Below are 72089 nucleotides of genomic sequence, written 5' to 3' on the forward strand. Positions count from 1 at the left end.
GGTCAATTTTCGAACGTTAGTTCGAAAAGACCAGGGGCTCGCGCTTCATTTCCTTACCTTACCCCAACCCCTTTTCTCCCTCTGCGACCAACCACCACCGGCGGCGACCATATTGCCGCCATCGCCGCCACATACTTTCTCTCTCTCTTTCTCTCTTTCTTTCCTTCTTCCTCTCTCTCTCTTCTACATTTCCCCTTTCTCTCTCTTTCCTGTCTCTGCCACCATGTCGTGACTCAGCCCTGGGCCGTGCCTCTTCAGTTCCGACGAGTAGCGCCCAGCAGTGGCGGACCCTTGTGCCGCTGCGCCTCCTCTATCTCGCCCAACCTTCCTTCACCCTTCCTTCTCTATCTGCTTCCAGGTTTCATTTCGGTTCTATTCCATTTCTTTGATGCTTTATTTTACTGCTTCCTTTTACTTCTGTCTTTAATTTTGCTTTAGTGGATTAGGAGGTTTTAGGTTAGATAATTTATAGTTTTCTGGATTGAATATGAATATGTAATGCTGGCTAATTACTTGAATCATTTTCTGAACTCTGAATGTTGCTATGTCTAGATTGTGATGATATTGAACTGTGCTTGCTGCAATGTAGATTAAAACTGTGATTGCTGCTCAGAATTTTTGTACATGTTATGCTTGTAAATTGCTTAAACGGAATTTTTGATCCAACTTCTATGTCTGATCAGCATAAGTTTTGAATTTCCTTCCATTTGGCATTGTTAATTTCTAATTGTGCACACTTTCTGTTGAAAAATGTAACTGCTGCATGAGATGATTTGGCTTATGCACCATGCTTTTGTTGAAACATCAACCAGAACTCACATTACCTTGAGAATTTTGTTACTTGATGTCAATCTGTTGCTGAGCATATCATCCGATGCTGATCCACTGCATTATATGCTGACTACCGAACCATTTTGTTTTAAATCCAAACTAGCTTGAATAGTATCAATCTTCAATTCTGTTTGGCGCTTTTGCAGCAGTGAATATAATGTTTATTTGGTGAATTGAATAACTGCTTATTCATGTGTGTTTAACATCAAAGCCATGTACACAACAACTTGTTCCTTCAAGTTTTTGAGCAATGCAACCTTGTTTTTCAATCGAACATTGCTTTGGACAACAAATTGTGTATATGTGGTGATTTCATATCTTCTAAACATGAATATGCATAGGCTTTCACTCTGAATCTGATTTGTACCCATTGTGCCAATTTTTTACAAATTTTTCAACTTTTAAGGCACAATGGCGACAATCAGTTTCTTTCCATTCAATTCACAGACACAATGCACCTAAGTCATATACATGCTTTCATTGTTTGTTCATTCATTCATTTATTACTTAGGTTGCTTGATTTTGGGAAAATGCATTCTCTTTGGAACATTCTACTATTTACACATGTTTTTCCCTAATTGGCATTTGTTTATCTGACTGGCTCTTAATTGAATTGTTCGATTATATCCTTCTTCTTTTTGTGATTTTATCTGTTCCCTGAGTTGTATTCTATTTTTGTCTTTTTCAGGATGGGCCGTAAGGGAAAGGAGAAAGCCAACCCCTTGGCTCGTCCTCCTCCTCCCGTGCCGCCAAGTGACCATCCGGATACTTTCATTAACTCTGAGGCCCAAGAACAATATAAGAAACTAGAAAAGCGCGCCTTTCATTATGAGAGGAAGCTAAACCTGCCTGAGAAGTATGCGGATGCCATTCTAAACAGAATCAATTTTTACCAGTGGGAATTCGTAAAATTCGACCCGGTGGAAGTAAATGAACACCAGGTCAAAGAATTTTACGCAAATTTCCTAAAGAGGGATGCCCAAACTGTTTTTCTCAGAGGTGTCACCTTGGATACCTCTGATACTGCTTTAGAGGCCCTCTTAGGCATCCCGCATATTCCTCCGGCTAGGGACGCTTACACTCAAATAATGAAGGACGTCTCATTGGGCAAGATTTCCTTAGATGTGGTCCTGGAAAAGATTGGCCAGCCTGACGCTAGATGGGAATATAGCAAGGGAGAGCAGGCAGTCCCATTGAGCATTGCATGCACAGATCTCAACCCGGAGGCAAGGATCTGGTAGCAGATCATTGCCGATTACATCCTTCCTAGCACGCATGCCACGCATATCAGAGTTCGTGTGGCAGTGATACTATGGGCTATTCTGGAGGGAAAGGGGATCTCTGTTCTTCCCCTTATCAGAGAGTCAACGATGAAGGTGAACCAACAGTTAAAATTCAACGTTCCCTTTCCATTACTGATTACCAGATTAGCAGCCTTATCTGGTGTAGAGAGACGCCCAACAAATCGGACGTCTGTCTACCTCAGTAAGCAGCCTTTCTTGCCATACAGAAATTACGACGGGCCACCCCAAAAGAAGAGGAAGACCTCTGCGCCTTCAACAGCCACAGCAGAGCCATCAGCACCTCCCACAGCTCCTGTACCCACACCACGACCTCAGGCACCGTATGAGTTGTGTCGAGATATCCTCCAGGCCATGCACCGTTATGAGCGCCGTAATGCTCGCTGCTTCCAGTGGATAGTGGCAAAGTCTGAGGGTAGAGACCCTGGGCCACCTCCTCCAGATACACCAGAGCCAGAGGCCCAGGAGCTTGCATCGCAGGAGCCAGCAGCTGAAGCTAGCCAGGTAGTCGAGCACCCAGGCCAGAGACCAGCGGAGCCTAGGGTTGAGGAGGTAGTAGCTGAGGAGCGTGGAGTTAAGGAGCAGATAGTTGAGGAGCTTACATAGTATAAGATTGAGGAGCCCACAGCTGAGGAGCCGAGAGTAGAGGAGCCCACAGCTGTAGCCGAGCCTAGAGCACAGACCACCACACAGCCATCCAGCGCCCTCATTGTCTACCAGCGTCACCACCACCCACCACCGCCCGGCGGTGGAGCTTCACATGGTTGACCTCTCCAGATTGGTTCCTTTAGCACTGAGGACAGTGCATGACTTAAGTGTGGGGGAGGATCTTCTATTTTTGGGTGTAAATATTCTCTCCTGAACACTTCTATTTAGTTTATTTTAAGTTTTTATTATGCTTTTTTTTTGGATACTTTTAGCACTTTGACTTATGCACTTTTTATTTTGGTATATATATATTAGTCACTTTTAGTTATCCTTAGTATTGCATTTCTAGTTTTGGTATATATATATTGCATCTTTATATTGCTTGGTACATAGTATAGATATGGATTGTGATTGGATGATGTGAATAGCTTATGCCTAGATATCTTGATCCTAATTGTTCATGTTACTTTTTGCTTGTTGAAAATTAGGAAAAGAACTAGGAAAGTTTGAAAAATTTTGCATCCATCACATCATACATACATATAGGAAATAATTTTGGTGAAAAACAACAAATTTACCAAGAAATTTTGTTTCAAGGGCATGCTATTAAATTGATTGAGAAAACTATTTTCAAACTTGCTTGAATGATTTCTTTTGGAACATAGAAGAGTAAAGAACAAATACCTTGTGAGTTTTTGAGCTACATTGAGTGGTTACACATTTTAACCACTAACTCTGTTCATTGTATGATATATCTCTTCTATCATTGTAATCTTGGTTTTACTTAATTCTTTATTTCCATTAGTTGATGTATTGAATTGCATTGAGCATGATTGAGGCCATCTTTGATAAAAGCTTACTTTACCCATATAGCCTTACCCTTGTATCTACCATTGTTAACCCCTTTTGAGCCTTATCTACCCCATTGTTCTTGATATTAGCACAGCACAACCTTAAGCAAAAAACCATGATTTATCTTGGATTGTATCCTTGATTAGCTTAGGTTAATGAAGTGTGTTTCGTGTAAGTGTAGGGGAATCTTTTGGGAAACACTGGTAGGGAATGAAAATGTTTAATTTTGGTATCTCATTGAAAACTTTGGAAAATAGGAACATTCATGTATGAACTACTTAACCATATGCAATTATCACTAAAAAAAAAAAAAAAAAAAAAAAAAAAAAAACAAAACACCTTTTACCATAAAAAGGGCGCAAAGTCACCCAAAAGGGTAAACAAATGGATAAAGAATTGCATATGTGATGTTTATAAGACAAGCATACATGAATGTTAATGAATAAGAATTGATGGGATGTTAGGATTGCATTTTGTTTTGATTTGATTGATATAGGTTGATGTGGATACTTAAACTAATCAAGGATTCAATTGCATTTAGTCCACTTAACCATATCTACCCCACCTTGACTCTAACCTTATTACAACCATATGAAGTCCTCATGATAATTGCATTCATGCATCACTTATTGTTGATTGTTAGATGAAAAGTGATTCCTTGAAAGCATGATTAGAAGAGACTTGAGTGAATTGACCCTTAGACACCGAGTGATTAGAGTGTACACACGCCTAGTGAGGGTTCAATTATTCAATTCTATGTCTGCACCTTTCTTATCATGCATTCATGCAAGTTACTTCAATTTAATGCGTCGAATCAATTCTTTAGATTTTTAATTGCATTGGATCATTTCCTTGCTTGGCCCTACTTGTCTAAACTTGCTTGGGAATTTGATTGTTTGTTTTCACCAATTTCATATAGATACCATAGATAGATAGATAGATAGATAGATATATAGTATTTACATACTTGCATGCATATAGGTAGTTGCATTTAATAAGTTGATTACCCCCTTTTTTTATCATTCTCCTTGTCAGTTTAGCATGAGGACATGCTATTGTTTAAGTGTGGGGGAGTTGATGAGTCCATATTTGATGGTATACTTTGACTCAAATTGGATGGATTCTAGCACATGAACTCACACTTAAGCACCAAAATAATATACTTTTGTGTTTAATCCCTAGTTTGATCCTAAATGTACAAATATGCAATTTTGTGCTTTAATAGAGCAATTTAATCCCACCTTTGTGCCATTCGATGCCGTGATATATTTTGTGAGTAATTTCAGGCCTTGAAGGCAAGAATGGATGGGCAAAAGTGAAGGAAAGCATGTACAAGGGAGACAACATGAAGAAAACAAAGAAAGTACACACAGTGACGTGTGCATGCGCACGAGTGCCTGTGCGTACACACAGGAGAATTTCTAGCCGTGTGTGTGGACGCACACATCTGTACATCCGCACAGGTCCCAACACATGATTTCATTAATGAAACATGTGACTTGCATTTTCTGAGGCCTTTTGGGCCATTTTGGAAGGATGGAAGGCTGAAATGGAAGGCTATATAAAGGGGATATCAACACATTTAAAGGCATTAGGTTTTAGTTTAGTTTTTCTTAGTATTAGGAAGCTTCTATAGGAGTAGGAGTAGGAGTAGTATAGCTTTGCTTTCTTAGGGTTTATCAATTTCCATTGTAGCATTTTATAGCAAGCTTGATCTTTGATTTTACTTCTTCAATTGTAAGTACTCTCAATTTCCTCTTTAATTCAAGCACTTTTACTTCCATTTCCTTTTGGTTCAAGTTACTTTTTTCATATTGCAATTTTGTGTTACTTGAAGTTTTGACTAATGAATTTTACATTTCATGCTTCCTTTACGTTTGATTGCTTGTTTGTGTTTGGTTTGGTTGATAGTTGGTTATAGTTTTCCATTTTACTTTGCAATTTCCCATGTTTTATTCTTATGCACACAAGGTATTTGTGAAAATGCCAACCTTAGATTCTGAGTATATTTTCCCACCTTGGCTCGTGGTTTGAGTTCCTAGGATACTAGAGTCATAATGTTCGACATTTAGTGGTAATTTTTGGGTAGTTAGTTGACTCTTGTTTCCATTGACGCTAGCCTTTTATCAACTAGTTTGGTAAGTTGGTTAGGACTTATGGATTAAGGTCAATTATGCTTGCTTGACTTACTCCTCGATGGTTGGGGTTGACTAGGCAAGATTGACTCATCATAATTACCATAGTTGTGGTTATGGCGATGATAGGATTCCTTGGATCCTCATTCCCAAGTCAAGGCTCTTTCATTGCATTTATAGCATTTTCACTAAGTTTTTATCTTGTCTCCCCTTTACTTGCATAAAGTACAATTTTGAGCATTCCTTAGTTCTTTTATTGCTTACGTTCTTTTAATCTTTCATTTCTTGCTTGAAAACCCCCTTTTCCTCATCCCTCAAAACCAAAAGAGAAAACATTTCATTTGCATTCCTAGGGAGAACGACCCGAGGTTTCATTACTCTCGGATAATTTGTTTTGAATTTATTATTTGATTTGAGCATTACTTGTTGGCTTGGAACTATACTTACAACGCTAACCTTATTTTGAGATAAAATTCCTAGCCGACGGTTTTGTTCACTCATCAGGCCCACTTGGTGAGTGTTTGGGCTAAGCTTAATTGAGATCCATATGCTAGGAGGCTCCTGGGGCGTCGAACGCCTGCCTGGAATCCTTTGTGGGCGTTGGATGCCAGTTTTGAGCCTTCAATTCTGAAGCAAAGTATAAACTATTATACATTGCTGGAAAGCTCTGGATGTTAGCTTTTCATAGCCATTAAGAACGCTCCATTTGGACTTCTGTAGCTCCAGAAAAGCTCTTTTGAGTTCAAGGAGGTCAGATCCTGACAGCATCTGCAGTGCTTTCTCTGTCTCTGAATCAGACTTTTGCTCCAGCTCCTCAATTTCAGCCAGAAAATACCTGAAATTGCATAAAAACACACAAACTCAAAGTAGAATCCAAAAATGTGTATTTTGCACTAAAACCTATGAAAACTTAATAAAACTTAAACGAAACATACTAAAAACTATATGAAAATGATGGCAAAAAGCGTATAAAATATCCGTTCATCATTCCGCGTACGCATGCACTCCCAGACTTGTAAAATTTTGTAAAGTTGCAGAAATCAGTTTTAAACACCAAACTTTAAATGTTCATAACTTCCTCTACAAAACTCCATTTTCCTCAAACTTTATATTGTTTTAAAATTCTTAAAACAACCTTTATATTGAAGATTCGAGGCTCAAGTTATGATCTGCCAAAGTTCGCCAAAAATCAAGTTTTACAAAATCAGCAAGGTTCTCTAAATCTCAAAATTTCACAACCAAAACCAATTCATAAACATTCAAAACCACACAAAAACTCACCATTCATTCCCACCGTCACAACCATATGTTTCCCCAGTTACCAATTAACTTCATCCATCATTTTAAACCTATTTCATTCAACTTTATAAACATAATTCAACAAAACTTCCCAAATTCTCAATCAAGATTCCAACCTTCACAATTTTACAGAATTTGACTCTTCACTAACACAATTTATCATATTTCATCATAATTTATATAGTTATCATTATTCACCCCAACATCAACAATTATCATCATAATTCATCCAAAATCATCATAAACACCAATAATGATAATCCACTATTAACAATTCAAACATATCCTATGGTCCACTAGCCTAAGTGTCGAGAAATATTACATATTACATAGAGAAAATTGAAATCATACCTTGGCCGATTTCTAATATGCACCGCACACTAAATTTGAGTCCAAAAGAAGCCTCCAAGCATCAACTAATCCACCAATCAACTCCAACAAGCATCAACAATAAAATTTTCTAACCTATACACATTAATTTACCACAAACCAATACCTAGGGTTCCTAAATACACAATTTCACAAGGGATAAGAGCAAGCTTACCTTACCCATAGTTGATTAGTACAAAACCCAATAGGAACCAAGTGCTAGAGTGTACCTAAACATCCAAAATCACAAAAATCCACTCAAACCAAAATCCAAAATTTCAAAATTCACAATGGCTGAAAACTGGGCTGGGATTTTCGAAATGCTTACCAGAATACCTAGCTAGAAGTGACGGATTCGACGAGAGCTTCGCATGGCCGCAAACCATTCACGAATCGGAGCTCCGTAACTCAAGTTATGGACAAAAGAAGAAGAAGGTGAATAGTGCAAACCCTCACCTCCACTCTTCTCACTTCAGCAGCGCCCCTTTCTTGTTTTAGGGTTAAAAATGGGCTAAAATGCTCACTAGTTGCGTTTATATATGTTGGGTTTGGCCGTTCTAACCCGTTAGCGTTTAAGGTCTGTTTGGCCCAACTTTGGGCTAACTCCTTAGAATTAGTGTCTAGTTTTCAACTTTAAATTGTTTTTGTCTTTTCAAAACAATAAATTCAATTTTTAAAATCTTATTTTTCTAAATACGCAGTACCGGAAAGACTAGAGCCGGTACTGCCGTATTTTTTCAAAATATTTTCGCAAAAGATACATTTTTCCACTTAGAAAAATTCATTGAATTCAAATTTTACCTTTTTATTTTTAAAATATCATTTCTATATTTTTTATCCTATTTTGGGCAGTTAAAATTATTATTTTATTAAAGCGGTTATTTTGGTTCTTACAATAGGCATTCATTCAATGCCTTTCTTTATGATATATCTTATCAAACTTTATAATTCTGATTAATTGATTATTGTTTTTTCACTTCTCAATGTTTAAGAAGTATGAGAAAATTAACCCTTGAATGTGCAGAAATTCTGCTACATCACTAAAGATACATACACGAAATCACAGGTAAATTTTAAAAATAAGTTTTTTTTTTCACTAACATTTTTTCTCTTTCTACTAATTGTCTTTTTTTTCCTATATTTTAATTATCAATATGTTCATCTTAGATCTATAGCCTTGGTAAAAACCAGTAGATGAAACTGAATTTTATTGTGTCTTTACTTTCTTTTTTATGTCTGGTCGTTATAAAGTTTTCAAGAGACAATAATTTGCTATATGTATAGGCAAGTAATTTTTTTTCCTTACAAGAATTCACACCAGATGATGGAATTCTTTATCTATATTAGTTCATCATGATTTGTAAAAATTTCAGGTGATGCTGAAAATCAAAAGCAAACATGTTGCAGGAATCATTACCAAAAAAAAAAGAGAGTAAGCTATTTTTGGCTTCACAAATCACAATATTGTTTTTCTTATATATAGGGATAATCCTTATCATAAACAGATACTAAAGTCTTTGTAATCTTAAATTTGCAGATGTTGTGCTAGATATTTGCACAAACTTACCAACATGGCTAGGGAGATAGAAGGAAAAAGAAGAAAGAAGAAATAAGAACTCATAATGCCCAGCTGCATGCTACTATCTCAGTGGCTATAGTGGCTTCTTTTGTGGCAGCCATCGCGACTGCAATGGCTGCTTCATCTACACCAAGCAAGGATGAGAGGATGGCCAAAACTAGCATGGTTGTGGCCTCTACAACCACATCGATGGCCGCGTAGTGTGTCGAGGCTGCTGAGACAATAGGGGCTGAGAAAGATCACCTAGCTTCTGTGGTTAGCTCAGCTGTCAATGTCAGCTCTCATGATGATATCACTACTCTTTTCGCTACAGTTGCAACAGGTAGCACTCCTTGATGACACTGTTAAGAATCAACAAGTGTATAGTTGCATTGTCAATTAGCCCCTCATAGGACAAAATGTGTCTTGTGTTCATGCTGCCATGGGTAGTGTGACACTAAGAGATAGTAATGATGACCCTGATCTTAATTATTAATGTTTGCAGCTCTAAGAGAAGTAGCTACCCTGAAGGCAAGAGCATTAAAAGAGGTATGGAACATTGCTGCAGTGACACCATTAGAGGAAGGCAGGGGAGGGATTGGAATTTGTGGCAAAGGTACTACAAATACCAATTACAATAAATATAACAATACAAACACAAGTGATAGTAGGGAGATTCTTAATGGAGAAAATTTTCTAGGCGTCGGCAGCCAAGAGCTACTTGCTAAGGGAAGTGACTTACTCAAACGAACCTGTAAAGGTAACAAAACATCAATCACAAGTGTTGCTGCTAGTATTAAATCAATTTTATTTTGTTGGCAAAATGACTTGACATAGTAATGAATAATGATGAAAACTGCAAGTGATTTTTAGTGGAAAATAGTTTCTGTTTAAATACATCGAATAGGCCAGGTAACTTTTTTTCCTTTCAAGAATTCACACCAGATGATGGGATTCTTTATCTGTATCAGTTCATCATAGTTTGTAAAATTTTTAGGTGATGCTGAAAAATGAAGAGCGGATATGTTGCAGGAACCATTACCAAAAAGAAAAAGAGTAAGCTACATTTGGCTTCACAAGTCACAACATTGTTTTCCTTATATATGGGGATAATCCTAATCATAAATAGATACTAAATTCTTTGTAATCTTGAATTTGCAGATGTTGTGCTAGATATTTACAGAGACTTACTAGTATGGCCAGGGAGACATCTGCTTAATGATGACGAAAAGCGTAAATACTTTTGGTTAAAGACAGATCCAAGGGGAGTTGTAGAGATTGAGTTGGGAAATATGATATCTGGACTTAAGGGGTTTCCAGGCTTCTTTTCCATTATTGTACAAAGACGTGTAGATTTGGAAACTGATCTATGCATCTTATAATAATTACTATTAATTGAGTCTCTAGTTATTGCTGACAACTAAACTAAATTCAAATTATATGCATTATAATGCATTTTGCATATGTGTAACCATAGATAGTCATATGTGGCAAGGACTCAACTCAAGAAACTTTGTAACTTAAGCAAAAATCCTCTGCTGTCTGAAACTCTGAATTTGTTCAATTGTAGGAGTTTTATTTATTTATTTGCGTAATTATGCTTTGTCTCAAGTCCCTATAATTCTTAAGAATTTCAGCTGGGGTTTTATCTCTTTATTTTTGAATTTTATTGTGTACAAATTTATTTAATAATTAAATGATATACATGTCTCTTTTGTATTTTCAATACAAAAATCATCCTTATTTTTAGCCAAAAAGATAACCTTTCAATGGTTGCATATTTAGTTTAGAGGCAACACTTATATGGGTTGTATAACTAGAAGAATAGACAATACTTCCAAGGGTTGCATATCAACTTGACAGGCAACACTTTAGCAGGTTGTAAATTTAAATAAATAGGCAACATTTCAACGTGTTATATATTCTAAACAATAGGCAACACTTCAACGTGTTGCATACTCAGAAAAAAAGACAATGCTTTTTGCTTGTAGCTGAAGTATGACAGCTAAAAGAACAGGTGTAAAGTGTTGTCTAAAACAGTTTAGAAGCGTTGTGTGTTTTAAAGAATAATCAACATTTCTGAAGAGTTATCAACATTTTTGAAGAGTTGTCTATGGAAGCGTTGCTTTTGAAGCAAAAAAGCGTTGCCTTGACCTAAGGTAACGACCGCATCTGCAAGGCCTCCAAAAACGTCTCAAGTTCCAAAACGTTGTTATAGATTAAAGACAACCTTTTATCAATCTTTAGACAACACTTTTTAAATATTGTCTCAGCTCTAAAATGTTGTAATATGAGGATGAAAAAAGTGGTATAGCTAGTCATATTATTAAAAAGAATTTTGTAAGGGTCTAAAACTCCCCACAAAACACAAATAAAATTCTTACAAAAATAATTGTCGCTACTATTTAACGGATTTTTTTAATATAAAGATCATATTATTCTAAAATAAAAATATTAAAGGTCGAAGTATCTATTTTTTTTTTTTTACTGAAATCACCTTGTCCTTCGTAAAAAAGGATAAAGTCCGGATTGAGTGTTTTTTTTTTATTGAATTTTTTTTTTTGCTATCCATATACTAGTTAATTACTGTTAATTAATACTCTAATTGATTAGTTAATAAATTTAATCCCAGAAATATAGATGCAAAGCCATCATCAAACTAAAATTTTAATATTCAAACATGAAACTAAAATTTTAATATTCAATCAACTACTTTTACTTGACAACTTTATGAATGAAGAAGAGTTCTATCGTGCACTACAACATTTTCAGGTTGAGGCAACATTTAAAAAGGGTTGCCTAAAGGCTGACAAAAAGTTGCTTTTGATCAATGGCAACACTTTTGGGCCTAAGGCAACGTTTTTGGTCGGCGTTGCATATGCAGCCGTTGCCTTAGATCAAGGCAACACTTTTTTGTTTCAAAAGCAACGCTTTTGAGAGCAACACTTGATAAGTGTTGCCTTTGGTTGAAAAACAACAACACTTCAAAGGTGTGTTTGAGACAACACTTTTGCAGTGTTGTCTCCTCTCTCGTATTTTGGTCACTACTAAAAAGTGTAGCCTATTTGCAATAAAATGCAACTCTTTTACGTGTTGCTTATAAGTTGTTGCTTATTAGTTTTGAATATGCAACCCTTTAAAATATTGCCTTTTCTTTTGGATATGCAACCTATACAAGTGTTGCTTTTTCTTTTGGATATGCAACCATACAAGTGTTGTCTAATATTCAAAATATGCAACTAATAAAAGGGTTGTCTTTTTGATAAAAATAAAAATTATTTTTGTAATAAAAATATAAAAAATAAAATTTACAATAAAATTTTTTGTTCATACATGTGTAATTATTTTAATTAATAAATAAATTTGTGCACAATAAAAAATAATTATAAAAGAGACAAAATAACTAAAAATAAAATTCTAATTAAAATAGATATTAAAAAGTTCAATTAGTATTTCTAATACATGTTCATCAATAATTCTCAACAAAATAATAAAATTTTTGTCTAACAATAATTGTCATAACAAAATAGTAATTAATATCAATCAAAATAATATCAAAATATCTATGCTTGACTTTGTTGGAACAATCTGATAATGTGTGGATCCAAAATCAGTGCCAAATGAAAGCTTTTCGGTAACATCAGAGTAATGGTATGATGAACTCAAAATCCTCTTGCCTCCACTGAGTCCAATAACTGCTGCATTTAAATGAATTGGGGTTTAGTTAAAGTTGCATTTAAAAAAAAATTGAAACATAAAAGGTGCAATAACGGAAAATGATGCATGGTATGTGTTTGATGAAGTACCTGAGTAAACTGAGAAAGAGAAATGCAATTCAGATAATGATGAATGCTCCAAAAAGGTATTAGCTTAGTAGTTCTTATTTAGAATCATAGAATCAGAAGGAACAAGCTCACAGGAAGAGACTTCACTCACATAACTGTTTGGTGTGGAAGGAAATAACGTTGCTGCTATATTAGATTTTTCTCTTTTATTTTTTAATGATTATTCTTTTATTATCACTATCGTATAAAATTAATTAATTTATGTTTGAGAGAAAGCAACAGAGAAATAAATGACTGAAACATAAATTTGAAGGGGGAAAAAATGAAAAGATAAAGATATGAAACAACTCCCTTGACAATTTCTGTCATTCCTGCGAATGAAACAGCAGTTACTAGAGTCTGTTGCAGTGACAACACGCATCACTCCCCAACATAGCCACATTATTTCAGCAATGAGGAAAAAATTTTCTTCCTCACAGTAGCACAACGCTACAAAAATAAGTAATTAAAAAGGAAAAAAAAAGATGATTGATTAAAAATAGCAAGAGTGTATTGCAGAAGCCACCATGAAGTAAGATGGCAGAAGACAGAGAAAGCAAAGGCCAAAAATGTTGATAGTCCATTCCCAATAAATGATAAATCACAAAAATTACTGCAAATTTTTTTATTATACCTGGTCATCACTTTGGATCACGAGTTGATGAGGAAGGACGATCGTTGCCATTCGAACATTGCTTACTATTTATATCATGTGTTGATTCCTTGGCTCGTAATAAAGATAGTGCTTCATCAATATTTGTGCCAAGAGAACTCTGTTGCAAGAGAAGCTTCACAAGATCCTCCAAACTTTGGACTCTATCTTTTGTCTCATGAAGTTCAGTTTTCATTGAACTTATAGTCTCTGCATGTTGTTGCTTAATTTTAGCAATCTCCCGTTCTTTCTGCAGAGATGTTTTTGTGATTGTCCTCCCATAACATCGAACTTTTCCTGGTTGTTCTTTGCCAAATACTGCAGTAAATGCTTTCTCGGGAGTGTCTCCAGCTTCTTGGTGGCTCTTAAGTTTATCCTATTAAAAGAAAACATAACAATTTTAGCTTGTTCCACTCACTGATTCTCATGCTTCTTTCCAAAACAGCCTAAAAGTAAAGGTGTTATGTCATGGCTATTTCCTCGGTTCAAGAAGAAGCATAGCAAGAATGTGATGATGAGTTTCCCAAATAGAACTGAATCTGAGAAAGTTTCTCAAGTTCTTAAGGACATGTGAATAGTTTCAATTGAGACACTCAAGAGGGAGTTAATGGAAGCAAATGAGAGTAGGGATGCAGCATTAATGAAAGTTTCTGAGATAAGAACTTCATTGGGGAAACTTTTAATACTTTTAATAATGATATAATGAACATATTAAAAGTTAAAACTTAGATTTTATGTCCTTTACCAGTCATGTCCATATCAGCTACCCATTAAATATAAATAGATGACAGAAATTAAAGGATGATTTGATTAATTTCAAACCTAAAAAAGCAAGCTGTCTTAAATTAATGCCTACCAAATCCCAAATCACTGTTATTTTAATTAGAATTAAGAGGTAATATATCATTTAACATTTATATCTTTGACTTCTCGCCTGCTATATCTAAATAAATTAAAGCATAAGCAATTCACATGTATATTTTAATTATGGACCCCACAAAACATGATCATGTATGTTTTAAATCTACTTAATTAGTTATTTATAAATTATATTAGCTTTCAAGAAGAATCCTCCTCCAGGGGGAATTGACTTTGGTTTTAAATCTATAACAATACATTTTTTTAGTTTAAACCCTCCGGTGGAAATCTTAAGGGTAGAAGAGAATCCAGGATTTTATATTCAGGATAGGATCTTAAGTTGTATATAGGACAATCTGACTTAAAATAATACTGTAAATTAAGGCAGTTTTATTTTAGATCAATTTATAAATTAAGGCAGTTCTACTTCAACTTATTATGACTTACAATAACAGCTTGTGTTCCTGAATCAAGCTCTTTTCCTTTTCGTCCAGTTCGAGTTGCAACAAACACATCAACCTGTGATGGGTCTTCTTTGTTTTCATTCATTTCACGCTACAAGTAAGGGGAAAGAGTATTAAAAATGGCCAAAAATAATATTTATCTAGTTTTAAGATGGTCATTATACAACAAGAAAAAACTTATAAAAAATCAAAATTATTACCATTTCATTACGCACTCTTGCAAAACTTATAGGTCCCATTCGATGTTGATGTTGTTGCTTTTTACGATTTTCAGAATTTAAACGAGATAGAGCCTATACCCAACAAAATTAAAGGGAGTTATATGTAATAAACCAAAAGCATAAAAAAAGACAAAGAAACAGAATTATTTATTCTACAACTCACCTTAACAGAAGGAATACTCCAATATGCAATTAACTTTTGAAATTGAACTTCTGGAATATCTAAAGGGCGATTTTTCAGCATATCTTCAATGTTGTTATATCTCTCAAAATGCTTTCCCTTGATTCTTGTTTTGTAACCTTTCCAAGCTTCTCGAACACCAGTCATCACCCACCCTTTCCCCTCTTTTGGAAGAATGAACTTTGACTACGAAAAAGTACAAAACAAAAATTGTAAATGACAATTCAAGAACACTAAAAACAAAGACAAAACTGCAGTGTAAAACAGCAGCTATATATTTTCACAAAACTACAGCTAAGCCATACGAAATTGAAAATTTTCAGATCATAAAAAATAGATGAGAAATAAAACACTTACATTAATATATTTCCATATGCGCTTTTTGACTTTGAGGGGCACAGCTTTCCAACTAGTGTACATCAATGTTATGAAATCGCTATTCCTTCCCATTGTTCCAATAAAGTAAGTTAAATCATTCACTCTTCTTGGAGTTGGTCCCACTGCTTGTCCTTTATAAAAAGTCACCTCTTCTCTTTCTTCCCAACTTCTTGCATGGATTTTAGCACACCTTGTTTTTCCTCGTGTCCTTCTAGTCTTTGGAGTATCTATAAATATGTGCAATTTAACCATTTAAATGAATTATATAGCTATACATGCTAATGAATAAGTAAAATGATAATTATGTATAAAGTGCAGCACCTTTAACATTGTTAGTTTCCATAAGGTGATTGTCATCACCATGAAGAACTTCATCTTCATATTCACCAACATAGTCCTCATCATCCGAGAAATCATCATCATCATCATCATCTCCAACTTCATTAGCATTTACTCCACTATGTTCCTCCTCTCCTTCCACATGAATCCCATTTGTCTCCAAAAATGTATCAAGTGTCATGGCTTGACAACTTGATTTTGTATTTGTCTTCCTAAGATTTTGTTGCTTTTCTTGAATAAATCTTTCGTTTTCAGCACTTGGTTCAAAATCGTCATCTTCTCTTTCCAAATGAACCCCATGTGTCTCCAAAAATTTATCCATACCCATGGTTGGACGCTTTTTAAGATTTTCTGGTTCTTCTTCACTAGCTCCAATTTTCTGGTTCGGCATACTTTTCATTCTTTTGGAAATTGGGACTTCTTTTTGAGTGCTTTGCTTAGAAGGCATAGGAGTCACTCTCTTTTGTCCATGACCACCAGCCATCATTGGAGAGATAAAATGCTGTTTCTTATGAATTTCTGCTGTATTTTTCTGCATGAATTGCTTGTTGCTTTGATACTGTTTTACCAGTCTTCTCCGCTTTGGAGTAGTTCTTGTTTCCATTGTATTTCTAAAATAAAACAAAATAAAAGATGACATTAGACATTAGAATTTGGCAATGTAAATAAAGTTCTTTCCCAACACCAAATTCAGCCTTTAATAAATCATTAAGAAACTGAATGGAGTTGTTTGCTGAGGATATAATTGAAGACTACTATTTAATAGTAATAAACAAGAAGGAGCTGAAGGAGATAACATTGTGGAACTGAAGGAGCTGTTTGCTGAGGATGTAATTGAAGACTACTATTTAATAGTAATAAACAAGAAGGCATGTCATAAGACACATATATAAAAAAGTGATACATCTTTCATTCCACTTTCCTACTGTTTAATGCAATTAAAAAGTTAAAGTATATACATCTTTCATTCCACTTCCCTACTATTTAGTGTAATGAAGGAAAAAAGTATAAATCATTCAATGTCGTCTTCGGAATTATCTTCTGATTCTGTGTTGTATTCTTGTGAAAGAAGAACTCCTTTTGAAGCATCTATAACAACTTCGTGCAAGTCACCCCTAATCAAATCAATTTCACCATTATCATTGGGTATAGAAGGACCCATTGACTGGTCAGATGGCTCTTTTTCATATATAGCTTGGGGATCAACATCAGCTTCGTCACCTATGCTAAATAAATCCCTTGGAATTGACTTCATAACATAATGTTTATTTTGATCAAATGGATCTTGCACATAGAAGCATTGGTGTACTTGACATGCCAACACAAAAGGCTCTTCTTGATAGCATTTTTTGTTGAATTGAACATACGAAGAGCCATAGCCATCCTCTTGAGTCTCATACCAGTCACATCTAAACAATACAACCTTAAAATTTCCAAAGTAGTCTAACTCAATTATATCATTTATTCTGCCATAGTAGGAAACTTTTGCACGAATTGGATTTGGATCCTTTGCACTTGCAAAGCTCGTAGTCAACGCAACTAAAGTTACACCACTATTTTGCGTCTTGCGTCTTGCCTCACGTTGCCTAGTATGAAATCTATACCCATTGATAAAATACCCCGAATATCTTTTTGCAATCTTGTTGGGCCCTCTAGAAAGCTCCTTAATCCAATCTGGAACATTCTGACGCTTGGCACGTGCTTTAAACCATAAGGGAAAGTTCATACTATGGTTCTTAGCTTTCACCCAACTTGTTCCTTGTTGATCAGCCTCATGCTCTCTAAATCCAAAATTAGGATTTTCGTAAGTAAAACCTAGAGATAATACCATGATTCATAATTAAAAAAATTAAAAGAAATGGACAGTTCAATAATATGTTTGGTAAGTAGGATTTACCTAACATAGTCTTCAATTTTTCCACAGTTCAATAATATATAGCTATGGGCTTGGTTTCGAGACTTGTCGTCAAGAGAAAAAATCTCACCCTTCTTTGCTCCCAATGGACAGCCTTTCTTAGGAAACAAAATTGGAAATGAATGTGGAATTTCCGCTTCAAAGTCATTAGCATCATTATTCCGGGGTATTCTATTCAATTTTGTTTGAACACCATCATGTAAATAACGTGAGCAAAAAGTTAAACACTCATCAACCAAGTAGGCCTCCGCAATAGATCCTTCAGGACGACTTCTATTTCGAACATATGACTTCAAAGTACACATGTATCTTTCGGGAGGATACATCCACCGAAATTGAACTGGGCCGCCTAGTCTCACTTCATTAGCCAAATGAATAGGCAAATGCATCATTATGTCAAAAAATGAAGGAGGAAAAATCCTCTCCAATTGGCATAGTGTTATCACAATCTCTGCTTCCAATTGATTTATCTCTTCTAATGTGATAACCTTTTGACATAACTGACGAAAAAAAGAGCCAAGCCGAATTAAAGGGATTGCGACCGAATCTGGAAGTATACTTTTGATGGGAATTTGCAGCAAATAATGCAGCATAAAATGGGCATCATGAGTCTTGTAACCTGATACTTTTCTTTCTGCAAGGTTCACGCATCGAGAAATATTTGAGGCAGCACCATCAGGTAGCTTTGCTTTCTTCAAGACATCACAAAAAATTGATTTCTCAACTTTAGTCATGGAGAAACATGCTTTTGCAAACTTCACTTTTCTATGACCTCTTATTTCTTTTGGATGAAGATTCTTACGAATGCCTATTTCTTGCAAGTCATATCGAGCATTTAGGTGGTCTTTTGTCTTGCCAGATATATCCAAGAGAGTTCCAAGAATACTATCAACTATATTCTTTTCTATATGCATTACATCAAGATTGTGTCTTGATGTGTTATACTTCCAGTAAGGTAAATCAAAAAAGATTGACCTTTTCCTCCACGGGCCTTCATTCACCTTTTTTTTTGTCTTCCCAAAGGAATTCTCCATAGAATCTAAGTGACTTAAAACTTCCATGCCCTCTAGCAACGGTGGAGCTTTCCGATGTTCTTCTTTTCCATTAAATGACCTCTTATTAGTTCTCCATGGATGTTCCTCGGGCAAAAAAACACGATGACCCATATAACACATCTTCCGACTATGTGTAAGATAACTAGAACAAGTCCCATAGTTACAAGAAGGGCAAGCTAGTTTTCCCTTTGTACTCCACCCGGATAACATTGCATATGCAGGAAAATCACTAATTGTCCATAAGAGAGCTGCATGCATTTGAAAAGTTTTATTTCTTGCGGCATCGTATGTTTCTATCCCAAGTTCCCATAACTCCTTCAATTCCTCAATCAATGGTTGCAGGTACACGTCAATATCATTTCCTGGCGATTTTGGTCCCGGGATCAACAGAGAAAGCATGAAGTATTCTTGTTTCATGCACATCCATGGTGGCAAGTTATAAGTCATTAAAATAACCGGCCATGTGCTATGAGATATACTCATGGTTCGAAACGGATTGAATCCATCGCTCGCCAAACCAAGTCTCAAGTTACGAGGTTCCTTGGCGAATTCTGAATGTCGGTTATCAAAATCTTTCCATGACTGACCATCAGCAGGATGCTTTAGCTTTCCATCCTTTTTACGCTCTTCCTGATGCCAACTCATATTCTTAGCGGTCTTTGAGCACATGAATAGCCTTTAAAGCCTGGGAATTAGGGAAAAGTGCCGTAATGTCTTTGCAGGAATGTTGTGAGCTTTCTTTGAAGATATGTCACCTTCAACTACCGCAGGCTCAATCCAACGAGAAGTTCCACATTCATGGCAACATGTTTCATTCTCGTGCTCTTTCCAATATAGCATGCAGTCATTTGGGCATGCATCAATCTTTTTATAATCAAGACCTAAATCTCTCACCATAGCCTTGGCTTTGTTGAAAGAAGAAGGGAGATTCAAGTTAGGAATAGCCTCTTTCAACAACTCCAGGAGGGAAGTGAACGAGGCATTGCTCCATCCATGTAGACACTTCAACAAGTATAGTCGGATGGTGAAAGATAGCGTAGAAAATCCCTTGCAACCAGGATATAGTTCCTTGCTAGCCTCGTCAACCAAATTATAGAACTTCTTTGCATCTTCGTTCATACCTTCTTTTTCTCCCTCAACATCTGCCACATTCCTAAACCTTTCGTCTAGCAAGCCTTCAATGTCATCGCATGAATAAATCTCATCGGTATCACCAGTATCGACATCCATACCAATTACACTTTCCCCATGATTAACCCATCGTGTATAGCCCTTGACAAATCCAAAGCATATTAAATCGCTATAAATAGACTCTCTTTGACCCCAAAGGAAGTTGCAACATTTAGCACAAGGACATAGAATTTCCTCTCCTTGAGGATTTCCAACGGAGTAAGCATAGTCCAAGAATCTATTGACGCCGTCTCTAAACTCTTGGCTATGTCTTGGTAAACTCATCCAGTTCTTGGATGAGTCCTGGGAAAACCTAATTGTTCATAGTGATATTACTATTAAACTAAAACTTGCTATATATGCACGGTTGCTCAATATAAAATATATAAAAAGAAATATTAAAAAAATGCTTTTATATTTTAAAAGAAATATTAATAATTCTTTTATTATTCTAAAAAGCTAACCAAATGCAAACTAATCATAATTCTTTTATTATTCTAAAAGAAATATTAATAATTACTTTTGAAAAGATATATTTTAGAATAAAAATGCTTTTATATTTTAATTTTTTAATTAAACAATCAGTATTTTGTTACATAAAAAAGTGCAAAAGAATAATATAAACATATAAAAACAAATAAGTATAAGATAAAAATATCTTACGAGGTCATGCCGCAACAATTTGCACTTAGTGTTCAGCTGCTTATACCCAAGTATGAGTGAAGGAATCAATCTGATTAAGAAGGAGAGACTAGAGGAGATGAGAAAGAGTATGAGTGAAAATGAATTGTGACTTGCATAGAATCAATCTGATTCTGCACTTAGTGCAGCTTTTATATACACAAGAGAGTGCAGGTTTTATATAAACAAAAGCACTATTAATACTACTGCCATTTTATTCTTTGTAGCTGTCCATCTTTTGATATATTACTGCAAATCACATTCATGAATTTTGTACATAAAGGGAACAAAAGCTTTTAAACACTATTAGCAAGGCCATTAAAAAAATATAAATAATTTTGATTAATATTTTTAAGATACTTAATAACCAAATATATTAACGTGGTTGTGATTAAAAGTTTGGAAGGTTGAAAAGTACAGGAGGTAGAAATTTGATCATCCAAGTGTTTGACACTTGTATCTATATCATTTGGAAGCTAAGCTGTTCTTTTAAATCCCCAAATCAAGAAACAAAGTTACTCATCCAAACTAAATAACGAATTATGAGCCACATGAAAAGAAAATGATAACAAAGATAAGAAGAGGTCCACAGAGCCAGTCAAAAAAACAAGGATAAGATACGTACATGATGACTATATATAAAGAAAAATACAAAGAAATATTTATGAATATACGCATTAATTTGTACAATGAAGTAGCCATATATATCTATTCCGAATAGGTTCCCCCAATGGAAACAAGGCATGTGATGATGCAAGTATTGGTCTTAGTAGTTCCAAGAATGGATACAACTCATTCTGGCAGTTAATAATAATAATAATAATAATAATAATAATAATAATAATAATAATAATAATATTGATAGATCCTAGCTTTTTGAGGCACCGTTAAGTACAACTCGTTCAACTGAAACAATTGAGATAGCAGCCGACCGTATAACAACCACTTATCTATGTACTCTGCAACCATCTCTGCAGTCACACCTATTTTTTCTAGCAAAGGCCCTGAGCATATAAACTCAAAAAGGTCCTGCACAGAGGAAACTTGAGCCGGTTTCGTAGGGAATACAGAATATAAAGGACCTTACCTGTATTCATTGATGCCAGAAGTATTTGTTGAATTAAAACCATGTTGCAGCCATGAATTTCCACTGCCTACATGAAGGAATTGGAATCATAAATGGTAGCTAATTTTTTGCAGCAAAAGATTAACAGTTATGCCAAAGAGGAAATGAATTTCAACACAGTTATACTGTAATGTCAATTTGTCAACCAATCATACATTGAGGTCTCTATTACAAAAATCAAATACTTCTAGCTGTCTTTAATGTTGCAAGTGATTGTATCAAAACAGTCACAGTCATCATAAACACAACACAAATAGTCACTGTTCTTTTCATAATTTCTTAACCTGTTTCTGAATGAAAGAAGTTAGATTATGGTTGAAACTCTAGCATAACACAAGGCCTAATAATCCAACATGCAATCCCAATTTTTTCTAACAGGCTATGAGTTTTACATAGACCTTTAAATTATAGAAACTCCAATACCTTATCATATAAACACTTATCCTAAAAGTTTAAGCTATTAGTTAGAGACACAGTTTTCAATCTCCAAATTTATAATGAAAAAATCTCAAAGTAACAGAGTAAAGATACACAAACACCACTGTTTTAATTAAACAAAATAAAGAGAACTTTTTTAATCAATATGATAAGATAGTTGATTAAAACTCATAAATTCAAATTAAGTGACATCATTAAAATTTAAAATTCCATATTCTGGATCTTCACAAGCGTCAAAGCGGCGGGTCTTGCTATTTTCAAGAAAAGGTCAGTTGCAGAAATGTTTATTAACAAGCTAAGGTTTAATACCAGCTTCTGCATCAAAAACAAAGCCAGCATTATACTAAGAAAAATGAGTTAATAAGTTAAATTCTTCACTTTCTGCTGAGAATCACATGAACATACTATATCAGCTCCAGAAGAAGAGGGGAGGAAGAAAAACAAACGAAAAAAATTGCAGCACAGTGTATAGATTCACATAATTTAGAAAAACACGTTTCAAAAACTAGTCCAATAAGTACATGATGAAGATTGATCCATCCATTTCAAGATAACCTCCATTATGACCATTATCTTAATTGATTCAGAAGCTCATAATCTTAAGCCAAAGATATTCGCCATTCTCACCTTGTAGTGATGTGTTTCTTGGGAATGATCGATGATTTTTAGTTGTTTCGTAAGCCTCCGAGAGAGTTGCCACTGTAGCTTGTGCAGCAGAATATGCAACCTCTGATCCAACCAAAGCTGACAGAAAAGCAGCCTGCAAATTTGAATAAGACACGTTACACAGTTAAATAGAGATTCTAAAGAAATTATTTTGTGAAGCACATAGGCAATTCAATACTGGCAGAAAAGTAGTAAATGTTATTTAAGTTAATCATCATCCCCCTCTTTCACAAGCTCCCTTCCCTGGCCATAACCCTCCATACACTCCAATTGTTCCACCAGGAACACCAAGATCATTACCTTCTCCATATGTACCAACACCAATTTTTCAACCACCTTATCATTCTCCAACTCCACCACAGGCTCCTTCCCCTGCTCATAACAACCATCACCTAATCCTCCATATGTTCCATCACCAATTTCTCAAGCTCCTTCGCCTGCTACCCATAACAACCATCACCCAAACCCTCCAAAAACACCATCACCACCCAAACTTTCCAAAGTAACAACAGGAATGCTATTTGCATGACCTAAACTTGTCAATAGGAAGGATATATAAACAGGTGCTAAAATAGAGCAGAAAAAAGAACGGTAGAATCATCAATACCTGTAGAAGAATGTCAAAAACGAGAATCTCACCAAAAACACGAGCAGTGATAATCGAACAGTGGCGGTGATGAACACGAGCAGAGAGGATCGAAGCTCGACGAAAAGAGAAGTAGAGGATTGAAGCTCAACAAGCAGATGATCGAATCTCAACGAGTAGAGAATCGAAGCTCAACGAGGAGAGGAGCAGAGGATCGAAGCACATTGACGAGCAGAGAAGATCGAAGCACATTCACGAGAAGAAAAAATCGAAGCTCATTAGCGAGCAGAGATTGAGATCGAAGCTCAATAAAGAAATGCGCATCGTCATCGAATGGATTGAAGAACAATAGAGGAACGAAACATTTGGAATGGATTGAGGATTTTGTGATTTTATTAATTGAAATATTTTAGGAATTTTGTTAGGGTTGTGATTTTAGGAACGAAGCACTTTGGAATGGATTGGGGTTTTCTTCTCCCTCTTTTTCTCTTTCTGTGCATACCATATAGTTTATTTTTGTTTTTTAAAAAATATTAAAAAATTTTAAGCAACACTTGAAACGTGAAGTTTAAAATAACTCTAAAGGCAACTTTTAAAGAAAGTAATATATTATTTTTATAATAGTTGTTTTTGTATATTTAATATAGCAACATTTGATAAGTGTAATATATAAATATTATAAATGTTGTTTGTTTAATTTATTAAAGCAACGTTTTTTATATGTTTTTTAAATTGATCAAAAATAACACTTATTAACAAGGTGTTGTATTAGCTTTATTTTTTTGCAATAAATTTTAAGTGATGCTTTTAACTACTTTAGACAACACTTTTTAAGGGTTATTTATGGCACATGTTGCAATAGCTCAAAAATGTTATAGTGGTGGTGAAAGAATATTAAAGTCTTTAAAGAATATTAAAGTCTTTAAAGAATCAGGATCTTTATGCAATTTTTAATTTTGAGAATCTTTTGATATTAAATCAATCTAGAATTAGGGATTTTTACTCATTTGCACATATAGCACAGCAGGTTTGACTCCTTTAACCACTAAAATGATCATTTCATCCTCTACACAAATAAATCTCTATTATATTTATATATCTAATTTATTCCCCAACTTTTTCATTTTTTTGACTTTTTCAATATATCCAACTGCAAATTAAAATTGAATTATAATTAAAATAGCTCCTTTCATATATTAATGACACACAATTTTATAATTTAAATAGCACTTTTTGTATAGTAGTAACATATAATTTGCATTTGAACACTACTTGTCACAAAAATCATATTGATATTTTATATATTGAATAATCTATTACACTAGTTTCTATTTTTATTTATTCTATTTATACTTAAAATTAATTTTATTCTTATAATTAGACCCAATTGAAGTATACTCATTACATAAATAAAAAGAATAATATTATGTAATAGATTATTTATTTCAAATTTTTAAATAATTAAATACATATAACTAATTATATATCTAATCAATAAATCATATAAATTTATACTAATTATAATAACTTATTTAGAGCTTTACATTGATAATTCTATTTCAATCAAAGAGGGTTCATGCAAGCCAAACATGTTACTAGGTTTAGAGTTATTCATTATTATTGAATTATTAATATTATTGTTATATTCATTATTATCTTATGTCAAAGTTTTTTCATATTATTGTCATCTGTAAGTGATATACGACTCAATATCTAATCTAAAAAGATTTAACACTGTTATGTCCATAAAATTTTAATCAAAGTATTAATATTGGATTTTCTCTATCTCATAAAATCTACCATATTGGTCTTCTCCAATTATGTTATATTCAGTGTCACAGTCTCATCTCAGTTCATTTTAAAATAAGAGTCCAAATAAGAGATCATTTATCTAATTCAACGTCATTTATAATTTTATAATTAATAAAGCTAACTCAGCATTGATTTATTATCTAATCCATTTGGCATGAATTACAAATATAAAAAATATTGGAACAGAATCTCCTATAAAAAACTTCATCGTACAAATACAAAAAGGACCATTAATTTCAAATATTCTCACCGAATATTTACAGGACCAGAATTAAGTTTTCTCACCGTAGACAATTCCATGAATCAAACATAAGTTTTGAATATAATATTCCCCGATAATTCGTCAATAAACGAATGCATTCCACCTGTTAAGTAAAACTAAAGACAGAACATATTTGGCCAAAGAAATATTTAGCCTTGAGTCGCACGGGTGGTGTGTACAAGAGCGTCTATCCAAACGAAATAAAGATTCTGTTTTGCTTTCTGTTGTTCTTGTTCCACACTACCACTCCGTGTCAACAAAGTAACCAAGCCAGATAAAATGTTGACTAGTCTACGTCATGCCTTGCGCAAGAGACCGGCACCCTCACAATTTTATATTCCACACTCACAGTCACAGCTGCTCTTCCCTATTAATAACCACCGTACCACTATATCCTCATCGTGTTCACCCATCACTCTTAGTAACACTTACCAACTCTCCAACGCTCACTCTAAATCAACGATGTCGCAACCATCCGGAACCATCGTTTTCAACACCGTTGGGAGGCCCCAATACGGCTTCGACATTTTCTCCGTCGACCTCCACAACCACCACACTGCTGCCTTCGCGGACCGCCGACTGACGGACGGTGTCTCAATAAACTTCAACGCCCAGTTTACTGATGAAAACGACAGTGTCGTCTTCGTCTCAGAACGAACAGGGTCGCCCCGGTTTTACCTAACCCGACCCGAAGATAAACCCCAACCTTTGCCCTTCGTCCCTAATAGCCTCTTCCACGATCGACCAACTATTAAGAACGGCAAACTCTACTTCGTTTCGACCCACGAGCCACCCGAACCTGAAACTGTTTTCAAGAGCTGGAATGCCGTTTATTCCACCGCCGTAGACAGCGTCGATGGAGTAGTGACTAGGATTACACCTAAAGGTGTGGTTGATTACAGCCCTGCCGTGTCACTCACCGGGAAATTCATGGCCGTCGCTTCCCACGGCTCCGGACTGTGGCGCGGCGATTTCCGAGAGCTTGAAACGGAAATCGTTGTTTTCTCTGAGTCCGAACCTGAGAATCGCGTCGTCGTGAGTGAGCGTGGCGGATGGCCGACTTGGTCACAAGACAACACGATATTCTTCCATAGAATTGTAGAGGATGGCTGGTGGAGCATTTTCCGGGTTGATTTATTCGATTCGGAGCTATGTCGATCGGACCCGCCGGTTCGGGTCACGCCGGCAGGGGTACACTGCTTCACGCCGGCGGCAATGCACGATGGAAAGCGTATCGCCGTCGCAACTCGCCGGCCAGGGAGCAGTTTTCGCCACATTGAGATCTTTGATCTTGAATTGCAATCGTTTCAACCAGTCACGGAAACAATAAATCCAAGTTTCCACCATTACAATCCTTTCGTATCTCGCAACTCACGGTACCTTGGGTACCACCGATTCAGAGGCGACCCAACTCAGGGCGAGTCCACGTACCCTCATCTTGATCCTGTTCAGTCTCCAATTCAGAACCTACAGTTACTGAGACTAAACGGTTCGTTCCCCATCTTTTCCCCATGCGGTGATTTCATTGCTTTCAATCACGATTTTGACGCTAACGGCGGCGTCAAGATAATCAGATCCAATGGTTCGAAGCGCTGGACATTGCTGAAAGGACGCACGTGCTTCTACAACTCTTGGAGCCCATCGGAGAAGCACGTTATATACACCTCCGTGGGTCCAATTTTCGAGTCGGTTTCGAAAACGGTTGAAATCGCACGGATAGAATTCGAGCTGGACCATCTAACCAATGACCGACAAGAGATTCCATCTAAGATGAAGATTCTGACCAAATCCGGCACCGGAAACAACGCTTTCCCGTCGTGCTCTCCGGACGGGAAATCCATCGTGTTTCGTTCTGGTAGATCAGGGCACAAGAATTTATACATAGTTGACGCTGTTGACGGCGAGTTTAACGGCGGTTTACGGAGGCTGACGGAAGGAGCGTGGATCGATACGATGCCGTGTTGGTCACCTAAGGGTGATCTAATTGCGTTTTCTTCGAACATGCATAACCCAACGAATCCAGAGGTATTTGGAATTTATGTGGTGCAGCCTGATGGTAGTGGTTTGCGGAGGGTTGAAGTGGCGAAGGGAGAATTGGCGGAGAGGGAGAGGTTAAATCACGTGTTCTTTAGCTCTAATGGAGAGTGGTTGCTGTTCACGGCGAACATAGGGGGCGTGACGGCGGAGGCGGTGTCGTTGCCGAACCAGTTTCAGCCGTACGGGGACTTGTATGCGGTGAGGTTGGATGGGAGTGGGTTGAGGAGGCTGACGTGTAATGCGTATGAGAATGGGACGCCGACGTGGTACGATGGGGTATTGGCGCTATGCTCTGAAGATGAGAAGGAAAATGATAGTGACGTGTTGATGGGTGCTTTTCAAGAACCACTTTGGATCAACTGAGGGGAGACCTGCTAGGGGTTCCCCCTGCCGTAAAGGATTTGAATCTGAAAGGTCGCATTCGGTTTAATAATAGTATGTGATAATCATTCAATAATAATTTTACGAATTGCATTGAAATGATTAGTTTGTACAATATGGTCATGTGCATTATAAGTCCATCCAATAATGATTTTACGAATTGCATTATTGTATCCATTGAAATTATTAGTTTGTATGATATGCTCGTGCATATAATGTATGATTTTTATTAAATAAATAGTGATGATTAAATCCCAAAAAAAGTAAATTTTGTTTGATTATAAAAAATATTAAGTATACATTAAAATTAAGAAATTTTTTATTTAAATTAAATAAATTTAATATTTATCGAAATATGTAATTAATAGAGTATTTACTAATTTAAATATGTGTTACGCATTTTAGTATTGAGGTACAAAAATTATAAAAAAACACAATCCAGTGATTCGGTACTCGGAATAAGTAACGTTGCCTGAAATCAAAAATCGATTGTACCTGTTGTTAGGGGTGCACATGGGCCGGGTGAAGTCGGGTTTGATGTGACCCACACCCGGCCCGAAATATACACCGGGTCTATTTATTAGACCCGAACTCGGCCCTAAACCCGATAAAACCAATACACTTTCGGGCCACAATTATACCGGGTGAAAACCGGGTCGTTAACATTACATTACGTTGATATCTTCTTGTAAGCTAACATGTTAAAATATCCAAATTTTCAAGACTCCAACCATTAGTTAACATGGTAAAATTCACTTAGAAAAAATATAACAAGAACCAACCCTTCTTCAAAATTAAAGCATAACCACAATCAATACTAATATTGTCTAATAATACCAAATATTTAAATCAATACAAATAACACAATCTTATATATTAGTCTAAAGTCTTATGCATTCTAAACATAAAACATTAACTTATAGTCTTATAATGACTAATAACACAAAATATTAAGGTTTACAATACTTAAATTCCACATAAGAATAGTCATGATCCATCACTAATAACACAAAATATTAATTGTGTATGATGACCGGGCCACCGGGCCGACTTCGGGTGACCCGAGCTATGGCCCGGACCCGACTCGAAATAATGACCGGGTCTATTTTTGAGACCCGTACCCGACCCTAAACTCGATGAAATCACACCAAATTAGTCCCTAAAGTGTTCGGGACCGGGCCAGGCCTTCGGACCGGGCCGGGTCTATGCACCCCTACCTGTTGTGACAACGATGAGAGTTGAGTTGAATGTCCATTAATATTTGGGCGGCTCAGTTTTTCAATGAAAGAATGTTTACTGTGTAATTAATGAGGTTTGAAAATTCAAAGCTTTGTGTATATATAAATAGAGGCTTAAGGCTCTTACAATATACATAGCAATAAAATACTCTCTCTCTCTCTCTCTCTCTCTCTCTCTCTCTCTGCATAAAAATATATGAATCATCTTTATTGAGTTATTATATTAATATAGAGTCTTCTATTTACACATCTTTATTTTATATTTAGTACATCTTCCTTAGTTATTTATTTCACAACACGTTATTAGTACGAGACTCTGATCAAATTTTAGGAAGACTTAGGTAACAAAATTTCATTATGTCGAAACTCTATCATCTTGAATTTAATGCTCTTGATATATCTAGAAATAACTATTTATCATGGATATTAGATGCTGAAATTCATCTTAATTCAATGGATCTTGAAGATACCATTAAGGCTGAAAATAATGCATCCCAGAAGGATAAAGCCAAAGCTATTGATATATGCTCGAAAAGACAACTGGGCCATTATAAGGAAAAAAAGCAGAATGGAAATTTCACACTTCCAGAGGGCCCCATCACTAGAGCACGTGCAAAAACACTCAAGGAGAGCTTTGAAAACTTGGCAGCACTTATGCATAAGGAGTTACATCAAGTTCTAACTAAGAAAAAATGGGCAAGGCCCATTGGGTTAAGTTAGGACAGCAAGAAGCCCAATAATGCTTGCCTAATTCAGTGAAAAGTATAATTTATCATTAAATTTCAAAAATTTACGCATTTGTTTTAGTTTGTTTTGCGGTTAGAGTTTGTTAGAAGATTTGTTTAGTTCTGATTTGCTTAGTAGTATTTTTTTAAAATTTAAAATTTAAATCAAATCTGATCTAATCTATTAAAGATCAAATCTGATTTACATTTCAAAATCTTATCTTATCTTTTTTAGTTTGTTAGGGGCCTATTTAAATACTTTTGGTGAGATCATTTACACAACTTTTGATGAATAAATTTTTCGTTGCTTTTAGCAAGTTTTTATTGTGTGATTAAGTGAGGTGAGTGATTTGCTTTGCTTATTGCATGAAGAAGATTGAGGGATCCAACACTAAGGTGATTTGCATGGTGGTTGCTTTCAGTTTTCTTCTCTCTTATCTAGGTTGTCAAGGATAGGTTCTTTGAAGTTCTAGTAGGGAGCCCCTTCTTGTGACCTAAGTTGCTAAGAACAGGATTCTTAGAGGTCTAGTAGGAAAAACCCTATTTATCTTTTGTGTTTTCGCTGTGTTTTTTTGGGTGTGCCCTTTACTAAATAATCCTTATCTATTGTGATAAATCCCTAATCCCCAATCGATTTCTTATCATTTGGTATCAGTTATAGGTCGTAAGTAAATTCTTATTTATCGGTACGTTCCAGGATTCTTGCTTAGTCTCTTTATTTTTCTCTTCAATTTCTGCAAATTTACTTCAGTTGCTTAAAAAAAACAACGAAAATTTCTTACTTAAAATCCGTTACTGCAATTTCCATATATTAAAGTTAATGTCTGCAAACAAAAAAAAACCGTAAAAAAAATCAAAATTTCAAATTTTTTGACCTTTGTTTTAGCTTTCCAAATTTTCTTTGGGTTCCAATTAGGATTCAATTTTGCTAGTTTCTGTCATCTTAGTATCACTTCTTGTTTTTCTTCCTTTGTGATATATTTTGATTGTCTTCTTGTCAAGTTGAACGTCTCTATCATTCAGATTATCTTAGTTTAGTGTCTCAATTCCTCATTTTCTGAAGTTCAACTTGTTAAAGCAATCCAAGAGTAGAAAAAGACAAGAGTGGTGAGCTCCACAGAGGGTAAAAGCCACGTATTGAGTGTTAACATGAGTGTCCTACTCCGAGTGATATACGTGAGAAGAGTGTTGTGAGGTCTTTTCTTTCACAGGTTTATTGATGGCTAGCAACGAAGGAAATCTTGATCCACAAATAACTTTTTACATCAACACAGTCGCTGGCATCCTCGCAAGAATTGAACAGTGTCTTGATGACATGGATTCCTAAATCAATTCTTTTTCCCCTAGTCGAAGAGTGCGGTCCGAGAATCTATTCATAATCTTTCTGTGAAGTTTGAGGAGGAGACTTCACCTAGATCTCGACGTCATGGACTACGGGATGATGTTGATAGTAACCTCAATGCTATCAAGATGCGCATCCCATAATTTAAAGGCAGAAGTGACCCTAAAGCTTACCTGAAATGGGAATGAAAGGTGGATCTCATATTTCATTGTCACAACTACTCTGAAGTGAAAAAGGTAAGACTAGCGGCTATGAAATTCTAGGATTATGCCCTTGTCTGGTGGGCCGAGCTAGACAAAAAGAGAAGACGGAATAGAAAATCACCAATTCAATCTTGGGAGAAGATAAAGAAGGTCATGCGATAACGGTTTGTCCCTTCTTACTACTACGGGGAGCTACATCAACGGGTCCAAGGGTTATACCAAGGTTCTAAGTCTGTAGATGAGTATCATAAGGAGATGGAGATGCTGCTAATCCAAGCAAATCTTGAAAAGGAGTCTGAGGCTGCTACTATGGCACGTTTCTTGAGTGGGATGAACCCAGACATGACAAATACTGTTGAACGTCACCCATTTGTGAATATGAAAAACCTGGTGAATCTGGCTATTAAAGTGGAAAAACAGCAAAAGGTAAAAGGGCTGCGTACTTCTTCCAACTCTACTTCAAGGTGGGATTCTAGTGGTGCTGATTTTGGGGAGAAAACTAAATCCAAACCTACCGAATCGAAGGAGAAATCTACAGACCAGCACAGGAAGATGCACATGCCTAATTCCACTTCTAAACCTCCTACACGGCATCGTGACATTACCTGCTTTAAATGTCGCGGATTAGGCCATTATACTTCCGAGTGTCCAAATAAAAGGACCATGGTTATTAAAGCGAATGATATTTTCTTGGAATCTGATAACTCAGATGAGTATGAGGACATGCCACATTCGGTTGATGCTATAGATAATGATGATATCATTGAGTATGCTATTAGTGGCAAGGCCCTTGTTACTAGGTAGATCTTAAATGTACAAGCCAAGGACGATCATCTAGAACAGTGTGAGAATATCTTTTATACAAAAATTTTATTGGGAGTCAAGGTTGGACTCATGATCATTGATGCTAGAAGTCATACAAACGTTGCTAACTCTACATTGATCACAAAATTAGGGTTGAAATGCACCAAACACCCTAATCCTTACAAACTGGAGTGGCTAAGTGATGTTGGTGAACTGAAGGTTATGAAGCAAGCCCACGTATAGTTCTCTATTGGCATCTAGCATGAAGAAGAAATTTGAGAAGTATTGGAATGAGATTCATGGCATTATGGGAGTTGCTGCTGTTTTAGATCCTAGGTACAAGATAGTTGGGGTTGAATTTCAATTTGAAAAAATGTATCCAGATCCAAGAGAATATTCCAAGCAAGTTGACAGAATTCATCAGTTGTGTAATGAATACAATAAAAAATGAGTTCTGATGTGTCACATGTTGGTACAAAAGAAGTCGATGAAAGTTGAATACAAGATTTGGGGGTGATGATTATATGGTTTATCTTAAAAGAAGAAAAATGGCAAGGGGTTCATGTGTGAATATTGAGTTTGATCATTATCTTGAGGAGAAAATTCATCCTCCAAATGATCCTAACTTTAATGTTTTGAAATGGTGGAAGAACAATCAAATGAAATTTAAAGTTTTGGCAAAAATAACCAAGGATATATATGCCATTCTGGTATCCACTATTTTTTCTGAATCTACTTTTAGTACAAGTAGTCATGTGATTTCTCCTCAGCGCAAAAAGCTCAAAGAAAGCATAATTGAAGCTTTGATGTGTGGCCAAAGTTGGTTGTGGGCAGCTTTAGAGAATAAAGGTGATATATTACTTAATATTCATTTATGTTAATTTTTTATATAATGGTAATTAGTATATTAATTGCTATCTCTTTTGACTTTTAGATTTGAATCTTGACCTTCAAACCTTTAATGATGATGAAGATGTGGAAAGTGATCAAGAATAAGGATTGAAGACTTTTTAATATTTTAATGATGTAATTTCTTTATGTTTTTATTTTAATTTAGTTATTTGACATTGTATGACATTGTATGAATCTTATATTTGTATTTTAATTTAGTTATGCATTTTAAGTTTGTATCTTAATTTATATATGAATGTGTAAAAATTAAAATGTCATTTAATTTTTATAGGGGCAGGTAGGGGCGGGGTGGGTACCCGTGGGGGCGGGTTAGGGTAGAGTAGCCTACTACCTACGGGTAGGGGTGGGGCGGGTAGTAGTGCAATGCAAGGAGGGCGGGGCGGGGTCGAGTAGGGCAAAAACCCTCCCTTACCTGCCCCACTGTCACCCCTAATCGCTGCACCTTTAACTGAAATCATCAAGAAATATGTCAGCTTTAAATGGGATCAAGAACAAGAACTTGCCTTTAACACCTTGAAAGAATTATTGTGTTCTATCCCTGGTGCACGAATTTCCACACTTCGTACAACTAAACCAGCAAGTGCACTGGGTTGTCTAAGTAATACCTGAGTGAGTCAGGGTCGATCCCACAAGAATTGTAGTTTAAAGCAAGCTATGGTTATCTTGTAGATCTTAGTCAGGCGGAAAGAAGAAGTAGGTATATTGATTAAAGCGCATACAATTGGAATAAGATGGAATTACAATGTTTGATTACAACCAGCGATAAGAAGATGGTTAAGGCTTGGAGATGCTTTGTTCTTCTAGATAACTCTGGTCTTACAGTCTTCTTCAACTGTGAATGATTTCTTCTATGGCAGGCTGTATGTGATCAATTCCAGTTGAGAGGTTGCCAATGCTCCTCCAAATTTGAACCCCAAGGTTGGTGTGGATCCATTCTGATTGAGGGTGAAGCTCCTGTAGTCCATTCTCCTTAGTGACCCTACTTAAAATGCTACAGACAAGGTCGAATCTTCCGAATCAGAGAATGCTGCACCTTTGGGTTCTAGCCTCTACCACAAAGACTCTAATCTCCCCATACCTCGGCTGAACTGGTGTCTCGAGAAGTCCCCAACGAAGTTCTGGATTAGCCATCCAAGAGATGTATAATCAAGCTAGTGGTTCATCATTGTCCGATGAAAGACGCACTCTGAACCCATATAAAATAAGATAACCTTGTTCCAGTTCAACGCATTCATAATGATGAAGAACGAAGATACATCTTAGAATCGAGAATCAAACATGGATTGAAAAGAAACACTAATACTTTTATTGATCCATAAAACTCAGCAAAGCTCCTCCCCTCAACCTAGGAGGTTTAGAAACTCACACTGATAGAAAATATAATGATAGAATTTGAAATATGGCATAAAGGTCTATAAAAGATGTAAAAGTTCTCAAATAAATACTAGACTAATGACTAAGGATTACATAAGAAGGATAAAACAGTCTTTTAGTGCTAAAATTCACTTATGGCGCCCACTTGGTGAGTGTTTGGGCTGAGCTTGATTGAGATCCATGTGCTAGAAGGCCTCTAGGGCATTGAATGCTAGCTAGGGGGTCCTTTATGGGCGTTGGGCGCTAGTCTCTTCTCCTTTGGGTACTGGATGCCAGAATATGACAGGAGGCTGGCATTGAATTCCAGTTTTGGGCCTTCAATTCTGAAACAAAGTATGGACTATTATATATTTCTAGAAATCTCTGGATGTTAGCTTTCTATAGCCGATGAGAACGCTCCATGTGGACTTCTGTAGCTCCAGAAAAGCTCTTTCAAATGTAAGGAGGTCAGATCTGGACAGCATCTGCAGTGCTTTCTCTGTCTTTGAATCAGACTTTTGCTCCAGCTCCTCAATTTCACCCAGAAAATACTTGAAATTGCATAAAAATACAAAAACTCAAAGTAGATTCCAAAAATGTGAATTTTTTACTAAAACCTATGAAAACTTAATAAAACTTAAACAAAACATACTAAAAACTATATGAAATGATGGCAAAAAGCGTATAAAATATCCGCTCATCAGAACACCAAACTTAAACTATTGCTTTTCCCCAAGCAACCAAAAATAAAGTAGGATAAAAAGAAGAGTAAGATACAATAAATCACAGAGTTTCCAATGAAGCTCAGTTTCAATTAAATGAGCGAGACTTGGTAGCTTTTTGCTTCTGAATAGTTTTGGCATCTCACTATCCATTGAAACTCAGAAGTGTTGGTCTCTTTAGGAAATTAGAATCCAGATAATATTATTGACTCTCTTAGTTCAATTCTTTTTTATTCTTGAACACAACTTTTAGAGTCCTGGCCATGGCCCTAAGCACTTTGTTTTCCAGTATTACCACCGGATACATAAATGCCACAGACACTTAACTGGGTGAACCCTTTCGGATTGTGATTCAGCTTTGCTAGAATCCCCAAATAGAGGTGTCCAGAGTTCTTAAGCACACTCTTTTTGCTTTGGATCACGACTTTAACTGCTCAGTCTCAAGCTTTTACTTGACACCTTCACACCACAAGCACACGGTTAGGGACAGCTTGTTTGAGCCTCTTAGGCCAAGATTTTACTCCTTTTAGGCCCTCCTAACCATTGATGCTCAAAGCCTTGGATCCTTTTACCCTTGCCTTTTGGTTTAAAAGGTTATTGGCTTTTTTCTCTTGCCTTTTGGTTTAAAGAGCTATTGGCTTTTTCTGCTTTTTATTTTTCATCCATTTTTTTTCCGCATGCATTTTTTTATTGCATTTTGCTTTTTTTTTGCTGCTTTTTCTTGCTTCAAAAATCAATTTTTAGATCTTTCAGATTACCAATAATAATTTTCCTTTTTCATCATTCTTTCAAGAGCCAACATTCTTAATTCCAATTTCAAATATGCACTGTTCATTCATACATTCAGAAAACAAAAGCAATGCCACCACATCAAGATAATTGAACTATTCTTAAGATAAAACTTGAAATTTATGCATCTTACTTTTCTTTTTCAATTAAAATAATTTTTCTTTTAAGCAAGGTGAGAGATGCATAGAACATTTCATAACTTTAATACATAATGACAGATGATCATGCACTAGAAACAGACAATAAAACACAATACATGGAAAACAAAAAAGTAATAGGCGAACGAATCCACTTTAGTGATGGTGGCTACTACTCCTTCTGGAGGATCTAATGGAGTGCTTGATCTCCTCTATGTCACGCTCCTGCCTCTGTTGTTCTTCCCTCATAACTCTTTGTTCTTCTCTTTTGTCATAGAGGATGGTGGAGTGCTCTTGATGTCCCATCCTTAGTTGATCCATGCTGGAGCTCAATTCTCCTAGAGAAGTGTGCAACTGGTCCCAAAAAAATTTTTTGGAGAGGAAAATGCATCCCTTGAGGCATCAAATGCATCCCTTGAGGCATCTCAGGGATTTCTTGTTGAGGCAGCTCCACATGCTCATGCTGTGGTCTATGTGCTTGTCCTCCTCAATGAGGATGTCTCTTTCTATGACAATTTGAGCTGAATTGCATAAATGGCCTATGAGGTAAGGGAAGTGGAGGCAAGTGCCTTTCCCTTCCTTTTCCTTAAGGTTCCACCAGTCTTTGGTGCCATACTTAGGAGTGGTAGAAGTAAAAAAGTAAAGCCTTTGCAACACCAAACTTAAGAATTTTGCTCGTCCTCGAGCAAATATGAACAATTAGGAATGAGAGAGTTAGGTGGGGTAGGTGAAGTTTTTGTGGGACCCACTGGTCCTAGGAGGCTAGGGAATTCGAATTCCCTGCCCTCTTGTGGGTGTTGAACGCCCACTCTGGCCTCCTTGTCTAGCGTTTAACGCCAGCAAGATTTCTGCTCCAGGGTGTTCTGTTTCCAACTCTGACTGTTTCTGTTTCTATTCCAACTACTGCACTCACAAACCTTAAAAAACAAGGGAAAACTCTAAAAATAAACTAAAATAAACTCAAAGGAAAATAAGCAAAAGAAATACGAACAGAAATACGCTACTCATGGTTGGGTTGCCTCCCAACAAGCGCTTCGTTAATGTCATTAGCTTGACACTTTATTGCTGACTTTCTTCTTCTTCTTCTTCTTCCAGTTGGTTAATAGAAATGACTCCATAGGAGAAGAGGAGGAGATTAGTGCCCTCAGATTTGAATTCCTCCTAACAAGCTTTCTTTTAGTGTGATGAGCTTGATTCTCTTTGCTTGTTAGGGTAGGGGTTGTATTGTTTCTCCATTCCCTATGCATCTTCCTCTTAGGACCTTCTTTCTTGGTGGGTGGTAACTGTCTAACACCAAACTAAGTTTGATGTCTGAAAAAACTGTATGAGTTTTCATCAAGGGAGGAGGCTTTAGTATTGTACACTGCATGGTAGTACCTCCTTTGTCAGGGGGTAGTGGAGGTTGAAGGACCTTGATAATCATGTAATCCTTCTGTAACCTCATCACTAATTCACCTCTCTCAGCATCAGAGATGTTTCTTCTAGTAGATAGAGACCATTGCTCCAAAACCTCAGCAAAAGAAATATTGAACAACAGCTTTTCATAGCCTTCCAAGGATTGTGAGTAGTGCTCATCCTTGGTCTCCTTTTGAGGCATCCGAGGGTGTGGTATTTCAAGCTTTCTTCTCCTAAGAGGGGCGTGCAACAATGTGCTTCCGGCCTCTTCTTGAGTCTCTTTTTCATTTAGTCCCTCAACAGTGTGTACCATTTTAGGCTCAGCCTCCTTGGTATTAATGAGGGCTAGCCACTTGATAAACCCATTTTTAGAGTTTATCTTGTGCTTAATTTAGTAGATTTTATCCATTATTCTCACACTTATTCATATAATTTGCATGTTTTACATTTTCCTTCCTAATTCTGTACTATGATTGAAAACATGCTTCTTTGGCCTTAAATTTGTTAATTTTAATCCCCTCTTATTATCATTCGCTGCCATGATATGTTTGCTGAGTGTTTTCATGGTTTATAGGGCAGGAATGGCTTAGAGGACGGAAAGGAAGCATGCAAAAGTGGAAGGAACGCAAGAAAATGATGTTTTGAGAAGCTGGCAGCGACGCGAACGCGTGAGCGACGCGTACGCGTGACCAGTGCAGCAGACGAGCGACGCGTATGCGTGACTGGGATTTTGTCAAGTAACGCGTACACGTGGGCGACGCGTACACGTCACAAAGCATCACGTGCTGCAGATATCAGAAAACACTGGGGGCAATTTCTGGGCTATTTTTGGCCCAGTTCCAAGCCCGAAAACACAGAATAGAGGCTACAGAGTGGGGGAATCAAGGAGACACACCTCATTATTCACACATTAGGTTTTAGATGTAGTTTTCTAGAGAGGGAAGCTCTCTCCTCTCTCTAGGTTTTATGGTTTCTTTTTGTTCTTCTCAATTTCAGATTTCGATCTTAGTTTAATTTAGTTTTCTTCTACTCTTACTTGTTTTAGCACTTTAGTTATCTACTTATCTTATTGATTCCTTGATTTTTCCCATTTAGTTTATGAACTCTTATGTTACTTTCAATTCCCTTTTAATGCAATTTTATATTTCATATTTATTGCTCCTTTTTTCGTTTGTTATTATTGAATGCTTGCAATTGTTAGTCTTAAGTTTTATTATTCCCTGTTAATTTTCTGTGCTTTTGTTTTGTGCCCACCAAGTGTTTGATAAAATGCTTGGTTGGATTTTAAATTAGATTTTTATATTCTTAGCTTGGATTGATTAATTGGAGATTCTTGAATTATCAAGGTCTTTTATTGATTGGTGATTGAGACTTGCTAGTTGGCTTGAGCTTCACTAACACTAGTCTTTGACTAGGACTTGTGAACTTAAGTTAACTTTACCCACTTGACTTTCCTTCATTGTTAGAGGCTAACTAAGTGAGAGCAAAAGGCAATTACCATCACAATTGACAATGATAATGAGGATAGGAAATTCAATTATCAACCCTTGCTAGAACTTTTCTTAATTGTTAGTTTATCTACCTGTTATTTACATTCCTTGCTTATTAAACTCAAAACCCAAAAAGATACTTTTCTATAACCAATTATAAGTACACTTCCCTGCCATTCCTTGAGAGATGACCCAAGGTTTAATACTTTGGTTAATTTTATTGGGTTTGCTTAAGTGACAAACAAATTAAATTTGATTGAGGTTTAATTGTCGGTTTAGATCTATACTTGCAACACGATTATTTTTGTGAAATTCTTTACCGACGATTTTTCCATCATCAATTTTTGGCACCGTTGTCGGGGAATTGCAAACGTGTGCCTTATTATTGGTTATTGTACATATTTGCCTTCTGTTTATTTGTTAGTTTTAGGACTTAATTGCTTATTCTTATTAGTCTTTATTTTTTATTTGTTACTATGAATTCTCACCCCCTTTGGCTGAGTTTGGTTTAAACCATGTTGTAAGGAATGGAAGCTACAATGAAAACTTGCATCAAGGATGGGATAATCAAAGATGGGAGGAGCCTCAAGGATTTGATCAACCCTCTTGGCAACAACCTCCACCAACTTACTATGAGCAAGATCTATTCCGAGGTGCATATAAATCCAATAGCTATGGTGGACTTCCTTGTAGTTACCAACAAGCCCCACCATATGCCTATGAACCTCCTCCTCAACATAGCTTTGAACCACCATACTCACAAGCCCCCTACTACCAAATACCCTCTTATGACCCCAACCCTTATCCACCATTCCAACCACCTTATGAGACATATGAACTATATATAATACCACTCCAATTCCAACACAATTACTCCCAAGAACCACCACCTCCATATACACCTTGCCCATATCCATCAACCCAAGAGCACTATGATCCTACTTTTGATACCCAAGCAAAACAAGAGTCAAGGGATCGTCTCAAGGAAACACTGGATCAACTTCAAGTAACCATTCATCAAATAGAGTGAATGGAAAGTCAAAAAGCACACAAAACTCTCATGGCTAACATATCTCAACTTGAGAACAAGGGATTGAAGTGTGTTGTGCAACAAGTGGAAATGATGGAGAGTGTTGAACCGCCATATGCTTTTCATGATGAACCACCCTCTTATCATGAACCTTTCCTCCCAAGCAATGAACCCTCATATCCACTTCAATCTCCAATGGATGATACCCTTGGTGTTCTTCTTCAAGAGCAAAGAGAGATGCAGCGGACGACACAAGAGCTTATAGCTACCTTGACCGAGGTAGTAGTTAATTTAGCTTCACTGCACGTCAACGCTCAAGGCACTCCCATGGCTACATGTGGAGAATCTAATGAAGAACGTAGCATGAAGGAGAGACTGGGAACTCTGGTGGACAATGAGGAATATGACTTTGTATTGGAACAAGTGGAGGAAGCCGTAATAGTTAAAGAGGAAGAAGTGGTTGAAGACTTAGGAGATGCCGAACCTCCATGGGAATCTAGAGTTGTAGAGTATTCCTCCAAGAAGCTTGAAATTAATGTCAAGGAGGCTAGTGGACAACCTCCATGGCATATTCCCTATGAAGAATTGGACGGGATAGATCAAGAAGTAAGTTCCCTCGGTGATGATGATCATGAATCAAGTCTTCCTAGTGATGAATCTGCATCTGCAATTGAACTCCTTGGGTATAAAGAATCTTCTCTAAGTGATTTTGAGAATGATGTGGAAGTGGAAGTACTTCGAAAAGGATGGACGGGAGTTGAATATGCTTTGTCAAGATCGTTGGAGACTTCTCTACCTAGGTTGCTATCTACTCCTTCATTTGAGTGGGTAAAACTTATCTCTATTCGCTTTACTGTCCCACTTGAGTATGGTATGCTTGAAACAGATGGTCAACTTAGGAGGCTTTGTGGCATTAAGCGTAAGAGAAGAATGTTTAGTGGTTGGAACTGCAAATCAAGTATCATCAAGGTTGAGATTTCAAGAGCTAGATGCAAGGGTTGGACTAGTGATCACTTGGTGGGATCTAAGGGAATAGTTTGGTACTTCATAAAGAATTCGGAGTGCTTGCCACCCAGTTAGAACAAAGACGTTCAACTTCAAGACGGGTGTAGAAACAAGATTTGGGATCCGGGCATACAAGAGGATCAACTTTGGGAGCTCAAAGCTTGTGAAGAACTCCCTCAAGGCTTGGTGAATTCACTTGGAGATGTTGGAGCTTATTGGAAGTCCAAGCGTTGGTGAAAGTTTCTAAATGAGTTCAAGCACAAGCCACCATGACAAGGAGCTCACCAAATGTCCAACTTAAGGACTTTAACTAAAAGTGCTAGGTGGGAGACACCCCACCATGGTAAATTCTTTCTAATTTTCCTTTTATTTATATTAGTAATAAGTTATATTTTTATTTTTTTTGTTATGTTTATTTCGTTTAATTAATGGGTTAGTTGTTTAATAATTTCTGGAGTTGAAAAAAAAAGTGCCTCCGACACGTAAACGTCAATGACGCGCACGCGTCATATGGAGGATCGCTCTCTATTAAATTAAACAGAGAGTTACGCTGGAACTGTGCGGGAGGGGTGCTTGGCGCACAAGCCCACCCACGCGTACGCGTGACCCACGCGTATGCGTCTCCTGCACTTTCGTCAATCCACCTGTATGCGTCAGCGACGTGTTCGCGTGGTTTGAAAATTCGGCGTCATTGGTGAATTGAACAGAGAGTTGGCCTGCCATAGTGCTGGAATCGCGCGAGTGGTCACGCGTCACGTGTCAGTGTTTGTTTTTGGCCATCAACGCGTACGCGTGGGCGACGCTTACGCGTCGCATGGCTATTTCTGTTTTCACGCGCACGCGTGACCGGCGTGCACGCGTCGCGTCCGCTTCCTATTTTTCATTTCTTACTTCTTTCTTCCCTCCTTTCTCCTTCTTTCTTCCTTCTTTCTTACTTTCTTCTTCTTTATTTCTTTAACTTCTCATCCTTATTCTCTTTCATTCTATTTTATTTAATTTATTTGAATACTTTCATTAACTGCATTTTAATCTTGTGCATACTTTTATTTTCTTTTCTAAGTTTATTATTTTTCCATTGGTGTTAAATGTTCTTATTGAACTGTTGCATCTTTTCTTGCGTTATTTTGGTGATTCGTGACTTGTTTTAAATTGTTGGGTATTATTATTCATAGGTCAATGCTAATCTTTTATGACAATTGTTTTCCTTTTGCATTGATATGAAGTTATATTGTCTTTCATTACCCACACTCTCTCCCCCATTGTTGCAATTTTTGCACTATTGATATGCCATTTGCTTCTACTGTTTTCTCACTTGCATGTTGTAGCTACCATGTAATTGAGACCCTCATTATTTGGCATTGACTCACCCATACTTTATTTGTTTTCTTATCTTTGTTTGTGGGCTCTTCTTCTTCCTTTTTCTCTTCTTTCAGGATGGCCACAAAGAGGGAAAGGAAAAGCTTCTCAATGGGGCAACAGACAAGTCTATCTGCACAATCTTTGGAGAAAAGCATCAGTTGTAGCCACCCATCTACTTACACCTCTTTGCATGTTTGATTGCATGTTTGTTAGATTTTGTGCATATTTTACCACTACTTGGTTAGAGTGATAAGTTCTTTTTGAAGAAACTATCTTATAGCATTCCACTAATTTAAATTAAAATTTCTGTTAAACCTTGCTTGAAGAAATTTATTTTGGAACATGATTTAGAGCTCGAACACACAAAACCAGTGAGATTTTGAGCCTATTCGATTGGTTGCATTTTATCAACCAATATTTTAATTTTGGTGTGTGTTGTTCTCTCTAAAATTGTGATCTTTGTCTTGCTTAATTCTATATTTCCATTGTTTGATGTATGCACGCACTTATATGATTGAGGCCTTATTTCACTAAGCTTACATACCTATATGGCATTAACCTTTTCATTATCCTTTGTAAACCAATGTTGAGCCTTTTAACCCCATTTATTCTTTACTTTAGCTCATCACTACTCTAAGCGGAAAACAATAATGTCGTTAATTTGAATCTTTGGTTAGCTTAGACTAGTGAGAGTGTTCATGATTTAAGTGTGGAGAAGTTGGGTTTGGAAATATTTGGTTTGAGAATTGGGTGTTGTATATTCTTGTGAAAATGTGGAAAACAATAGTTGAGCATATATTCTTGCATTCAATATCTTAATCGTATGCATTGAGAAAAACAAAAGAAAAGAAAAAAATAAAAAGAAAAAAAAAGAAAAAAAAAGGAGAAAAAGAAAAGAAAAAAAGCAAATAATAAAAGGGGACAAAATGCCCCAAAGTAAATGGTGATAGTAATGCATATGTACTGTACTCGAAATTAGGATGCATGAATATGTGGAAAATATGGTTAATGGATAGTTAGGTTTTGTACTTTGATTACATAGATTGTCCTAAGTTAGGTGGAAAGTTTGGGTTAATCAAGAATTCAGATTTTAGTCCACTTAACCAAAGACATTCCTACCTTGACCCTAACCCCATTACAACCCTTAAAAGACCTCTTGATATGTGTAATTGTGCATCAAATTATTTGTTGATTGGTAGAAGAAGAGCAAGCCTTAGAAAGCAAGGTTAGTAGAGAATTGAGAGAATCGAACCTTAAATACTTGAGTGATTAGAGTGTATACACTTTCGGTGAGGGTTCGATGCTCGATTCTTTGTTCCCGACTTTCATGAGCTATTTTCTTCTGCAAGTCTACTTGTACTTTATTTTGAGATTTGAATTAGTGGAATCCAATTTATATTTATTCTTGGAGAATTTATTTACTTTTAAACCAAGTAGGAAAGAGCATTTTTCATTTAGTTGCATTCATATAGATAGGTTGCCACTACCTCAAATATGGGCTTTAGCAACGCCAAAATTTGTAACGCCTAAAAACTGTTCTTTTAGATGATTTTAGACAACGGTTTTTTAAAGTGTTGCTGCTGAAGTTTAATTTTTCACTACATTATAGCAACAAAATAAAACTGTTCTCTTTGACTATTTTAAAGAATGGTTTTTTATTGTTGTTTAAATATTTGTACAAAAGATACACATAAAAACCGTTGCCAATATTGTAACACTTTAAAACAGTTCTATTAGATTATTTTAGAGAACGGTTTTTACAATGTTACTGTTGAAGTTCAACTTTTCACTACGTTATAGCAACAAAATAAAATCGTTCTCTTTGACTATTTTAAAGAACGGTTTTATAAGCATTACATCAATTTTTTTATTAAGAAATAATTTTCTAATGCTGTTTAAATAATTTAACAATTATTATTTATGTAGAAAATAAATTTAAAACAAATGTTAGTTTTTGTTCCATTCAATTCCCGCTCTAAAATTTAACATATAATTTTATTATAATTGAATATTTTGCATAATTTTAGTGACCGAAAAAAATAATAAAAAATTGTACAGTTTAATTTGAGTAACTTTTATTATGAAAAAGTTATGACTTATTTTATTGATATGAACTCTTTATTTTTAGAAATTAATCAATTTAGAGTAATTAAATTAGTTTTATTGATATTTAGAGTTAAGTTAGTTAATATTCTTGTGTAATTTTTATAATTGGTTATTTCACATAATTTAAAATTAAAAATTCAATAATGAAAGAACTATATATAATTTAATTTAAGTAATTTCTATTATAAATAAATTATGGTTTATTTTATTAATTTGAGTTCTTAGAAAAATAATTTATTAAGAATGATTTAATTGATTTTTATAAATACTTCAAGTTTAAATCAATTAATATTTATGTATATTTTTTATTATAATTAGTTATTTTATATAAATTAAAATTAGAGGTTTGGTAATAGAAAAATAATGAAAGATTATATCATTTAATTTGAATAATTAATATTTTTGAATTTAAAATGTATTTCACAAAATGTGATAAATATATTTATTTTATAATTTAAAATTAAAAATAATTATTTGAGTTTATTAATATATTAATGAATAAAAGTTTATGTTCTAAAAATAATTTTTACAATATTATATTTAAATTCTAAATTATTATTCTATTTCAAATATTTTATAAAATGATTATATTGCTCGTATATAGTTTATGCTAACTCTAACTCCCAAATAAATTCCTAATTTTATAATGTCTAACCCTAACATAATTTAAATACACACACAGTTACAAAAGGGGAAACAGAGAGAAGGGGAAATGAGAGAAAAGGGGGAGCTCGAAGGGGGATCAGAGAACGGAGGAGAGGGGAAAGGAGAGGCACTGCCGGTGGTGACCACAGCCACCGTCGCCACTGACCTTGAGGGGAAAACAAGAGTGAGAGAGAGAGACACGCACAGAATGCGCGACACGAGGAAGAAAAGGAGCTTATTTTCGTTGCCGCCGTCGCCGCACCTTTGCCGTTGCTGCCGTTGATGGAAGCCGCCGTTGTCGCTGGAAGGAACCAAACAGGGAGAGGAGATCACTGTTGATGTTGCCGCAGAGAGAAAGGAAGGAACGCGTGTGAGAAAGTGACGCAACAGAGGAGGAGTCATTCCTCTGCCGCCGTCGCCTCCAGAATTTCTGGTCGCCGCCGTCGTTCATGATGAGCTGGTTGTGCCCTAGCTACCAGAACCACTATTTCTGAACTCTTATTGCTCTGTAACAATCCTATAGATCAGGCAAGTCAATTTTTTATTGTGAATACTTTTTTCAAATCGTGTTCTGTGTAGCTTGTAGGAACATGTGGTTTCATGAGGCTAGATTATAAGTTTCAAGTTCAAGTCTCATCTTGATTGTGTCATGTAACTCAGTGAGATTTTTTTTATGAAAATACTACCTTACAGGTTTTTCATTATTTCTTAATTGGAAAACTTCATGTGTGTCAATTTATTTCGATACACCTGCCATTATAGCTGAGGTGAATTCTCATTTTATTTTTGTGTGAATTGTACTTTTATTGCTAATCTTTCTGCTGTTTGATTTAGGTGTATGATAATGAAATTATGATCATGAAGTAATGATCATGTGAATGTTTGATTAATGTGTGGTGAGTATGGTAGAATGCTATTCGCGAAGGATACAGACGGTATACCCCTAGCTGGAACATTTGAATTGTGCAGAGCGATTTGTCATAAGTTGAAGGGTTAGCTAATTTATGCACTTTAATTTTTTGTGTTTTGGTTACTTTGGTTAAGTTTTATTTTTACTAATTTTTTGAGATGGGGGCTTATGTGGCTTTTGACAATTTTCCTGAATTTTTATTGCAGAGGAGAATGGAATTACATATACTCTTGATCAGATTGTGGTAAGCAATGGAGCAAAGCAGAGTGTTGCTCAGGCAGTGCTTGTAGTTTGTTCTCCCGGCGATGAGGTATGTTATGGCTCTTTACCTTACTTGTGAAGACATTATGCCAGTTAAAGAAAAATGGTGAGTGTGCTTTAAATTAGTGTTGAAATACAGGGTTAGGGGATAAAATTGACTTCACCATTTAATATCTTGTTTTTCATTGCTTTTGAATTTTTGGGGGTGAAATTTCTATTGTGATTCAAAGACCAAACAAAGGGTGCAATAAAATTTGTGTTAGTTTTTCTTATAGATCAGAGATCTTTGTAGAAAAGATAAAGTATAGGAACTCTTTAGGGTTTTTTTTTCTGAATTTGTTCATGAAATTGCTGTTTGATTTATTCTTTTGTTTATCAGAACTCTTTTTTTTCCTTCTCAAATTGAATGTGGATTGCAGAAGTGTGAATTGAATTGTGTTGTCTTTTCTCTTCTACAGGTGTAATTCTTGACATTTTTTATTTTCTTCTTACTTCAGACTTGTTTTCAAAGCAGACAACCTTGGTTGGGAAATATTGTCAATTGCAGTGCCTTCTGCTATGGCTTTGACAGTTGATCCTATTACTTCACTGGTTGACACAACATTCATTGGCCGAATAGGTATATATTCCACCATTAACTCCAAGTTTGCTAAGTGTCTCATAGCAGAAAATATAAAAAAGGAGATAGAGATAAGATAAAATGGTCATGTCTATTTATATCCATGTATCTGTCTCTTTCTTAAAACAAGTTTGTGTCTGCCAATATTTTTGTGTTTCTGTCCTAAGATAGCATAATTTATAACAACTTCAGCATAATTTATATTTTGAATGATAATGTTCTATTATAACTAAATTATGCATACCTTTTACAAGTAAAAGGTGAACCAAACATATCCTTGAGCTATATGGATCAAGAAAAACTTACATTATGGTAGAATTCAATTGAAGTTTTCTTTGGAAAAACTGAGATTTAATTTAATTCCTTGAGCTTATTAACGTTCTTGATCAACACAAGAGTCAAAATCATATATTGACTTTTTCTATGGAATTAAATGATGGTTTATTAGTAACAAATCTTCCATCTTGCTTAATCAGCACAACTGGACTGAAGCACAAGAATAATTGTTAATGGCAGCCTCTTTAGACATATTTTACAATCTCAAATGATGCTTTACTTGTCTTTTCATTGGTAGTTTGTTTCTTCTTGTATTATATTTAAATGAGATTATTAATTTGCTTGACCAAATTAATATTAGCTATTATGACCTAGCTATTAATAAGGAAATTCATAAGAAAAATCACTAACAGCTATCTTTTTTTCCCTCATCCCCTCTCTCTATAGTAAGCATTAGGTTTAGTATTATATTTAATTTGCTATTTTTTGTTCACAGGAAAATCATTATGAAGGCGAGAGAGAACTTAATCACATATTGTGAAGATCAAACACTAGAGAGTAAAAATTACCAATTTGTGGAGATGATGGGGAGTCTATTTGCTATTGTAATATATCAAATCTTTTTGTTTATAATTAGATATTGTTATGACTTAAACTTTTCTTATGTGATTTTAAAGTATCATAGTTTATTTGACTTCTAAAATCTTTGTTTTTATAGGTCACAAACATGTATAAATCTTATAAAGTACGTTATAAATCAAATATTCAATTAGTTTTCTTTAGTGATTTGATTCAAATAATTGAATATTAATCTATTGACACTAAAAAATAGTTGAAATATTAATTTCAATGCAACATGAGAAAACTATTGTAAATAAAGAAATATATAACTAGAAAACACCGTTGTCAAAAGTTGCCAAAGACAATGGTGTTAAAACCGTGGTCAAAGGCAGTTACAAAATGGCAATGGTATTAAAACCGTTGCAAAAAAAAACACCAAAGGCAACACTTTTAAACCGTTGTCTTTGTGAATAATAAAATTACAACAGTTTAAAACTATTGTCTATCTAGTTATGGTTTTAAACCGTTACGTGATGATAGAAAACGGTTCTAAACCGTTGCCTATCCAGTAACGGCTGTAAATCGTTCTCTAAAAATTGTTGTCAAAACCGTTGCCTATGCCAGTAACTATGGCAACGGTTTTTTTGGCTGCCGTTGCCTTAGGTAAAAAACCATTGCCTTTGAGCATTGGCAACGGCCGTATATACCACAGGTCAAAAACCGTTGCCAAAGCGTTGCCTAAAGTTTTAGCAACGGTTTTTCGATCTATGGCAACGGTTTTTGACCGTTGCGAAAACCCTTATTTGTTGTAGTGTGCATTTCATAAGTTTTACCATTCCTCTTCACTCCTTTATAGCTTATCTTGAGCTTAGCATGAGGACATGCTAATGATTTAAGTGTGGGGAGATTTCCCATTTTTAGGATTTATCTTGTGCTTAATTTAGTAAATTTTATCCATTATTCTCACACTTATTCATATAATTCGTATATTTTACATTTTCCTTCCTAATTCTGTACTATGATTGAAAACATGCTTCTTTGGCCTTAAATTTGTTAACTTTAATCTCCTCTTATTACCATTCGATGCCGTGATATGTTTGCTGAGTGTTTTCATGGTTTATAGGGAAGGAATGGCTTAAAGGATGGAAATGAAGCATGCAAAAGTGGAAGGAACGCAAGACAATGATGTTTTGAGAAGCTGGCAGCGACACGTACGTGTGATCGGGATTTTGTCAAGCAACGCGTACGCGTGGGCGACGCGTACGCGTGACAAAGCATCACGTGCTGCAGATATCAAAAAATGCTGGGGGCGATTTCTGGGCTGTTTTGGCCCAGTTCCAAGCCCGAAAACATAGAATAGAGGCTGCAGAGTGGGAGAATCAAAGAGACACACCTCATTATTCACACATTAGGTTTTAGATGTAGTTTTCTATAGAGGGAGACTCTCTCCTCTCTCTAGGTTTTAGGATTTCTTTTTGTTCTTCTCAATTTCAGACTTTTTATCTTAGTTTAATTTAGTTTTTTTCTACCCTTACTTGTTTTAGCACTTTAGTTATCTACTTATCTTATTGATTCCTTGATTTTGCCCATTTAGTTTATGAACTCCTATGTTACTTTCAATTCCCTTTTAATGCAGTTTTATATTTCATATTTATTGCTCCTTTCTTCGTTTGTTATTATTGAATGCTTGCAATTGTTAGTCTTAAGTTTTATTATTCCCTGATAATTTTCTGTACTTTTGTTTTGTGTCCACCAAGTGTTTGATAAAATGGTTGGTTGGATTTTAAATTAGATTTTTATATTCTTAGCTTGGATTGATTAATTGGAGACTCTTGAATTATCAAAGGTCTTTAATTGATTGGTGATTGAGTCTTGCTAGTTGGCTTGAGCTTCACTAACGCTAGTCTTTGACTAGGACTTGTGAACTTAAGTTAACTTTACCCACTTGACTTTCCTTCATTATTAGAGGCTAACTAAGTGAGAGCAAAAGGCAATTACCATCACAATTGACAATGATAATGAGGATAGGAAATTCAATTATCAACTCTTGCTAGAACTTTTCTTAATTGTTAGTTTATCTACCTGTTATTTACATTCCTTGCTTATTAAACCCAAAACCCAAAAAGATACTTTTCCATAACCAATTATAAGTACACTTTCCTGCAATTCCTTGAGAGACGACTCGAGGTTTAATACTTCGGTTAATTTTATTGCGTTTGCTTGAGTGACAAATAAATTAAATTTGATTGAGGTTTAATTGTTAGTTTAGATCTATACTTGCAACGCGATTATTTTTGTAAAATTCTTTACCAATTATTTTTCCACCATCACCACTCTTCTCTTATCTGTCTAGATAAGTGTTGTATAGTTTGACTCAATTGTGCTTCTATAGCTCTGTTAGAGGCTCAGGCTTCTTGCAGCATCTCTTGAGGTTTCAATATTTGTTGTACAAGGGAGTGTAGCTGCTGAGTTAAAGACTCATTCTGTTTCAGAGAGTTAGATTCAGTGGTCACTATCTTGACCTCTCCTTTTATTGAAGTCTCACTAGATGAGTACAGATGCTGATTGTTGGCAACTATCTCAATGAGCTCGTGAGCTTCCTCTATTGTCTTTTTCATGTGGGTTGAACCACCAGCAGAATGGTCTAAGGACATCTTAGCCATATCTGTGAGTCTGTAATAGATGTCTAACTTTACCCAATCTGAAAATATTTCAGTAGGGCATTTTCGTAGCATCATCTTGTATCTCACCCAAGCATCATAAAGGGATTCAGTATCTCCTTATTTGAAGCCTTGGATGTCCAGTCTCAACTGAGTCAGCTTTCTTGAAGGAAAGTATTGATTAAAAAACTTGTCCATTAGCTGATTCCATATTTTGAAGCTAGACTTGGGTTGGTTGTTGTAACACCCTACCATACAAAGTCTTATGCTTAAGTCATAATTCAGAGATGACAAGGTATTACGACCTCTAAAACAAAAATTTAGTACATATAGTAGTATGAATAATTGATTATAACTAGGAGCCTTTGTAGAAAAAGGGGGTAAACACAAACCGTAACTCAAACGGGCAACACTCCGATCGATACCGTAACGAACCGGGATAAGCTAACGCGAGATCATATATATAAAGAGTGTCAAAAACAAGAATATCAAGACTCAAAACTCGACTGCGAAGAGAACCGGTCCGAGCATAGCAATATATACATATGATAAAATAAGGAAAACCCCAAGGAAAACCCAAAGGGACATAAATATCGAAAACCTAATCTCCAAAATCCCCTCTAGAAGGAGTCATCACAGTTTGTATTATTTAATGGAGATGAAAGTATCTAAACAGAATATATATCCCAAAACAGAGTCCCGAGAACAAAGGATCTTCGCTAATCCAGAAGTCTCCAGCATGCCTCAACGAGAAGCCTTGCGTCCTGCATCTGAAAACCACAAAATCCGCATGGGTGAGAACCAGAGGTCCCCAGTACGGTAACAGCTTCCACATATATAATACATAATAATAGAGGAAAGCCGAAGGCAATCCTAGAACTTCCTTCAGATAATATCAAAGCTTATAAACAAGCTAAACCGTAAGTGGCAACTGACTAAAGATTCTTCAGTCTAACTAATACTTCCCTTTCCAATTCCTTCAGACCTCCCAACCACCAGCAGGAGTATAATATAGCAAACACAGTTATATCAGACAAGAGATTTACAAATAGGAACAGATAAGGCATTTAGGCAATTAGCAAGTAATATGCAGTCAAATAGGCAATCTCAAACAATTCATGTAGTATGCTTATGATGCATGCCTGTCCCTAGTGGCTGATGATATCATCTGTCGGTTATAGAGCCAACCCGACAAGTCCTGGTAGCTAGCCATTGGACTGTCCCTCTGTCGTGCATCCCCAACTCGAGTTATACTCATCATAAACTTGATCATAATCATGATCCATATCCATCACCCTCACTGGTGAATATTTATCCATCACCATCACTGGTGAATATTTATCCATCACCATCACTGGTGAATATTTATCCATCACCATCACTGGTGAATATTTATGGGGGCGAGCTCATCCGGGCCTTTCACAGTGCCCGGCCACACTTACGACATAGGGTCAAAAGAGCTTCGAGTCTCAACCTGGAGCACATGGTGGCTAGCCATTGCTACTACCCAGGGAAACCCTCATCTCCAATGGTGGAAGTGCAAACCTTCACAATTCAATCAACATCATATATGCATTTATACTTGGCCATAAACATGGCTCCGCCGTAACACGGCAATAATCTAGCCATCCGGCTCACGGTTAAATCCATAACCAGCCAATTCATTAACAATTACGGCCCTTCGGCCCATGGCACAACAAGCACTTCCACCGCCATTCTCCGCATCTCACATAATCATCTTTGATCCTCAATGATCATTCATTTTTCCCTTGCTTCACTCGCAAGTTACCACATTCACTAGCCCTTTTTCTCATGCTAGGCATATCATAATGATTTAAGACATAAGTGGTGAGATCGGAGGCTTAGAAGTATGAAATTTGGCTTTTAAAACTCAAAAATCAACTTTGGGATGAAAACAGGTCCACGCGTACGCGCACTCCACGCGCACGCGTGGATGGCGCTTTCTCGAAGAACGGCGCGTACGCACCAAGTGCGCCTATGCGCGAGGGGTCATTCTGCTAAAAATTTTCTAAGTTAAAAGCTGCAGAATTTACAGATTCAAACCCCAATCTTCCGACGGACATAACTTCCTCATTTTAAATCGTTTTTCACTCGTTCTTCGAACGGCATGGACATCCCGGATCCAATTTCATTTCTAAACAGATTTGGCACAAATCAGAGATCCGTAGTCCAAGTTATGTCCCGTCAAAGTATGCCCAAAAACCATGTTTTCATACAAAACCACAAGGTGCCATTTTCAAAACAAGCCACTTTCAACTCTTTTCAAAATCAATCAAACATGCCAATTTCAATCCTTCTCTTTGAAATCATTCAAAATGTACCAAAATCAACAACAAGCCATCCTCAACTCACACATTGACACTTTACCAAGGTTTCCAAAACCACATCCAACCATTTTAACACTTCTCAATCAAATGGCTAAAGGACAAACACAATATCATGTCATACATCCTTCCTCATCCCAATTTCCAATAATACCATTTCCAATTAACCATCATTATACATAATCAACATCATACTCACCATCAACATGGTACCACCCATCAATTCAACCTCAATCATCCATCAAGCATATATCACAACATGCATTTCTCATACATCACACAATCAAGGCATCAATATTCATAATCACATATATGAACACATCGTATATCTCAACTATTCAACAACACCAACAATTCAATGCCTATCTTAGGGCCTCTAGCCTAAGTATTTCCTACCACATTACATATTAGATACGGGAAACTAAAACCATACCTTAGCCGATTCCCCAAGCTCAACCGGAGCACTTCCAAACCACTTGTCCACAAGCTCTCAAGGTATCAACACCTCCAAGAACAGATTTTATCACACAAAACCCTCTTCCAAGCTTTCCAAAATCACCAATCAAGCTCCAATATTCACATATACACAACCTAAGCCACAATCATCATACCCATACACAATATCTCAATGCCCAAACCTCATAGAACAACAAATTACACTAGGGTTGAGAATCTTACCACAACCAAGGTCCAAGGAGACAAGATTAACCTTCTCCTTCAAGAGAGTTGGGTCCTATAACATCAAAAAACCCAAAATCTCAACATTTTTGCTCATGAAACTCGAAATCAAGGGCTGGAATTTCGAACAGTAAAACGTGCTTACCTCAAGATTGATTGTATGGGTTTTGTAGAGCTTTCCGCGGTGAACGCGTGGCCGCAAACGGAGCGGCAATCGGAGCTCTAGATCAAAAGTTATGGTGGTTTGAAGATTAAGTGAGAGAAAGAACTTGAGAGAGTGTTCTTCCCTCCATAGCCTCCATTTTCAGCGTGTTTAGTGTGTTGTGAGGAGAGAGAGTGCTGAAAACTAGGGTTTTGGTTTAGTTTAGTTGGGCCAAGGGCCCACTTTGGGTCCGGTTGGCCCGATTTGGCCCGTTCGGTCCAATCTTGGTCCGATTTCTATAAAATTGGTACCGAAATTCTCGTCTCAATTTCCTCTATCACATTTAGCCATAAAAATAACATTTTTGGCTTTCTAGAATAAATTCTCATTTATGGGTTAATTAGCCGTTAATTAACTGGGTCTTACATTCTACCCACCTAATTGGGAATTTTGCCCACAAAATTCAAATGCAATTACCTGAGAATAAGTGCGGATAATCCATTCGCATCTCCGACTCAAGTTCCCAAGTGTGTTCCTCAACACCGCCTCGACTCCAAGCCACTTTGACTAATGAAACCTCTTTTCCACGCAGTCGTTTGATACTAGTATCATCAATTCTGACTGGAGCCACTGGAAGCGTCAAATCTTCCCTTAACTGAACCGATTCGGGTTCTAACACATGGCTAGCATCAGGGGTGTACTTCCGAAGCTGCGACACGTGAAACACGTCGTGCAGGTTCGAAGGATGAGGTGGTAGAGCCACGCGATACGCCACCGGCCCAATCCTCTCCAGGATCTGAAATGGACCAATGTATCGAGGATTCAACTTCTTTGCTTTAATCGCTCTACCTATTCCTGTGGTCGGAGTAACCTTAAGGAAAACATGATCTCCTTCCTCAAATTCCAAGGGCTTCCGCCTCTGATCGGCGTAACTCTTTTGGCGACTCTGCGCCGTAAGCATCCTATCTCGGATTTTCTTAACTTGTTCAGTAGTCTCAGCTATCATTCCCGGCCCCAACAAGCCTTTCTCTCCAGTTTCATACCAACATAGCGGAGATTGACATTTCCTCCCATACAATGCCTCATACGGAGCCATTCCGATGCTCATATGGTAACTATTATTGTATGCAAACTCCACTAACAGCATATACCAATCCCAACTTGCCGGTTGATCCAAAACACAAGCTCTCAACATATCCTCTAGTGTTTGGATCGTCTTCTCAGATTGACCATCTGTTTGAGGATGGTAAGCTGTACTCAAGCTTAATCGGGTTCCAAAAGCTTTCTGAAATGCACCCCAGAATCTCGAAGTGAAACGAGGATCTCTATCAGAGATTATAGTAGCAGGTACACCATGGAGTCTCACAATTTCCTTTATGTATAACCGAGCTAGCTCCTCAAGGGTGTAAGTCATCCGAACGGGTAAAAAGTGAGCTGACTTCGTCAGTCGGTCCACGATCACCCAGATAGCATCAAAACCAGTCCTAGTCCTTGGCAATCCCGACACAAAGTCCATTGCAATACTTTCCCACTTCCATTGCGGAACCTCTAAGGGTTGCAACATCCCGGAAGGTCTTTGATGTTCAATCTTTACCTTTTGACAAGTTAAGCACTTTGAAACATATTCCGCCATATCATTCTTCATACCCAGCCACCAAAACATCGCCTTTAAATCATGGTACATCTTAGTACTTCCCGGGTGAATGGAGAATCCGCTTTTGTGTGGCTCCTTTAAGATATCTTGCCTCAAAGTACCAACATCCGGCACAATGATCCTACCCTTGAATCTCCATAACCCATCTTTTTCTTCCGACACTCTCCACTATTTTCCTTGCTCGATAGCCGGTAACACCTTCCATAACGCTTCATCATTTTCATGAGCCTTTAGGAGTTCGGACTTAAAGTCACTTGAGATTTCTAATCGGCTTAAACACAAGGTTCCAGATACTTCTCGAGCACCAATTTTTAGACTCTCGAATCCCTTGAGCAACTTCTCCTCTTGAAGCATCATCCAAGACGCATATAACGACTTCCGACTTAACGCATCCGCCACTACATTTGCCTTTCCCGGATGGTAATTCAACTCAAAGTCGTAGTCCTTCAATAATTCCATCCACCTCCTTTGCCTCATATTAAGCTCTTTCTGATCAAAGAGGTATTTCAAACTCTTGTGATCGGAAAAGACTTGGAACTTAACCCCATAGAGATAATGCCTCCACACCTTCAAGGCAAATACGACCGCAGCGAGTTCCAGATCGTGCGTAGGGTAACTAACTTCATGAGGTCTCAACTGTCGTGAGGCATACGCCACCACATTATGATGCTGCATCAGCACGCACCCTAGACCCTTCAACGATGCATCACAGTACACCTCAAAAGACTCGTTCGGCTCAGGTAACACTAACACAGGTGCAGTGGTCAACTTTTTCTTCAATGCCTGAAAGCTCTCCTCGCACTCAGGAGTCCAAACAAACATAGTGTCTTTGCGAGTTAACTTTGTCAACGGCAAAGCTAATTGCGAAAAGCCTTTGATGAACCTTCGGTAATAGCCAGCTAAACCCAGAAAACTCCTTATCTCAGTTACTGTGGTTGGTTGCTTCCATTCCATCACAGCCTCCACCTTAGTTGGATCTACGGCTATTCCCCTCTTACTCACCACGTGACCCAAAAACTTTACCTCATCCTTCCAAAACTCACACTTAGACAATTTCGCATAGAGTTTCTTCTCCTTTAAAATTTGCAACACGGTCCGCAAGTGTTCCGCATGCTCTTCTTCGGTCTTGGAGTAAATCAGTATGTCGTCAATGAAGACAACAACGAATTTATCCAGAAACGGACGGAATACTCTATTCATGTAATCCATAAACACTGCAGGAGCATTCGTCAACCCAAAAGACATCATAGTATACTCGTAATGACCATAACGAGTCCTGAAAGCGGTCTTAGGGATATCCTCACCCCTTACCCTTATTTGGTGATAACCGGATCGCAAATCGATCTTAGAGAAAACCCCAGCTCCTTGTAACTGATCCATGAGATCATCAATCCTTGGCAATGGGTACTTATTCTTTATAGTGACCTTGTTCAGCTACCTGTAATGCACACAGAGCCGCATACTTCCATCTTTTTTCTTTACCAGTAACACTGGAGCACCCCACGGGGAAACACTTGGTCGGATAAAGTTCTTACCCAACAATTCCTCTAACTGAGACTTTAGCTCGGCCATCTCTAACGGTGACATCCTATAAGGAGCACTTGAGATTGGTCCCGCCCCAGGCACCAACTCAATAGCAAACTCGACCTCTCGGTTAGGTGGAAATTCCTCAATATCATCGGGAAACACTTCCGGAAACTCACACACTACCGGAATCTGATCCAACTTTTGATCATCACCCGAAACACCAGCAGTTAACAACAGGATACCCTGACATTCGATTCCAGAATAGTTCACCATCATCGAATTCAAGTAATAATTATTCACCACGACCGGCCCTTCTGTATCTTCCGGCATAAAGTACACCGACTTTGTAGAACAATCAAGCAGGACATGGTTCTCAGATAACCAGTCCAATCCCAAGATAAGATCAAGACCGATCATCGGTAAGCAGATTAAATTATGGACAAAATCACGCTGCTTGAACCTAAACGAAACTTTCGGGCATCCTAGCCTAGTTACCATGGCCTCATGGGTAGCATTATACACTTTTAAGTCATAACCTAAGGTTACGATCTTCAATCCTAATTCATGGGCTTTCTCAAATGCTATAAATGAATGCGATGCTCCCGAATCAAATAGAGCATTTAAAGTTTGACCAGCCATTTCACAGTTACCTCGAATGAGTGTCTCAGATCCTTCTGCACCCACAGCTGAGGTGGTGAACACCCGACCAGTCTGTTGTGCTTTCCCAGCACCTTGCTTCTGCTTCTCCGGACAACTTGTGGCTTTATGCCCCGCCTTTCCACAATTATAGCACAAACCCCATCCGGCCTTGCATGGTACTCCCGGATGGTGACTTCCACACCTAGTACAAGATTGATCATTTTGAGGCTGCTTCCCAAACCTTTTCCATTGGGAGTAGTTGTTGTTGGGCCTCCTAAAAGAACTTCCCCTCTTAAAAGGCGGACCTCTAGGTGCAAAGCTCTTCCCTCAGTTCTGCGAAAATGATCCTTTGTGACTTCTTTTCTCAGCGGTTGCCCTCTTCACACACTCCTCAGCAACCTTACACTTGTTCACCAGCTCGGAGAAAGTCCTAATCTCCATTGGCCCCACTAAACTGAAAATATCATTCCGGAGTCCTCCTTCATACTTAACACACTTCTATTCCTCATATTCCACCAGAGTCCCTTGACACATACGAGAGAATCTGAACAGCTCCTCAAAATTGTCAGTATACTCAGATACGGACATAGTACCCTGCTTCAGCTGCAACAATTCAAGCTCCTTGGCTGTCCTGGCAGAAGTCGGAAAGTACTTCTTATAGAACTCCTCTTGGAAGACGTCCCAGGTGATATAATCATCACCCTGCTGCAGAAGGCATCGAATACCCTGCCACCAATGCGACGCTTCAACAGTGAGCAAATAGGTAGCAAACTCCACACGCTGCCCTTCAGGTACCACCTGCGCTTGCAGTGCTCGTTCCATAGCCTGAAACCATGTATCGGCCTCAGTCGGGCTAGTAGTTCCCTTGAACTTTGGGGTATTAACCTTCAAAAAGTTCGCCAGTGTCATCGGACCCTAAACTCCACCTCCGTCATTACCATGGTTGTTCATCTGTTGACCAAGAGCCTCAGCAGTGGCTTGCATAGCAGCAGCCATGTTCTCTAACGTAGTCATAAAGTTCACCGGATCATTAGGGTTAGTCTCCGACACACGAGTATTAGTACGACCTCTCTCACGACCTCTACCGCGTCCACGAGGCGCCATTTGGTTCCTATACACACCAAACAATCGATATTAAGTTGATCAGTCTCAATATCGGAAGTTCAGTGCTTCAAAGTCCCAAATGCATGCTCATGAACGTTTATGCCAATTATATCAAGCAGATATACTAGTAGCACATAACACACACACAGAGAATGCACAGAAGCATAGTCAGTCCATTCCTCAGGCTCTACAGGAACGAACTGCTCTGATACCATAATGTAACACCCTACCATACAAAGTCTTATGCTTAAGTCATAATTCAGAGATGACAAGGTATTACGACCTCTAAAACAAAAATTTAGTACATATAGTAGTATGAATAATTGATTATAACTAGGAGCCTTTGTAGAAAAAGGGGGTAAACACAAACCGTAACTCAAACGGGCAACACTCCGATCGATACCGTAACGAACCGGGATAAGCTAACGCGAGATCATATATATAAAGAGTGTCAAAAACAAGAATATCAAGACTCAAAACTCGACTGCGAAGAGAACCGGTCCGAGCATAGCAATATATACATATGATAAAATAAGGAAAACCCCAAGGAAAACCCAAAGGGACATAAATATCGAAAACCTAATCTCCAAAATCCCCTCTAGAAGGAGTCATCACAGTTTGTATTATTTAATGGAGATGAAAGTATCTAAACAGAATATATATCCCAAAACAGAGTCCCGAGAACAAAGGATCTTCGCTAATCCAGAAGTCTCCAGCATGCCTCAACGAGAAGCCTCGCGTCCTGCATCTGAAAACCACAAAATCCGCATGGGTGAGAACCAGAGGTCCCCAGTACGGTAACAGCTTCCACATATATAATACATAATAATAGAGGAAAGCCGAAGGCAATCCTAGAACTTCCTTCAGATAATATCAAAGCTTATAAACAAGCTAAACCGTAAGTGGCAACTGACTAAAGATTCTTCAGTCTAACTAATACTTCCCTTTCCAATTCCTTCAGACCTCCCAACCACCAGCAGGAGTATAATATAGCAAACACAGTTATATCAGACAAGAGATTTACAAATAGGAACAGATAAGGCATTTAGGCAATTAGCAAGTAATATGCAGTCAAATAGGCAATCTCAAACAATTCATGTAGTATGCTTATGATGCATGCCTGTCCCTAGTGGCTGATGATATCATCTGTCGGTTATAGAGCCAACCCGACAAGTCCTGGTAGCTAGCCATTGGACTGTCCCTCTGTCGTGCATCCCCAACTCGAGTTATACTCATCATAAACTTGATCATAATCATGATCCATATCCATCACCCTCACTGGTGAATATTTATCCATCACCATCACTGGTGAATATTTATCCATCACCATCACTGGTGAATATTTATCCATCACCATCACTGGTGAATATTTATGGGGGCGAGCTCATCCGGGCCTTTCACAGTGCCCGGCCACACTTACGACATAGGGTCAAAAGAGCTTCGAGTCTCAACCTGGAGCACATGGTGGCTAGCCATTGCTACTACCCAGGGAAACCCTCATCTCCAATGGTGGAAGTGCAAACCTTCACAATTCAATCAACATCATATATGCATTTATACTTGGCCATAAACATGGCTCCGCCGTAACACGGCAATAATCTAGCCATCCGGCTCACGGTTAAATCCATAACCAGCCAATTCATTAACAATTACGGCCCTTCGGCCCATGGCACAACAAGCACTTCCACCGCCATTCTCCGCATCTCACATAATCATCTTTGATCCTCAATGATCATTCATTTTTCCCTTGCTTCACTCGCAAGTTACCACATTCACTAGCCCTTTTTCTCATGCTAGGCATATCATAATGATTTAAGACATAAGTGGTGAGATCGGAGGCTTAGAAGTATGAAATTTGGCTTTTAAAACTCAAAAATCAACTTTGGGATGAAAACAGGTCCACGCGTACGCGCACTCCACGCGCACGCGTGGATGGCGCTTTCTCGAAGAACGGCGCGTACGCACCAAGTGCGCCTATGCGCGAGGGGTCATTCTGCTAAAAATTTTCTAAGTTAAAAGCTGCAGAATTTACAGATTCAAACCCCAATCTTCCGACGGACATAACTTCCTCATTTTAAATCGTTTTTCACTCGTTCTTCGAACGGCATGGACATCCCGGATCCAATTTCATTTCTAAACAGATTTGGCACAAATCAGAGATCCGTAGTCCAAGTTATGTCCCGTCAAAGTATGCCCAAAAACCATGTTTTCATACAAAACCACAAGGTGCCATTTTCAAAACAAGCCACTTTCAACTCTTTTCAAAATCAATCAAACATGCCAATTTCAATCCTTCTCTTTGAAATCATTCAAAATGTACCAAAATCAACAACAAGCCATCCTCAACTCACACATTGACACTTTACCAAGGTTTCCAAAACCACATCCAACCATTTTAACACTTCTCAATCAAATGGCTAAAGGACAAACACAATATCATGTCATACATCCTTCCTCATCCCAATTTCCAATAATACCATTTCCAATTAACCATCATTATACATAATCAACATCATACTCACCATCAACATGGTACCACCCATCAATTCAACCTCAATCATCCATCAAGCATATATCACAACATGCATTTCTCATACATCACACAATCAAGGCATCAATATTCATAATCACATATATGAACACATCGTATATCTCAACTATTCAACAACACCAACAATTCAATGCCTATCTTAGGGCCTCTAGCCTAAGTATTTCCTACCACATTACATATTAGATACGGGAAACTAAAACCATACCTTAGCCGATTCCCCAAGCTCAACCGGAGCACTTCCAAACCACTTGTCCACAAGCTCTCAAGGTATCAACACCTCCAAGAACAGATTTTATCACACAAAACCCTCTTCCAAGCTTTCCAAAATCACCAATCAAGCTCCAATATTCACATATACACAACCTAAGCCACAATCATCATACCCATACACAATATCTCAATGCCCAAACCTCATAGAACAACAAATTACACTAGGGTTGAGAATCTTACCACAACCAAGGTCCAAGGAGACAAGATTAACCTTCTCCTTCAAGAGAGTTGGGTCCTATAACATCAAAAAACCCAAAATCTCAACATTTTTGCTCATGAAACTCGAAATCAAGGGCTGGAATTTCGAACAGTAAAACGTGCTTACCTCAAGATTGATTGTATGGGTTTTGTAGAGCTTTCCGCGGTGAACGCGTGGCCGCAAACGGAGCGGCAATCGGAGCTCTAGATCAAAAGTTATGGTGGTTTGAAGATTAAGTGAGAGAAAGAACTTGAGAGAGTGTTCTTCCCTCCATAGCCTCCATTTTCAGCGTGTTTAGTGTGTTGTGAGGAGAGAGAGTGCTGAAAACTAGGGTTTTGGTTTAGTTTAGTTGGGCCAAGGGCCCACTTTGGGTCCGGTTGGCCCGATTTGGCCCGTTCGGTCCAATCTTGGTCCGATTTCTATAAAATTGGTACCGAAATTCTCGTCTCAATTTCCTCTATCACATTTAGCCATAAAAATAACATTTTTGGCTTTCTAGAATAAATTCTCATTTATGGGTTAATTAGCCGTTAATTAACTGGGTCTTACAGTTGTCTAACCACCTCTTTGCTTGGTCTTTAACAGCAAAGGAAAAAAGCATCAGTCTGTAGACATCCTGGTCTACTCCCTCAGTGTATACTGTGTCAGCTAATTACAGAAATTCTACAAGGAATTCCATGGGCTCCTCTTGAGGAAGTCCCTGAAACTGGCAGTTTTGCTACACTAGAGTGATTAACTGTGGGTTGAGCTTAAAGTTAGCTACTCCAATAGGGGGTATGCTAATGCTACTTCTAGAGAAGTCAGTAGTGGGGGCTGTATAAGACCCCAAAGTACTTCTGAACTGTTCATCCCTATTCGGGTTCAGAGTAAACTCTTCTAGTTCCTATACACTCAGTCAAAAAATAAGGAAATGGGAAGGTGTGTCTCTATATCAGAGTATAAAGCAGTCCAGTAAGATGTCTTGAGAAAACAAGAAGAATGAAGGTAGAGGGAGAGAGATGGAATTCGAATTTTTGAAATTAAAATTTTTTTATTTAATTATTAATTTCGAAAAAAGAAAGAAAAATAAAAGAAAATTTTAAGACAACTAATTACTTAAAAAGATTTGACAATTTTAAAGGTGGTTTTCGAAAAAAGAAGAGAGAGAAAGAAGTAGTTGATTTTCAAAAATAGAAGAGAGAGAGAGGTAAGAATTTTTGAAAAAGAAGAAAGGGGAATAAGTTAGGAAGTTTTGAAAAAGAGGAAAGAGAAAGAAGAGTAGAAAAGAGAATAAGATAAGACAAGTAAGTAACTAATCAATAAGATTTGAAAGTAAAGTAAAAGATTTGAATTTGAAAATTGAAGATTGAATTTTGAAAATTAAATTTTTGAAATTTGAAATTTGAATTTAAAAATAAAGTAAAAGAAAGATTAAGATTTGAAAGAATAAGTCAACAATATAAGATAAGATTTGAAAAGATTTTGAAAAGGATTTAATTTTGAAATTTGAAATTGATTCAAGATAAGATAAAGATTTGAAAATGTGAAATTTAAAATTTGAATTTAAAATAAAATAAGATTTAAAATTTAAAGATTTTGAAAAAGATTTGAAAAGATAAGATTTGAAATTTGAAATTTGAAAAAGATTTGATTTTGATTTTGAAATTTTGAAATTTGAATTTAAAATTTTGAATTTTGAAAATTGAATTTGAATTAGGATACCATAAGATTTTAAAATTTGAATTTTAAAATTTAAATTTTAAAATAAGATAAGATAAAGATTTAAAAAAGATTTGATTTTTGAAAAGATTTGATTTTGAAAGTCAAATTTAAGATAAGATAAGATAATAATTTGAAACTCAATAATAGATAACAAAAGATAAGATAAAGATTTGAAAAAATTTTGAATTTTAAAATTTAAAAGAAAGATAAGATAAGAAAGAATCAAATTAAAAGAAACATATGATAAGATATAAAAAGATAAGATTTGAAATTTGGTTTTTGAAATTAAGATAAGATAAGATAATGATTTTGAAATTAAAATATGAAATTTTTCTTGAAATTTTCGAAAATAATTTTTAAATAAGGATAAAAAAGATATTTTTTCATTTTTTGAATTAATGAAGAAAGAAAAAAATAACCAAAAGACACCAAACTTAAAATTTTTAGATCTAAGATACTAAATTTTCGAAAATTGAAAGGAAAAACACCAAAAGACACCAAACTTAAAATTTTTAGATCAAAACAAGAAAAGAAACAAGAACAACTTGAATACCAAGAAAGAACACTCGAGAACAATTTTTTGAAAAATTAAAGGAGAGAAAAATCAAAAAACACCAAAGAGACACCAAACTTAAAAATTTTAAAATCAAACAAAGAAAATAACCAAGAATAATTCGAATATGAAGAAAGAAAAACAAAGAACGGGTTAAAAAGAGATGAAACCCAAAGTGACCAAGAGACACCAAACTTAAAGATTGAACACAAGACTAAAAAAAAGACAAAGATTACTATAGAAAAGAAAAGGCTTTGAAAAATTTTTGAAAAAAAAAAACAAGAAATAGGTAAGACTCAAAGTAAAAAAAATCAAAAGAAAATACATAGCCAAAAACAGAAAAGGTTTTGAAAATTTTTTTGAAAAGAAAACAAAAGACACAACCAAAAGAAAAGATCAAGATAAAAAAGAAAAGCAAAGATTTTTGAAAAATTCTTTGATTTTTTCGAAAAAAAATGAAAATAAAACTTGGTGCACGAATTCCCACACTCCGTACAACTGAACCAGCAAGTGCACTGGGTTGTCCAAGTAATACCTGAGTGAGTCAGGGTCGATCCCACGAGGATTGTGGTTTGAAATAAGCTATGCTTATCTTGTAAATCTTAGTCAGGCGGAAAGAAGAAGTAGGTATGTTGTTTAAAGCGCATACAATTGGAATAAGATGGAATTACAATGTTTGATTATAACGAGTGATAAGAAGATGATTAAGGCTTGGAGATGCTTTGTTCTTCTAGAAAACTCTGGTCTTACTGTCTTCTTCAACTGTGAATGATTTTTCTATGGCAAGCTGTATGTGATCAACGCCGGTTGAGAGGTCGCTAATGCTCCTCCAAATCTGAACCCCAGGGTTAATGTGGATCCATTCTGATTGAGCGTGAAGCTCCTGTAGTCCATTCTCCTTAGTGATCCTACTTAAAATGCCACAGACAAGGTCGAATCTTATGAATCAGAGAATGTTGTTCCTTTGGGTTCTAGCCTCTACCACAAACACTGTAATCTCCCCATACCTCGGTTGAACTAGTGTCTCGAGAAAGACGCACTCTGAACCCATATAGAATGAAATAACCTTGTTCCAGTTCAACTTATTCATAATGATGAAGAACGAAGATACATCTTAGAATCGAGAATCAAACACGGATTGAAAAGAAACAGTAATACTTTTATTGATCAATAAACCTCAGCAGAGCTCCTCCCCTCAACCTAGGAGGTTTAGAAACTCATAATGATAGAAAATACAATGATAGAATTCTAAATATGGCATAAAGGTCTGTAAATGATGTAAAAGTTCTCAAATAAATACTAGATTAATGACTAAGGATTACATAAGAAGGGTAAAACAGTCTTTTAGTGCTAAAATCTACTTTTGGGGCCCACTTGGTGAGTGTTTGGGCTAAGATTGATTGAGATCCACGTGCTAGGAGGCCTCTAGGGCGTTGAATGCTGGTTAGGGGGTCCTTTATGGGCATTAGGCGTTGGTCTCTTCTCCTTTCCGCATTGGACGCCAGAATAGGGCAGGAGGCTGGCGTTGAATGCCAGTTTTGGGCCTTTAATTCTGAAGCAAAGTATAGAATATTATATATTTCTGGAAAGCTCTGGATGTTAGCTTTCCACAGCCATTGGGAACACTCTATTTAGACTTCTGTAACTCTAGAAAAGCTCTTTCGAATGCAAGGAGATCAGATCCGGACAGTATCTGCAGTGCTTTCTCTGTCTCTGGATCAGACTTTTGCTCCAGCTCCTCAATTTCAGCCAGAAAATACTTGAAATTACATGAAAACACACAAAAAGTGTATAAAATATCCGCTCATCAGCCCCCATTCTTATTTTACCATTTTTTTAAACTTTTGAAATAGAATGTGATGCTTCCGAAATTGGTATGGAAAAGCGAGCAATCGCCTATTTCAGTGAGAAGTTGAATGGAGCCCCTCTCAACTACTCAACTTATGATAAGGAACTTTATGCCTTGGTGAGAGCTTTGGAAGTGTGGCACCATTATTTGCTACCTAAAGAATTTGTGGTGCATACTGAACATGAATCCCTCAAACATTTGAAGGGCCAAGCGAAGTTGAACAAGAGACATGCAAAATGGATAGAATTCCTTGAATCCTTTCCATATGGAATCGCCTATAAGCAAGGTAAAGAGAATGTGGTTCCTGATACATCATCTGGAAGGTATTCCTTAATCACAACCCTTACTTCTAAGTTTTTAGGTTTTGAGTGTATGAAGAAATTGTATGCAACTGATTCTGATTTTGCCTTTATCTATGCTGCATGTGAACATGGTGCACATAACAAATTCTATAAGTATGATGGTTTTCTATTTTGGGAAAATAGGATTTATGTACGTACTTGTTCTATTAGGGAGCTACTTGTTCTAGAATCACATAGTGGGGGTTTGATAGCTCATTTTGGTGTGCATAAGACTTTGGATGTTTTATCTGAGCATTTTTACTGGCCCCAATGTGCAGTACGAACCCCACACTCTCATACAACAGTACCTGCAAGTGCACTGGGTCGTCCAAGTAATACCTAAGCGAGTCAAGATCGATACCACGAGGATTGTGGTTTGAAGCAAGCTATGGTTATCTTGAAGGTCTTAGTCAGGCAGATCAGAAAGTTGTTTGATGTTGTAAGAGTAATGTATGCCATAAAATCATCAATAGGAATATGAGAAAAGGGTAGAAGGTGTTGTTGGATACAGAATTGTGTGAGAATTATGGGATTATTATAATAGGGTGCTAATACTTTAAAGATAGAGTTGAGGATTGGAGTTGCTTTGCCTTTCTGAATTAACTCTGGTATTACTGCACTCTTTGCTTGAGTGATTTCTTCAATGGTAGGCTGTATATGATTAACACTAGTTTAAGCAGCTGCCAATACTCCTCTAGATCTGAACCCCAGGTTTAGTACGGATCCATTCTGATTGAGGGTGAAGCTCGTACAGTTCATTCTCCTTAATGTTCCTACTCAAAATGCCACAGACAAGGTCGGATCTTCTGGATCAGAGAATGCTGCACCTTGGGTTCTAGCCTCTACCACAGGGATCCTAATCTCCCTGGAAATCAGCTGAATTGATGTCTCGAGAAGTCCCCAATGAAGTTGTAGATTAGTCGTCTGAGAGATGTATAAACATAGTTGTTGGTTCGTCCTTGTCCGGTGAAAGACACATTTTGAACCCAAGTAGACGCGGGTGTTTGTCAGGCACGTTCGTCTTAATGTGATTAACAGAGCTAATTTGTTAGATCATCCTGTTCACCATGATGAAGATCGGATATACATCTTAGAATTAATCAAACACGGATCGAAGAGAAATAGTAATACTTTTATTAATTCATAGGACTCAGCAGGGCTCCTCCCCTCAACCTAGGAGGTTTAGAAACTCATACTGATGTGAAAAAAAAGTAGAACTCAAAAATAGTGTATAATATGCGTGATGTCCCTAATGATTATGTAAAATACACTTTAAATACTAAACAGATGACTGTAAGGGTAAAACAGTCTATTTAGTGCTAAAATCCACTTCTGGGGCCCACTTAATGAGTGTTTGGGCTGAGTTTTGATGAGATCCACGTGCTATGAGGTCTTTGGGGGTGTGGAATGCCAGCTAGGGGGTCCTCTTTGGGCATTTGTACATTGGTCTCTTCTTTTTGGGTGTTGGACGCCTAGAAGGGGGCAGGAAGCTAGCGTTGAACTCCAGTTTTGGGCCTTCTAATCCAAAACAAAGTATGGACTATTATATATTTATGGAAAGCTCTGGAAGTCATCTTTCCATAGTCGTTGAGAGCACTCCATTTGGATTTTTGTAGCTCCAGAAAAGCTCTTCTAAATGCAGGTAGGTCAGATTTGGACAGCATCTGTAGTGCTTTCTCTTTCTCTGAATCAGACTTCTGCTCCAGCTCCTCAATTTTAGCCAGAAAATACCTAAAATTGTCCAAAAATACAAAAACTCATAGTAGAATCCAAAAATGTGAATTTAACACTAAAACCTATAAAAACTCAATAAAAAATGATAAAAATTATATGAAAGTGATGCCAAAAAGCGTATAAAATATCTGCTCATCACAACACCTAATTTAAATCGTTGCTTGTCCCCAAGCAACTAAAAACACAGTAGGATAGAAAGAAAATTAAGATACAATAAATTTCTAAGTTTCAAATGAAGCTTAGATACAATCAGATAAGCGGGACTTAGTAGCTTTTTGCTCCTGAATAGTTTTGGCATCTCAATTTCCATTGAAACTCAGAGATGTTGGCATCCTTAGGAACTTAGAATCCATATGATATTATTGACTCTCTTAGTTAAGCTTATTTTTATTCTTGAATACAGCTTTCAGAATCTTGGTCGTGACCCTAAGCACCTTGTTTTCTAGTATTACCACCGGATACAATAATGTCACAGACACTTTAACTGGGTGAACCTTTTCAGATTGTGACTCAGCTTTGCTAGAGTCCCCAGATATAGGTGTCCAGAGTTCTTAAGCACACTCTTTTGCTTTGGACCACGACTTTAACTGCTCAGTCTCAAGCTTTTCACTTGACACCTTCATGCCACAAGCACATGGTTAGGGACAGCTTGGTTTAGCCGCTTAGGCCAGGATTTTATTTCCTTTGGGCCCTCCTATCCATTAATGCCCAAAGCCTTGGGTCCTTTTACCTTTGTCTTTTGGTTTAAAGAGTTACTGCCTTTTTCAATCTGCCCTCCTTTTCCTACATTTTTTGGCAGTAATGGATTTTTCTGCTTTTTATTTTTTTTCTTTTTCTTTTTGCCATTTTTTTCTTTCTTTTTCGCATGCTATATATATTTTTTCTTTTGCGACATGATTTTTCTTTTTCTTTTTGCTGCTTTTACTTGCTTCAAGAATCAATTTTTAGATTTTTCAGATTATCAATAATATTTTTCCTTTTTTCTTATTCTTTCAAGAGCCAACATTCTAATATTTCAACTTCAAATATGCACTGTTTAATCATACATTCAGAAATCAAAAGCAAATGACACCATATCAACATAATTAAACTATTCTTATTTTAAACTTGAAATTCATGCATCTCTCAATTCTTTTCCAAAAAATTTTCTTTTAAGCAAGGTGAGAGATATATGGAATGTTTTACAACTTTTAAGACATCAATGCAAATGATCATGCAACTAGAACAAGAGAACAAATAAATAAACAGACAGAAAATAGAAAAATAATAGGAAAGGGGTGTAAAGAGAACGAATCCACCTGAATAATGGTGGCTAGTGCTCCTCCTTGAGGATCCAATGTAGTGCTTGATCTCTTCAATGTCACTCCTTTGTCTTTGGCTAGTGCTCCATCCTCTTCTTCCATACTTAGACGTGGTAGAAGTCAAAAAGGAAAGCTTTTGCAACACCAAACTTAAGAGTTTTGCTCGTCCTCAAGCAAATATGAACAATGAGGATGAATAGGGTAGAAGAATGTGGGGTAGGTGGAGCTTCTGTAGGACCTACAGGTCCTGAGAGGCTGGGAAATCCAGTTTTTTTACTTCTCTGCATTGGCGTTTGAACGCCCAGGGATCGCTCCCTAGCTGGCGTTCAATGCCAGCAATGCTGCCTTGATGGGTGTTGAACGCCCAATAGGGATACCCTGGCTGGCATTCAACGTTGACACTCCATCCAGAGTGTTCTGTTTTCACTGCTGTGAAATTCTGTCTCTTGACTGAATGCTGCATATGATTATGACTCTAACAACTAAAAAAAAAAATGAAAGAAAATAAATATAGTTGAGTAAGGTTGGGTTGCCTCCCAACAAGCGCTTCTTTAACTTCACTAGCTTAACCTTTACTGTACTTAATTTAGTAACACTGTTGAGCCTCCTGGCTCTACATCTCCTTCAAGGTAATGCTTAATTCTCTGTCCATTGACAGTGAACCTGATTTCAGGATCTTTTCCTCAAAGTTCTATGTGTCCGTAAGGTGATACTCTTGTAATCACATACGGTCTCTTCCAGCGGAATTTGAGTTTTCCAGGGAATAATCTGAGCCTTGAGTTGAAGAGCAAAACTTTCTGCCCTGGTTTGAAGACTCTAGAAGCTATCTTCCTGTTATGCCACCTCTTTGCCTTTTCCTTATAGATCTTTGCATTCTCAAATGCATCTAAGCAGAATTCATCTAACTCATTTAGATGGAGCAGCCATTTTTCTCCTACTGCTTTAGCATCGAGGTTGAGGAATCTAGTGGCTTAATAGGCCTTGTGTTCTAGTTCCATTGGTAAATGACAGGACTTCCTATATACTAACTGATATGGTGAAGTTCCAATGGGGGGTTTTAGAAGCTGTTCTGTATGCCCACAGAGCATCATCAAGTTTTCTGGTCCAATCCTTTCTAGAGGCACTTACTGTCCTCTCTAGGATTCGCTTTAGTTCTCTATTGGAGACTTCAGCTTGCTCATTGGTTTAGGGATGATACGGTGTTGCTACTTTATGGAAAACTCCGTAACGGCTTAAGACAGAATCCAGCTGTCTGTTGCAGAAATGAGTTCCTCCATCACTGATTAGTGTCCTAGGGACACCAAATCTGCTGAAGATGTTCTTTTAGAGGAACTTCATTACTACTCTGGTGTCATTGGTGGGTGTTGCTATTGCTTCAACCCATTTAGACACATAATCTACTGCTACAAGGATGTAGGTATTTAAGTATGAAGGCAGGAATGGTCCTATGAAATCTATGCCCCATACGTCAAACAACTCAATCTCTAGGATTCCTTGTTGAGGCATGCTGTGACCATGAGGAAGGTTGCCAGCTCTTTGGCAACTATCACAGTTACGGACGAACTCTCTAGAATCCTTAAAAAGAGTGGGCCAGTAAAAGCCACTTTGGAATACCTTAGTGGCTGTCCGCTCACTTCCAAAGTGTTCTCCATAGTCAAAGCTATGGCAATGTGATGAGCGGATAATTTATACGCTTTTTGACATTGTTTTTAGTATATTTTTAGTAGGATCTAGTCACTTTTAGGGATGTTTTCATTAGTTTTTATGTTAAAATTCACATTTCTGGACTTTACTATGAGTTTGTGTGTTTTTCTGTGATTTCAGGTATTTTCTGACTGAAATTGAGGGACTTGAGCAGAAATCAGATTCAGAGGTTGAAAAAGGACTGCTGATGCTGTTGGATTCTGACCTCTCTGCACTCAAAGTGAATTTTCTGGAGCTACAGAACTTGAAATGGCGCGCTTCCAAATGCATTGGAAAGTAGACATCCAAGGATTTCCAGCAATATATAATAGTCCATACTTTGGCCAAGAATTGACGACGTAAACTGGCGTTCAACGCCAGCCTTCTGCCCAAATCTGGCGTCCAGCGCCAGAAAAGGATCCAAAACCAGAGTTGAACGCCCAAACTGGCACAGAAACTGGCGTTCAACTCCACAAATGGCCTCTGCACGTGCAACACTCAGGCTCAGCCCAAACACACACCAAGTGGGCCCCGGAAGTGGATTTATTCATCAATTACTTACTCATGTAAACCCTAGTGACTAGTTTATTATAAATAGGACCTTTTACTATTGTATTAGGCATCTTTTGATCATCTTAGGATCTTTGGATTACCTTATGATCCTTTGATCACGTTTTAGGGGGCTGGCCATCTCGGCCATGCCTGGACCTTCACTTATGTATTTTTAACGGTAGAGTTTCTACACTCCATAGATTAAGGTGTGGAGCTCTGCTGTTCTTCAAAGATTAATGCAAAGTACTACTGTTTTCTATTCAATTCTTCTTATTTTGCTTCTAAGATATCCATTCGCACCCAAGAACGTGATGAAGGTGATGATTATGTGTGACGCTCATCATCCTTCTCCCTTATGAACGCGTGCCTGACAAACACTTCTGTTCTACATGAAATAAGCTAGAATGAGTATCTCTTAGATCTCCTAACCAGAATCTTCGTGGCGTAAGCTAGAATGATGGCGGCATTTCAAGAGAATCCAGAAAGTCTAAACCTTGTCTGTGGTATTCCGAGTAGGATTCAATGATTGAATGACTGTGACGAGCTTCAAACTCGCGAGTGCTGGGCGTTAGTGACAGACGCAAAAGGAGGGTGAATCCTATTCCAGCATGATCGAGAACCGACAGATGAATAGCCGTGCCGTGACAGGGTGCGTGAGCATATTATTCACTGAGAGGAGGGGATG

The 72089-nt window shown here is 37.0% G+C and overlaps 4 protein-coding genes and 2 pseudogenes across 7 annotated transcripts; 3 read left to right on the forward strand and 3 right to left on the reverse strand.

Moving 5' to 3' along the window:
* The first annotated feature begins 1520 nt into the window (after positions 1 to 1520).
* LOC148573746 (uncharacterized) lies at positions 1521 to 2072 on the forward strand. Its single transcript, XM_088505835.1, has one exon. The coding sequence runs from the start codon at positions 1521 to 1523 to the stop codon at positions 2070 to 2072; it is 552 nt and encodes a 183-aa protein (XP_088361961.1).
* A 129-nt stretch (positions 2073 to 2201) lies between these two features.
* Positions 2202 to 12096, forward strand: LOC107627265 (uncharacterized; annotated as a pseudogene).
* Positions 12097 to 12596: 500 nt separating this feature from the next.
* LOC148573747 (uncharacterized) lies at positions 12597 to 21925 on the reverse strand. 4 transcript variants are annotated; one of them, XM_088505325.1, is made up of 9 exons: positions 21819 to 21925; positions 20714 to 20783; positions 15893 to 16521; positions 15551 to 15798; positions 15176 to 15379; positions 14992 to 15084; positions 14775 to 14882; positions 13452 to 13845; positions 12597 to 12691 (listed from the first exon to the last, which is right to left on the reverse strand). In XM_088505325.1, exons 2-8 carry the CDS (start codon positions 20719 to 20721, stop codon positions 13459 to 13461), a joined length of 1677 nt encoding a protein of 558 aa, XP_088361451.1. In that variant the 5' UTR covers positions 20722 to 20783; positions 21819 to 21925; the 3' UTR covers positions 12597 to 12691; positions 13452 to 13458. The 4 variants fall into 4 exon arrangements, with proteins under 4 accessions (XP_088361451.1, XP_088361449.1, XP_088361452.1 ...); XM_088505323.1 differs by lacking the exon at positions 12597 to 12691 and adding an exon at positions 13047 to 13267; XM_088505326.1 differs by lacking the exons at positions 12597 to 12691; positions 14775 to 14882 and adding an exon at positions 13047 to 13267.
* On the reverse strand, positions 16923 to 18217 carry LOC148573748 (uncharacterized). The gene is made up of 2 exons (XM_088505327.1): positions 17808 to 18217; positions 16923 to 17691 (listed from the first exon to the last, which is right to left on the reverse strand). Exons 1-2 carry the CDS (start codon positions 18215 to 18217, stop codon positions 16923 to 16925), a joined length of 1179 nt encoding a protein of 392 aa, XP_088361453.1.
* LOC148573749 (uncharacterized) lies at positions 18268 to 20335 on the reverse strand (annotated as a pseudogene).
* A 3654-nt stretch (positions 21926 to 25579) lies between the features above and the next one.
* Positions 25580 to 28302, forward strand: LOC107625309 (tolB protein-like protein). Its single transcript, XM_016327926.3, has one exon. It carries the CDS (start codon positions 25901 to 25903, stop codon positions 28019 to 28021), a length of 2121 nt encoding a protein of 706 aa, XP_016183412.1. The 5' UTR covers positions 25580 to 25900; the 3' UTR covers positions 28022 to 28302.
* Positions 28303 to 72089: the final 43787 nt, after the last annotated feature.

The sequence above is a fragment of the Arachis ipaensis genome, chromosome B2, assembly GCF_059453495.1.
Source record: "Arachis ipaensis isolate K30076 ecotype BB chromosome B2, ASM5945349v1, whole genome shotgun sequence".
NCBI classification, from domain to species: domain Eukaryota; kingdom Viridiplantae; phylum Streptophyta; class Magnoliopsida; order Fabales; family Fabaceae; genus Arachis; species Arachis ipaensis.

What these genes read in the sequence shown, in the direction of transcription:
- LOC148573746 (XM_088505835.1), top strand. Translation starts at nt 1,521, where the DNA reads ATGGGCCGTAAGGGAAAGGAGAAAGCCAACCCCTTGGCTCGTCCTCCT.
- LOC148573747 (XM_088505325.1), bottom strand. An exon ending in GGAGTATTCCTTCTGTTAAG is followed by an intron (nt 15,085 to 15,175) that starts GTGAGTTGTAGA and finishes TGTTGGGTATAG; the next exon opens with GCTCTATCTCGTTTAAATTC. An exon ending in CAAGAGTGCGTAATGAAATG is followed by an intron (nt 14,883 to 14,991) that starts GTAATAATTTTG and finishes CCTTACTTGTAG; the next exon opens with CGTGAAATGAATGAAAACAA.
- LOC107625309 (XM_016327926.3), top strand. Translation starts at nt 25,901, where the DNA reads ATGTTGACTAGTCTACGTCATGCCTTGCGCAAGAGACCGGCACCCTCA.
- LOC148573748 (XM_088505327.1), bottom strand. Translation starts at nt 18,217, where the DNA reads ATGATGCATTTGCCTATTCATTTGGCTAATGAAGTGAGACTAGGCGGC. An exon ending in AAAATTGAAGACTATGTTAG is followed by an intron (nt 17,692 to 17,807) that starts GTAAATCCTACT and finishes TTTTGGATTTAG; the next exon opens with AGAGCATGAGGCTGATCAAC.